This window comes from Diachasma alloeum, unplaced genomic scaffold, assembly GCF_001412515.2.
Source record: "Diachasma alloeum isolate Michigan unplaced genomic scaffold, Dall2.0 Dall_scaffold_00963, whole genome shotgun sequence".
NCBI classification, from domain to species: Eukaryota; Metazoa; Arthropoda; class Insecta; order Hymenoptera; family Braconidae; genus Diachasma; species Diachasma alloeum.
The window spans coordinates 69,346-128,776 of NW_021681080.1; the positions used below are offsets into that span (position 1 = coordinate 69,346).

Sequence of the window (59,431 nt, forward strand, 5' to 3'; positions counted from 1 at the left end):
GGTTATGCTCTAGCTTATCGCACGCCAAGAGGACATGACGTCATTCTATGAACACGTGCGCTCGTAAAAACCCAATGGATCGGAAACTATGGCGATTTTCACCCCATTATCACTCCCCCTCGATAGGCGTGCGTCATCACTACGAAGGGTCAAACTGAGATTCCGGGAATCATAAAAGGGGACCGATTCTTTGAATCACGCGTAGAACGCGAGCTCTGAGCTCACCCTCGCTTTTCCACCCTCTTGACCACGGATCAGCCCGGTGCAAGCAGAAGTCATAAAATGATATGAATACTCAGATATGGCCATCGTCCGAGGACATCGGGTTGCCATGGACCCACCCCTACAGAATCCCTCATTACGGGTGGAGTCAATCAAGGATATATAAGGGCTGCCTCCGGACATCCAGTTCAGTTGTCAGTTACCAGGGCAGTTACTAGGCCAGTTAGTCGCCCAGTCAGTCGGCCAACTAGTCAGCAGTCAATCTGTAGACAGTCGTAGTCGCAAACCCCCAATTACTAAGAACAAGTCACCGAGAGTCAATTGCCGAATTAGTTCTTGGCCTGGCTCAAATCAAGGGACAGTGATTATTCACAATGTGCATATTTCGACTGCACTATTTTCGACTCAGCCGATTAGTGGACTCATCTCCACTAATCCCTCAACCCACTGTCTTGAGGGCAGTATTCGTCACGGAGCTGTAGATACTCGCCCCAACGACGTATTGTGTTCTCGTCGTTCAAGTGGCCACCTGGAGTCATTCTTTCGTGCAGCCCCAGGTAGTCGAATCTCCATCTTACCTGTCTTTTCACCGGACAAGTGAACCTGCCGTTGTAAGTCAGCGCATCATCACAGAGAGTCACCCATCAACACTACTTGTCATCAAAGCCAGCTTTTCTTCCTGCTAGTAAGGGTCATCGGAGCGCAACATCACCGCGACTGAGTGATCACACCCACCCCAATTTTACCTAGTCAACAACTGTAAGTTGATGCTAATTCGTTATCTATTAATTTTTTCTTTTACTTTTTATTCCTTTCCAATTCTAATTCTCCAAAATCCTCCTCTCCAAGGTTTTATCTTGGGATCATTGTGGACAGCCTCTTTTTATCACAAATAAAAGCATTTCTTTATGGCATTGGAAGGGGTTCTTTCTCTTTGCGGGATCTCCATTTTTGACTCTCGCGCAATCCACCATATTGCACCTTAGTGCTTTATCCCATGCAATCTGATCCCATCCTTTCTCCCGGTCTCTACCTGTTGTAATTGGTCACGGTCAGGACAGTCTTTGGGGTCACCTTTTGTCACTGATTTTCGCCCATTCCATAACCCAGAGATCGCAACATCATGCCCATTAAACATATAAATTATCTCAAAACTCCGAATTCGGGGTTTAAAATTTGAACCAATATTCCCGGGCGGCAGTTTCCACCGACCGCAGAAGTGACTCTCCAGCGATCGGCTACGTAGCGCCTCAGTCGCCCGCCGCCGCCCGAGAATCTCGATCGAACGCTGGAGCCATTCGGAGTTCCACTATCATCCCAATCGCATCGTTTGGGGGAGCTCAGGGAACCGACGCCGAGAGGACTCCTCGTGGACTCAGGATCGGAGGGAAAATGGTAAGGATATCCCCTGATACCAAGTGCACACTCCCAAAAGGGCAGTAGTGCATAAATTCCCCCGAAAATCCGTAGGAGGACCATGGCAGGCGAATGCGCAGGCCACGGCATCCTCGAATGACGACCTCGCGCCCTCTCCGGAAAATTAGTATTTGTAAAACGAGAAGTGCACCAATTGAGTGCATAATCGATTCACAAATACTCTCTTTATATTTAAGAAGTGTACGTGTAGTGATAAGTGAGGAATTAATAAATAAAATGGGAGTTATACGTGTACGCATGCCCTCCACGTGGTGTGGATGTAGCTGTGGTGCTGTCTTGGCATTATTTCTTTGCTCGAACGGCTTGACGCCTCAATTGGGAGCGCTTTCCGTCCCGTAGTATTTTCCCTAATATTTCATTCCCCTCATTATGATTCTCCGTCGAATAGAAGCTCGTGAGCTCCCCATATTTGAGGTGACGCCATGAGGCTCCTTATTGAGGGAAAATTCGAAAATACGAACTGAGGGTACCTTGTGAGTGCTCATCTCATTCTTCGAGTTCTCTCCGTCGGTAAATATTCGTTTTTATTCCCCTTTTCGTTAAGTCCTCGTCGCCAGCGGTTTTGTACATGTATGGATCCTCATGCACACCATTACCGGTGGTGCAGAGAGATCATACACATTCAGAGCTTTTCCCCTTCTCTCCGTCTCTCGCGAATATCTCTTTCTCTCAAGGTCCATACGTCTACTCTCTCTCTCTCTCTCGGGAATATATTGTAGTGAATGTAGTTAAAATTTCCGTTCATTTTGAGTTGATTCTGATAAATGAAATAAATCCCGAGGCAATTTAACGTAATTCTCATGTCTCAGATTTAATTAATTTTCCGATCTTGGTTTTGAGCATTCTGAATATTTCTTTGGGTTGCACGACATCTTTTCCTAAGACCGAGCGACCGATCCTACCCCGCTCTCCGAATTCCTCCGAGCTAGTCGAAATAATTCCGCAACCTCTCCCTTCGATCTTCCCTAGTTATCTTTAAGTCTAGTTTTCTTCTCGTTTGGTTCCCTTTGGCTGCGGTTCGTTGATACCGCCGAAACAAAAATCAACTGGCGCCCGACATCAGTTCCTCAAAAGAGTAGCTGGCTTCTCGTTTTCCGGTTATGGTGTTCTATCGTTTCTACGGTTTTCGAGAACTTCAGGGAACATCGAAGTGGAAGAAGCCGAAGGTGACACCCTACGGCTACCGTTCAGTATGGGATTTTCTGCGGATTCAAGGCTTCGGATCCAACCCGTTCATTTTATTCTACGTTGGGAAAAATCGCCGTCACAAGCTATAAATAGGACACCAGGTATTAATGTCAAGCACTGGTATACAGACGGCTCGGGATACAAAGACCGCTTCAGTGCGGAACTGTATGGGCCGGCAGAACACTACGAGCGCAGTTAGTCCCTAGGGGCCATTGCCACAGTTTTTCAAGCAGAAGTTCTGGCTATTAAAAAATGCGCAGAACTACTGGAGGATCGGCCGACGATGAACAAGTATATTTATATTTGGTCAGACAGTCAGGCCGCCATCAAAGCGCTCATGAAACCCAGTGCTGACTCAAAGTTAGTCTGGGAGACCATGGAAGTGCTGGAAAGGCTCGGCGGACACAACAGGGTGACTCTGGCGTGGGTCCCAGGACACGAGGGCATCCATGGCAATGAGGTGGCGGATGGACTGGCGAAGCAAAGATCACTTAGTGGAACCGAAGCGGAACCAGTCGAAGCCCCCATGCCATGGGCAACAGAGCCATCAGAGACAAACTCCGACGGGAACAGACCAATCGCTGGAGGAATACAAAGGCTTGCAGAAAAACCAGAGCAATCATGCCTGGCCTGAACAGCAAAAGAGCCAGACATCTATTCAACATGGACAGAGACAGCCTGAGCACAGTAATCAGACTTCTCACAGGACATGGAAGATTCAAGGCACATTTCAGAATCATAGGCATCAGCGAGGATGCCCTGTGCAGATTCTGCAATGAGGAAAGAGAGGACAGCCTGCACATTCTGTACGACTGCCTGGCATTAGCCGTGACGAGATTACGTTGTTGGGGGACCGCATTCTCCACAAGCGATCAAATCCCGAATAGGAAGGTTTCGGATTCATTAAGACTGGCTGTAAAAGCCGGGCTGGAAATTTAATCCGAACCTTAACTCAGGCGGAGCTACAATAACTTAAAATTGAGTTCGGTGGCATAAGGGAGGCTAGCCCGACCATCCGCAACTTTAATCTAATCTAATCTAAGAGAGGGTTTGTAGATGATTGTTTTATGTTTACTAGTAGAGGGAGATAGTGGTGAAGGTGTTGATGGTTGTGGAGCCTTGGTGAGTTTTGAAGAGGTGGGCGAGGTTCAGTCGACGGAGGGGTGAAGGGCTTCAATGATTGGCAAGCTTGGGCAAAGGTTAATTGAGGTGTGGAGGGTTGTGAAGGTGAGGAAGAGTAGGAGAAGGGGGGCTCGATGGTTGTAGGTGTGGGGTATGTGGTGTAATGGGAGGAAAGTGTTGGCGGTTATGAGGGGGAGCTGGTGGGGGGGCTTGAGGAGGCATACTCCTGGAAGAGAGAATCTACCTGATCTGCAGGTATGATATGCCCTGTTGAGCGGCAAATTTGTGGGTAAGTCGTTATTTCGTCAGTTTCGGGCAGTTATCGTCTGTCGATGAATTCATTGGATCTTGGGCGGGGAGATTCTGAGGGGAGGTTGTTGTGGTCACTTTTGCCACAGTGTTTGCAGGTTTTTCGGCTTCTACAGTGAGTTTTGAAATGACCAAATCGGAGGCAGTTGGAGCATCTTCTGACTTGGGATGAATAAGGGATGATTTGAAATCGAATGTTGTAGAGAGTTACGAAGGTTGGGAGGATTTGGCCGTCGAACTTTATGGGGATACTGGTAGATGGAGACATTTGTCTTGTGCCATAGGGTAATGGTACGAAGCGATTGCAGCGAGAGATGTCTTTAATTGGGACTCCACTGAGCAGATCTGTTTTGAGATCAGAGAATTATGTTGTGGGGTACATCTGTGATTATTTCGAGATGAGAAAGATTGAATTTTGGAATGTAAGCGATGATGTGGGTTTTAGGGGCGGGATGGTCCGTAACATCATTCAGGATAGAGTATCCGATTTTTGTGTTGGGGAAGGAATGACCTTGGCCTAGGCCTTTTAGGATGCTGATAAGGAGTTTGGCTAAATTGACTCCATGGATGTCAGGAGTGTTTGGGATTGAATAATCAGACTGGAAGAAAACTTCATAAGATTGATTTACGACATTGAGGGGGAAACGATTGTTGCGTAATTCTTGGGAGATAAATGGGCGACGAGATGTGTTGTTAGCAAGGGCTCGATGTGCGGCATTAGAAGTATCTTGATATTGAAGATTGTAGGAGGTAAGATTTGGTGGTGGCGGCTTGTTTGAGGAGGATCTGCGTGGTTTCTTTTTGGCACAATTGGGGAGGTCGGAGTCAGAGTCCTCATCGACAGATTTTGCAGAGTGTTTTCCCAGAGCGTTATTGTCCGGGACATCCATTTCGACATCATTTGTTTGGAGAGGTGTGGGGTATATAACGGGGGAAGAGATCGAATTTTGAGAGAGTGACAAAGTTATCGAGACTAATTAATTTCAATATTCATCTCCATGTTATTAAATATGAAGGAGGAAATTCACGGGATATTGGAGAAAAGAATAACCACGTCTGTTAATTTTTCATAGAAGCGACGTTTCGCTAAATATTTTAGCTTCTTCAGGCTCTGGAAAAAATGATGCAAACAAATTCACATCAGCTTCTCATCACACGATATTTACATAACCTCCGTCTCAATTTAAAAAAATGTAATAAATGTATTGTCAAAGGAAAAGAAAAAATACCTTGACATCGTTAACGCTTAGTCGCAATATTCTCTAACGGTATTATGTGGAAAATTGCTATTTGCAACTGGGCATCGACATAAAAAATAATAAATTAAATGTTATCGAGAGTGTTTTGTGAGACAGAGGGGTACATGTGTGGAGAAACATTATTTTGGAGGGTGTATTCTTAGACTTCTGTATGTTGTGCTGCTTCAATCAGCGCAGAGTCGTGTGGATCGTGTGGGGAGACATCAATGGTTAGCTTGGTGGGGGAGAGAGGAGAAGGAACTAGGGGGAGGAATCATTGTACATAATTTCATCAACATGATTGCCAAAATCGGTTGTTCAGATGTTGATGACGTTGTTGTTGTTATTGATTGCATTATTGTTCTGTTGATCACCTATTTGAGATCGATGAAGCGTCCTAGCAGGGACGCCGATTGAGGCCACGTGGTCCCGTGGCCAGACAATTCGATTGAGAAAGTAGGAATTATACTTATCGGGGTTTAGATTCGACGACTAGAGGAACAGCCAGACTACGTTTCGCCTAATTTGGAACTACTTTACTATTTTAAGAGTAATTCTACATTACAGAAAACGTGGTTATAAAGCGCACACTACTTGATGCTTCTGTACACATCGGAGGCTAATGGCCGAATCCCCATAAAAGTTATACTCATTTTCTTCTTAGCTTCACCTTCCAACCGGTCAAACGATGCTAGCGCCGCTGCATGGATTTCCAATATGTGTGCGACTACGCTGAAACTGTGGTTTCACCTGGTTGGTTGGTTGCCGTTATTGTACTCTTCCGCGGGCGCTCTACGTGGACATCAACGTTATGTTACGGCAGTGTTACCATTTCGGTGATTTTGTCACTAAATCTGGTGTTTCGACAATCTCACTCGGTGACACGAAATGCCACATTATCGACCGGTGACAAATCTGGTGTTTTTTTAGATTCGGAGGATAAATTAAAAAAATGAAAAAGGCTTTAATTATTTTCGTTTCAGTATCACATAATTTAATGCATGCATTCTCGTGATGGGCATAATTGTTTACGAAGATATTACAACTCTGTGCTAACAGATTCTGGTCACATTAGGACTATCGGTCGGACTGATTTTTGCATGTCTGTTGACACTCGCAGTAAGTATATGAAAATGACCAGGGTTTAACCAAGAACTTAATATGCAAAAATTTGATGGTGATTAGCATGCGCCGTTGTCTGGGTAATATTGAAAATATGGCGACCACGACGAGGGGAGGAAGAAGGGACTGAGGATGAGGGGTTTCAGAATAGCTCCATGGTTTCTGACGAAGATTTACTCCCTGGACCAGGACTTGAAGAAGTAATGGAGGACATAGACATTGACGATATTGAGATGGAGAATTCAGAACGAGAGGAAGATGGAGATAATTCGGAAGAAATAGAGGCGGTGGAAATGGAGGGAGAGCCCTCCAGAATCTGTTAGCACAGGCTTAATATAATTCAAAAACGGCATTTCCCGTTCTTATTCCACTATCCTTGATGAGCTATGAGTACCTTCGTAATATACAACTGATGATTATTGTTAAAAATCTAGTCCATAGCTTCTTGATACACTTCAATTTTTGAGAATTGAAGGGTATCAAGAAGCTTAAAAGCTTAAGCTTAAGAATTTAAGTCATTAATTTAACTCATTGGTTGCGTTTCGAAACGCGCACATGAACCCACCTATGGGGCAGCCCCTTTAAAATAACCCCGAACGTCTCATTTCAATCCGCCTTAAGGCTTTCGTCAGTGTTCCAAACAATGATGGTAGAGCTGCAATGGTAAGAGAAAGTGCCTGAAAAATTTCAACGCAGGGAAACCCCATACACTGGTATTGTGCGTCGGAAATTAATTGAAATTATGGCGAAGACTCCATATGCACAAAAATATCGAGCAGAATGGGTCAAAGATCCAGCTCTCAAGTGGGTTAAACCAGTGTTAAATGACAAAACAAGGGTGCAATGCAGCTGGTGTGCCAGTACCACTCTCAATGCACGTCTCGCTGATTTAAAGAAGCATGCAGAAAGTTCCAAGCATCTTCGATGTAAGGAGTCTTTCAACGTTATTCGACAGAAGAAATTAGAGACTGTGATTCCTTCTCAGGATTCTGTGGACAAAAAAAAAACAGAAGCACCACTGGCACTCTTCGTGGCTTGCCATACCACCATGAACGCTGTTGGCCATTTGAGTTGCCTTTGTGCAGACAAATTACTGGATGATAAAATGCCTAAAATTCAACTACAATGTACCAAATGTACTGGAATAATAAAAAATGTATGGGGACCACATTTTGAAGAGGAATTAAGAGATGACATTGGTACCAGCAGCTTCAGTTTAATACTCGATGAGTCAACTTATATTTCAGTACACAAATTTCTAGGTGTCGCAATACGGTTAGTTAATTATTATATGTCATCCAATAAATATGGAATTGATACTGAGGGAAGAGCTAAAATAAATGATGAATATAAATTTTCAGATATTACAGTGAGAAACGAGGAAGGATAGGCTCAACTTTCCTNCAGGACTTGAAGAAGTAATGGAGGACATAGACATTGACGATATTGAGATGGAGAATTCAGAACGAGAGGAAGATGGAGATAATTCGGAAGAAATAGAGGCGGTGGAAATGGAGGGAGAGCCCTCCAGAATCTGTTAGCACAGGCTTAATATAATTCAAAAACGGCATTTCCCGTTCTTATTCCACTATCCTTGATGAGCTATGAGTACCTTCGTAATATACAACTGATGATTATTGTTAAAAATCTAGTCCATAGCTTCTTGATACACTTCAATTTTTGAGAATTGAAGGGTATCAAGAAGCTTAAAAGCTTAAGCTTAAGAATTTAAGTCATTAATTTAACTCATTGGTTGCGTTTCGAAACGCGCACATGAACCCACCTATGGGGCAGCCCCTTTAAAATAACCCCGAACGTCTCATTTCAATCCGCCTTAAGGCTTTCGTCAGTGTTCCAAACAATGATGGTAGAGCTGCAATGGTAAGAGAAAGTGCCTGAAAAATTTCAACGCAGGGAAACCCCATACACTGGTATTGTGCGTCGGAAATTAATTGAAATTATGGCGAAGACTCCATATGCACAAAAATATCGAGCAGAATGGGTCAAAGATCCAGCTCTCAAGTGGGTTAAACCAGTGTTAAATGACAAAACAAGGGTGCAATGCAGCTGGTGTGCCAGTACCACTCTCAATGCACGTCTCGCTGATTTAAAGAAGCATGCAGAAAGTTCCAAGCATCTTCGATGTAAGGAGTCTTTCAACGTTATTCGACAGAAGAAATTAGAGACTGTGATTCCTTCTCAGGATTCTGTGGACAAAAAAAAAACAGAAGCACCACTGGCACTCTTCGTGGCTTGCCATACCACCATGAACGCTGTTGGCCATTTGAGTTGCCTTTGTGCAGACAAATTACTGGATGATAAAATGCCTAAAATTCAACTACAATGTACCAAATGTACTGGAATAATAAAAAATGTATGGGGACCACATTTTGAAGAGGAATTAAGAGATGACATTGGTACCAGCAGCTTCAGTTTAATACTCGATGAGTCAACTTATATTTCAGTACACAAATTTCTAGGTGTCGCAATACGGTTAGTTAATTATTATATGTCATCCAATAAATATGGAATTGATACTGAGGGAAGAGCTAAAATAAATGATGAATATAAATTTTCAGATATTACAGTGAGAAACGAGGAAGGATAGGCTCAACTTTCCTTCAACTGATTAAACTAGAAGCCGGGACTGCTGATGCAATTGTTAAAGCCATCGAGGACGTAATTGGAAACTTTAAACTGGACATGAAGAAGCTAGTGGGGATAGGGATAATGCGTCAGTTATGGTAGGCGTAAATAACGGGGTCCATCGAAAGCTGCAGGAAAAGTACAATCTGCCATCGCTCGTCTTATGCAGATGTATTTGCCATTCTCTTCAGTTGGCGGTGTCAACTGCTACCGCAGAAACATTACCGAGACATTTGGAGTACGCAATTCGTGAGACGTATAATTGGTTCAGTCACTCAACTTTTCGACAGAAAAATTATGCAGTGGTGTACCAACTGATCAATGATGGAGCTAGTCCACTCAAAATTCTTCCATTGAGTGACACTTGATGGCTTTCGATCCAAAGAGCCCTTGATCGGATTTTAAATCAATGGATTGAGCTCAGGACTCTTTTCGAGATGGCACGAAGATCAGAGGGGTGTTACACTGCCGAAGTTTTATATAAAATGTACGAGGATCCTGTGAATGAAGTTTATTTGACGTATGTGTATAATGTGGTCAGCGAAGTTCAGGTAGTCAATAAAGCCTTCGAGGCTCAATCAACCGATCCTTCGAAGCTTCTGGACAGTCTTCAGCAACTGCTCAAGTCTATCTCGTCAAGAGTTCTTATTCCATCGAGAAAAGTAAACATTTTCGTTGATGACATCTCCAAGCATCTGGATCCTAGTCCCTATNAAAAATCTAGTCCATAGCTTCTTGATACACTTCAATTTTTGAGAATTGAAGGGTATCAAGAAGCTTAAAAGCTTAAGCTTAAGAATTTAAGTCATTAATTTAACTCATTGGTTGCGTTTCGAAACGCGCACATGAACCCACCTATGGGGCAGCCCCTTTAAAATAACCCCGAACGTCTCATTTCAATCCGCCTTAAGGCTTTCGTCAGTGTTCCAAACAATGGTGGTAGAGCTCCAATGGTAACAGAAAGTGCCTGAAAAATTTCAACGCGGGAAAACCCCATACACCGGTATTGTGCGTTGAAAATTAATTCAAATTATGGCGAAGACTCCATATGCACAAAAATATCGAGCAGAATGGGTCAAAGATCCAGCTCTCAAGTGCCATCGCTCGTCTTATTCAGATGTATTTGCCATTCTCTTCAGTTGGCGGTGTCAGCTGCTACCGCAGAAACATTACCAAGACATTTGGAGTACGCAATTCGTGAGACGTATCATTGGTTCAGTCACTCAACTCTTCGACAGCAAAATTATGCAGAGGTGTACCAACTGATCAATGATGGAGCTAGTCCCCTCAAAATTCTTCCATTGAGTGATACTCGATGGCTGTCAATCCAAAGAGTCCTTGATCGGATTTTAAATCAATGGATTGAGCTCAGGACTCATTTCGAGATGGCACGAAGATCAGAGGGGTGTTACACTGCCGAAGTTTTACATAAAATGTACGAGGATCCTGTGAATGAAGTTTATTTGACGTATGTGTATAATGTGGTCAGCGAAGATCAGGTAGTCAATAAAGCTTTCGAGGCTCAATCAGCCGACCCTTCGAAGCTTCTGGACAATCTTTAGCAACTGCTCAAGTCTATCTCGTCAAGAGGTCTTATTCCATCGAGAAAAATAAACATTTTCGTTGGTGACATCTCCAAGCATCTGGATCCTAGTCCCTATCTGGGTTATGCATTCGAGAAACCCTTGAGGGAAGCCAAGTGTGATGAGCAAGCCAAGAAAGTTGTTAAACAATGATGCATTGATTTCACTGTTAAGCTCTGTAGAGAGCTGCAGAACAGATTGCCATCAAATTTCACTCTGCTGCAGAAGATGAATTTGCTGCATCCCTCTGAAGCACTCAAGTCTCGAGTTCATAAATTACCTATTACATCACTAGCTCGAGAATTTGAAGTCGATGATGCAATTATCTCAAAAATCGAGACTCAGTGGTCTAATTTATCAAATCAGACATGGTTGAATGCAGATAAGTCTTTAGAAGAATTTTGGGTGGAGGTCTCTCGATACACTGATGCTTGTGGGGTGAATACTTTTGACGATCTTGTGAAATTGGCGTTCAGATTGCTGAGTTTGCCAATTTCCAACGCCAAAATAGAGTCTTCAGCCAGATGAACTTAGTAAAAACCAAGTTGCGCAATCGTCTCATTCTTAGCACAGTGAATGCTATCCTTTCGATTACGGTTTGAGGACAGATGAGAAATTTTATCACTCTTTTGAGGTCCCAAAGCAGGTACTGAAGATTGTAGGCACGAACGCTACGTACAAGAACGATGAAAATTCGCAGGTGAGTAATAACGATGGCCTGTCTGATGTTCTGAACGAGTTTCAACATTTTCAGTTTGGGAAGAAACCTCAGGAACATATATTATTAATTTCCAGTGTAAAATGGTGTTCTCTAGCATCATTTATCTGTCAAATAGCATGTAATTGTTTTTAAGGTTAAATTTTATAAACAAAAGAATTATATACGAAAAATATTGATTAATAAATATCATCTCATTGAAAAAAAATCTGGTGACTTTCAGCCGAAAAAGTAGATTTCTCTAAGCAGACTCAGTGACGAGCAGGGGTCGCCAGCTGGCAACCCTGTGTTACGGTGGCACGCGGTAAGGTGAGTGTAACACCATCGTAACTGAATTTGGCTATCTGGGATGGACCTTATGACCTTGTCTCATGATTCCGTACAAATTAAGAAAGGTAATTATTAACCACTCACGGACGAAGCCCTTCTGTTACCAAGCTTAGTGTGTGCTCAATACGACTCGAATTCGATTATTTGTAATGAAAGGAGAATTATGAAACCGGTATCTAATTGAAGCTACAGTATTTTGGTTTCTAATTTTGTTTGTCTGATCAAGTTATTCTTCATAGATTTGGAAACAATCCATTATGAAAACAAGCGTTCACATTCGCACGGGTCGATACCATACATGGACCCCGTACGTGAAGGGTGACTGGTCATAGGACAAAGCGATCCCATTCCGTGCAAAAATACCCATTTTTGAAATCAACTCATGATAGTAATTGTAAGAAAACATTGATTTAATTTCAAAATACAAAATATCGTTTATTCAAATATCAAATTCAAGTTTATCAGTACCGTAAAATTGTTCACTCTCTTCCTTCCTCAAATGTCAATGAGTCGATGGTATTTAACCGATAAATACAATTATAACATCACTTCAATTACAAAGCAGACCAAAACTTTAGATAACACATAACATTATTTGATACATAATTACAATTATTTCCCCAAACAATCTTTCTTCATCTCGAGGATTCTCTTGAAAAATAAAAGGATAAAACAACGGAATCCGTGAGGAAGCGATACGCAAGTCGAAATGGACAATATACCAAGAAATTTTTTTGCAGTTCACGGCATTCTCTACAAAAAAAAGTCTCGTGACATTTTCAGTTGAAATCGCCTAATCGACAATGGATTCATTAATTCGGTCTCAATAGCCAAGGGAATCAGATAAAGCTGTCTCAATCAAAGCACCGTCTTCAGAATATTCCCTTAGAGTGTTCGGAATTCCTTGCAGAAAAACCCTTGTCATTTACCCCCTCCACCGTTCATACGTCGACCCTTTTCACCATTTGCTCGCTCAAATCCTCAAACCACCTACACACTAAAATTTCGGAATTCCCCTGAATTCTCCAATCCATAATGCTTACAATGACCGTCATAACTCCCCTCCCCACTTCCATCTAGTTCCCCACAGGCCCCAGAAATCCATCTCAACATCATCCTGATCTTTTCAGCTTCCTCATCATTCGCCTTGAGGCCCTGGATGGCCGCATTCAGGCATTCAGGCAAAAATCTTGTCACCTCCCCAGGTAAATCTCTCCTGAAAATAGCTACACATTGATCGCTGAAATTCTCAATGCCCAACAGCTTCTCTCTTAACAGCCTATCAATTAACTTTCCAAATTTGTTCCAACAATGAGAGTCACAAGTCGGCATCAGCCACTGAACATTCCTACAACTCAAAATCCCCCCAAACAGTTTATTATTTCCATCCTCGGCCTCATAATCCCTCCAGATATCAATAAACTCATCCAGCACTGCATCAGTAAACAGGTAGTGATTATGAACAATCAAATGAATTGCATAATCAACACTCAAAACATGAATCGTCTTTTCGACAAATGCCTGAAGATCCTTTCTCTCATGCAAGGTCTTCTTTAAACCTCCCAAAATTGTCAGAACATGCTCTTCGGTCAATACCGACCACTTTCCATTCTTCTCAATCAACTCCCACATTGAGTCTCTTATCATATCAATTATCTGCGTAGGACTAGGAGCTGACGGATTATGAACACATTCGTTGATACCTTTCACCTCCTCCTTTGGGCTAAATGCTAAATATTCTGAGTGAATTTGTTTAGAATTCACAGCGTCATTGATATAAAAATCCAACCACTGATCGATTCTCTCAATCGACAATCTCATACAAATCTTGACACACATTTCCTTGACAGCTGGATGTGTATCCTCTGACAGCAAAGGAATGAGTGCCTCCGTGCACTTTTTCTTGCAGAGTTTCGGAATTATCTCATTACAGCAATCGCGTAATTCTTGGATGATCAAAGCAACTAAATCGGGAGAATTTTCAGAGTTCATGAATTGTTGGTAGACCTGTTTTTCTTTACGCATGTCAAAGTCTGGAGTATTCTTAATCTTTTCCACTGCTAATTTTCTGAACATATTAAAGTGCTTCAGTTTTATCGAAGGAATTGATTCCCTACAGATTTGCTTAACAGAATTCGAGGCAATCCTCTCTGAGACAAAATCAACAGTCTTTTTGACTGAGTCCGGTTGTCCATGGAAGAAAACATCTTCTTGTTGAAGTTGCAAAGTCTTGGCCTTGGTTTCACTCGATGGCTGAGATAATTGAGTAGACACTGGAGTTATATGACGATTAATATTTCCAAAATTACAATTTCCTGATATTAACAGGATCTTAAATTCTTTCAAGAAGGGACAGCAGGTAATGATTGCTCTGTCATCAATCAATTCCAATTTATCGAGGGGAACATCTGATTTCTTAGGACTCACAGACACCAGAGAGTCTTCAAACCCTTCAGAATGATTGAAATATGAAGCGATTCGATCTTTTATCCTTTTATCATTAAAATTCAATTGCCATGTGAAGTAAAGATCCTTGGGAAAGTTTGGGAGTTCGAAAAGACGTCCTAGGGTGAAAGTAATCAACAGTGAACCCTTTGGACTGGTCAGTAAGTGACAATTCCTATAGATGTAGTAGAGAATTTCACAGAGTTTTGTATAATAGGGTAATCTAAACGCCACTGGATCCAATACTGCTAGATACTCCACCATCCAGGGAACTGTCAACGTTAGCTTTCTATCAATAAATGCATTGAACAATGTCTCTTGAAGGTTCAATGAAGGATTAACTTGTCTCCTCAGAGAAATCTGGGTATTTCTCCCAACTAATGTGACGGACTCTGATTTAAATGGAATTGAGACTAAAAATCCTAAGAATTTTGACAAGAGCCGAAGACTGGTGATGCAGACGAGGTAATTCTGTTTCGTAGTCTCGTCCACATTTGTTTCTCTTGCTTCGAGATCACTCATTGTAAAAGGGGTAGAATTTAGATCTGTTATCTCTTGGATGAAGCAGTTCTCGAGGATTGAATTGAATTTTATGTTCGTAGAAGTGAGGAGGAAGTCTCGGTAGAACTCTTGAATACCAGGGAAGGAAGGGAGGGGAACTGTACCTTCTGAGGAAAGCGGAGTGACAAAACGTCCTTGCAGTTGCTTGAATTTCTCCAAGTTCATAGATTTTAGGGATTTTAGGAGTGAGAGGGTTTCATCGTCGATTGGATCCTCTGAGGGGTGTTGAAGGCACGAAGTGAGGAGTTGGGACTTGAATAGGCGGGCCAGGTGGTAGTAGTTGACGGCGTCATCGTGGAGGGTAAGAAGAGAGTTTATCTTGCGTTCTAAGGCAGTGGAAAAACACCAGTTTGGAGCCTGGTGTCGATCCTCCCAGATTTTTAAGGATTCGTAGAAGAGGTCACGTTGCATTCGAAATTTTGAAAAGGCGATGGTCGAGGGGAAGTTCTCGCGGTTGTCTGTCTCCATTTGGAAGCAGACATTGGAGCTGACTGTCCTGAAATTGAGAAAATGGAGGATTATTGACTGAAGAGATGAATTTTGTGTACATAGTTTGAGATCACGTATGAAAAAATCTAATAGAAAACCTTAGCGAATTCACTGGAAAATTCTATTAAAATTCTCTGGAAATTCTATGAGGATTCTATTAAAATTGTAGGGAATTCGCGCTAAAATTCTGTTTGTTTCTTGGGCGAATTCTATTAGATATTTGATAGGAAAAAGTCAATAGATTTCGAGTTTTCTGTTTGAATTTTTCTCTTGCGATTTTCTCTGTTAAAACTATTAGGCACAAATTTTCTGTTTTTTCCGCTATATTTTGTTTTATTTTGCATTACAGGATCTGAGTGAAAAAAACCTAGAAAATTCATACTCAAGTATTCTTATAAGAAAATTCCAAGAGAATATTCATATAGAAAAATGGAAATTTATTGACCTTTCCCTATCAAATATCTTATAGAATCAACGCAAAAAACAAACAGAATTTTTACGTGAATTTCCTGGAGTTTTAATATAATCCCAATTGAATTTCTAGACAATTCCAATAAAATTTTCCAGCGAATTCGCTAAGTTTTTCTATTAAATTTTGTCATGTGTGATATAGTAAGGGAAGACATACAGAGAAAAAATAAAGAGAATTTTACTTATAAGAAAGTCGTTTAGCTTTGGAAAATGTCTGTCAACATGTTTTCCTGAACTTGATAGGCATAAAAAATTAATTGTCTACGGACACACTGGAATCACTCATTACTCCACATTTTCTCTTGATTGTCATTTCTATATAAACGCATCCCGCGATATTTATTCAATGCAGTATTTTTTTCGGAAGCTTATGCATAAGCGTAGCCCAGCAGAATCCTCAGTTCTGCGATGGGTGTAGATTTGGGCAAGAAATGTCATGTCAGTTGTTGGTGTTTTTAGACTCGCGTTGTTTCACTCCATTGAGAAATCAACATCGTTTATTCTTCAATGTGAGCTATGGAGACGATACGTGAAAACATTACCCGATTTTCTGATAAGTTCAATCAAAAAGAAACTACAAAGCTTTTGAAGAAAAAATTTTTTCAAAAATTTTTACATTTCTCCAAATGTTTACATAAATTTTTCGTTGAATTGAATCGCACAGAATTTCCATCGTACGGTTATGAATTTGTGCTGAGGATGATACCATAAATATGCAACATTAATGCTGTATTTTTAATAGAAGGTGTATGTAACAATGGAGATGGGGTGATAAACCACCCCAGAGGGAATTAAAAGGTTTTCTCCGCGTAGACGGATTATCACACGAATGAAAAAATTTAGTAGAACAACCTAGCGAATTAGCAAAACAATTCTATTGGATTTGTATTGAACTTTCGATTAGTTTTTGCCCGATTCTGTTCAAATATTCAATAGAATATATTCTATAAAAAAAAGTCAAAAGAATTCGATTTTTCTATACAACATATTGTATTGACCCATTTTCTATAGAATTTCCTCAGCTCAATTTTTTCAAGTTTTTTTGTCTGATTTTCTTGATGAGAAGAAAAGAAAAATGGAATGAAAAAAACTTAGACAATTTGAACTCAGAAAATTCTATAGAAAATATCTGAAGAGAATAAGTTATATAAAATTCTATTGAATATTTTCTATTGAACAGTTCAGTAGAATCGGCCAAAAACTAATAGAAAGGTCAACAGAAGGCCAATGGAATTTTCTAACGAATTTGCTAGGTTTTTCAATTAAATTTTTTCGTGCGTGCAAAAAAGAATTTATAAGTGTCTAACAGGAAAAATTCATAAATACCTCAGGTCATTCTCTTTGAACTGATTCGATTCCTGCACCTTTTTATCATATAGTTTCCCTAAATAATCCCTCAACTCAGGTTTAAACATTCCAATTTGTTGATTATCGTACAGCAACTTGATCGTAGCTCGATCCAGCACAACCAGTAAGTCCCTCTGGTGATACAGAACACTTGTTGCGAAATAAACGCAATTGTGTGATGTATCTAAATACTTTGTCTCTTGTTTTATCACCTCCTCACCTAAACAAACGCAAGATTTTTCCGCTATTAATTACCCGAATCGATTTTATTTTTTATTCGAAGAGAAATTGATTTTTTAAAAATGCTTACCTATACTCTCTTCAATATCCTTACACCCCATAGTTTCCTTCAACATCTTCAAGGTCATCTGCTCATTTCCTTTGTACTGTGATGTAATCAACGTCATAATAAAATATAATTCAGTCATGACATTCGGCACTAAATTTCTTCTAATCAAGTTTGCATAAAGATCAGCCAATTTATCTACGGCCATTACATTATTAACGAGAGATAATTTGGGAGCCACAGCAGAAACTGACGAATGAATTCCCATCAGTTTCGTTGTTTTCTGCTCCTGAACATTAGGAATCTCACTCACAGAATCAACTTTTGGCTGTCTCTGTCTCTCCAATTTCAATAATTCCCTCTCAGCCTCAAAAGTTTTGATCTCCTCCGACTTGTCGGTAGTTTGAGCCTCTGAAAACTGAGGATTCTTCGTCTCTGGACGAGAAATGACCCCGAAGACTTTATTCTGGATGTTCCCTTCCTCTCCAGTTACTTCTAATTTCGTTGGTTTTATCCTTCTCTTCCTCGATCTGTTATCATTCTTCTTCTGGCTGGAGTTGCCTTCGATATTCTCACCTGAAGTGTTATCGACACTTGTCTCTGATTGATTCCTAGAATTATTTCTTTTTGATGATTTCTTCGATGAAGTCACGAGGAAATCTCCTAATTGTATTGTTGTTTTCCTCTGTCCACTATTATTCTGTTTATCGTTTGGAGAATTACTTTTGTTTTGCGAAGTGTTTGGATTGCTTTTATTGTTCTTTTGGTGATTCCTCTGGGGTTCTCCAATACTAGGAAAGTTTCTATCCATGTGAAGCGAGGTGTTCAAAGGAATTAGAGGTCCTCGAATTGGTCCCGAGTATAAGGGAGAAACTGGAATAAAAGGAATGGACATTGCAGAGGAGTTTGACATGTTGGAGTCTATTGAAGCGTTCATGAAGCTGTTGTCTAATCTTGAAGAAGTTGAAGGGTGATCCAAGATGTTCCTCGTGAGGTTTTGATGGCGATAGATTGGACTGGAGTGGAGAGAGCTGTTGAAGCTGACTGACCGGTTTTCAAAGCTTTCCCCAAGGGTTGCAGGTGTCTTCAAGGGAGTACTCGTGTGACAGGTGAGGTTCAGGTGGTCTGAGGGGTTTGAGGAAACGAGTTTGGTAGTGTCAGGTACTTTTTCAGGGGTTTTGGGGATTATTTCTTTGGGGAGGGAGGCGGGCTCGCCTTCTGATAATACATTTTGGATGATCCTGAAACAGAAGAGAATGATCTCAACGAACTATTTCATTTAACATGGGATATAATAAAATTAATCGTCTGTTGGGGATAATTGGTTTTCTTCAGGAATTCCAGATATAAATATAATAATTTTCTAAATACTTTAATTGACGAATCTAAAGTTATTCGAAGATTGATGCTTGGCTAGTCAATGTTAAGAAATGAAAAACGGTGCGCTACGGCATCTATCTCCTATGGTGACCAATCTAGGGTTGATAGATATTGGAAATGGGATAATTTAAATAACCAAACCGGTAAATAAGTCAAAAGAAACTTCATTACTTTGCCTTAATACGCTCGGAAGACACATTCGCTCTTTACTCATTCCTCGGAGGAACTAACTAAATGACAAAGGGATACAATGCCCTGGATCTCTGGTGACGTGCATTCAATAGGTCCCATTCATTCAAGTCAGTTTAGACTTTAAAACCAAAGTATAAACATCACAGCCGACACTACTCAGAATTTTCGTTCATAAAAATGTTATTCACACCCGAGTATAAATATAGAGAAAAAAATATAAAATTAATTTTGGCTTCGTATTATTTCAACCAGAACCCTCCCGACCGGGTTCCCACCTTGTCGTTGGTGGGGGGGGGGCTCGATCGCAGGCAGTGGGAGTTTAAAGATTGCTAGCGTCCGCGATTGCTAAGAGGGACCTAGCCAAATTCACGGTGTGAGCCTGGCGTATGCCAGTATATAACCTGTGACGAAATTCCAGGTGAATTCGTCACCTGCGGAACTCCAGGGTACTTATGTATAGAAAGTGAGAGACAGAGAGTAAAAATATATAAACCGTTACCTTTTCTTCGCGATAAAAATCTATACGGAAGATTAGAGCTACCTGCTACCTTAACTCTACTTCAGAGCTACCTTAAGTTCGGAGAACTACTTAAATTGGTTACCTATCGCGTGAATCGATTCCCTAAATTTTTAGAATAATATTCATTAAATAACTTCATTAAATAAACCAGATATTTTGCAGATATTTCTTTTTTCGAGTCAATTTTGTTGAGTTAAAGTTTAGTATTTTTGAGATTTTCCTACGTAAATTCGGTTAAGGATCAGGATATCACCGTGGAATATTTGGCCAAGATAATGTGCTACCCAGTGTTTCCTGTAACCCTTTTTGGTTTGTCGATAGAGTGAGTACATAGGTCGAGTTGAAATCCTTGCGCTCCCTTGAGCGAGTGTTAGGGCTTTCAGTTGGAAAGCCGTGGAGACGATGACCCAGTCGTCGAAACGGATCGCCATTGGGTTTTTAATTTAGTTAAGTTGCGTTTGCGTTTGAGTTTTCGTTGGTAAAGCCCTAATTCCTCTCCGGAGAGTGCCCTCTGTAGATAAGCTACCTTATTCCGGTCGTAGATGGAGTGGAGATCCGTTCAGCCATCTTAGTTTCGCGTTAAGTTCAAGTCATTACAGTTTTGTTCAGTTAAAATAATTAGAATCAATTATATGAAAATTCAAATTTAAAACCTTTAAATATGTCGCGCTCAATTACCCCGGGAATCGATAGTTCACATCTCCAACACTCGAGTCAGCACCGTACGGGCTAGTCTCCCCCAGACTCCCCACCACTATGCAACAGGCCCGAGCGGACACACGCGATAGTCGCCATTACAGTATCCACCCGGACGACTAAGAGTGAGGTACGAGTCGATTTAGCTCCCTGAACAAGTTCTCTTTCGAGGTAATTATCGAGGCCCCGTGATCCAAATTCAGTCAAAATCAACGCTCCAGACCATGGTAAGTACTCGTGTACTTATTTAGNAATGACGCCAACACCGATACTCATGGTTTGAAGGGTAGAAAACCTTCCAAACGAACCCAAATGCTCCCTCGAAGCTACCTGAAATTATCTAAATGATAATTACGCTACCTGAATAAATCCAAATGGTAATAATGCTACCTACCGTAACTTTTGGGATAAATTTCATGCTTTATGCGTCTCGCTACGGCGATTGATGCAACTCGCTACCTGCTTCATTGCTACCTTTTTGCTTGCTACCTTTTCTCGCTCTCTTTACGTAATTATTCTACGCAACCTATTTCTTTATATTTCTCAAACTCAAACGAGTTTTGGTAGAAAAATTAGGCTACCTGAATTGCTCTTAAGCTACCTTTTATGCGTTTTAATGCTCTCTAGCGTTCGTTGAGTTTTTTATTCCGGTTGGGCATCGGGACGCTATCTTTTTAGTTATCTTTACTTTTAGGGTTGGAATCCCGAACAATAAAATTATTTAAGCTCTCTTACGGTAATGAATAAGCTACCTATTATTTTAGAAATCATTGGAGACCGTAACCTACCTATTTCCCTGGAGAAAACCTCAATTTCCGGGCTAGAAATGCTCCCTTCCGGTAAATTAGCCCCGTGGCTGATTCAAGCTCCGTAGCTCATTTTGCTACCTTTTCGGTGAATGAGATTCCCGATTTTAATGCGTTTCAAATGGCGTAAGAGTTGGGGAAACCATTACAAAGGCGCTCCAGAATTCGGAATTCGATTAATTACAGTCGAAAATAAGAAAAATTAGTACCTTTTCGTGAGCTCCCTTTTTTATTTCGCGTAGCTACCTCATCCGTTCTCTCTCGCACGTACGCTACCTTCCTATAGTCTCTCTCTCGGATTCGTGTTCCCCTCGTGGACAATACCTTTGCTTCTCTCCATCAGCTTTGGATTGGGATCGCTTTCTTTTTCATACTTAAAATTATTATTCACATATTTTCGAGTCTTCTAAATTTTAATGGACCTTCTTTAGAATAATTGAGATTATTTCAAGTCACATCCATATGATTTTGTATTTACAAGAGTTTACGATTTTATATTAATCTCGGCAATAGCGAAACACGTCAGTACAATTATGTTTATTATTCAATATCGACCTTACCTATCCCGTTTAGAATTTAAGACATTAGTTTATTGGTTTCTCGATCGATGATTGGCTTTGTTAATTGATGTTCTCGTCCACGAATCCACCCCTCTCTCCACGACCCGCACACTGAGCAGCCGAGTAAATCCTGTACCCTCGTAATCCACATTTCTGCGTATGGTTTGTGATATGTTTCTTATCGTTATTGGATTTTTGGGGACAATCAGTATTTAGTTTTAAGAAAATACGGTTCCGTTTGCGGTTTGTCGATTCCGCGTTGCTAAAAAATCGGCTGGCGCCCTTAATACACAAAGTAAGGATTGGATGAGCTGCTGATTGTTCCCGGAGTCCAGTCTTAGCGTTATGGTTTTTGGCGTTTCAGACTTGTCGGATTACGAGAACGAAGGTAATGAGTTGGCCGTGTTTGGATAATCGAGAATTTTGGGTTAGGGTCTATTGAGTATTTGTTGAGGCCAAAGAAAAATCATTACAAACCACAGGGTTGTATAACCGTCCCAAGGGATGCGTGGCACAGGGGAAGCTCTGTCGATAACGGTGCCTCTCGAGACCGGACGACCTCAGAGAGTAGTCTTCGGACAAGCCAAGCCCCGACAAACCGCACTGACCGGGTGAGACCGCTCTTCCGTATTAGTCGTGGGACCAAAAATGGAAACCGAAATTAAACTCTTAAGTATAAAAGGGAATCCTTTGGGTGGGGCCAGCACTGACGAACTCTTGGAAAAGGCCGCAGCAGAAGCAGCTGACTGGGAAAGTTGCGAAACTGGAAAGGTCAGGTTGAGCGGAGCTGCTAAGAAGAAGCTCAGAAGGCTGAGACAACAGCAGACCTCGGGGGCTCTAGAAACCTCGGTCGAGGCTGCCTCCAAGACTGAAGTGGGAGGTACACAACACGCCCAGTCCTCACACTAGGCCGAAAGAGAAGAAACACAAGAAGCGGGATCAGGGCACATATGCTAAGATTACCGCCAACTCAATCAAACTGACAGTGATACCTCAGGCGTATCCGGACCGGAAACTGGATACCGGAGGGATGACAGAGATGAGGAAGCTCCTGAAGGGAGCTATCTTAGCCCTACCGCATGGAGTCAATCCACCCACCTTCGATGGGGTCTGGGAGAGGGACGGTGCGGTTGTGGTGAACTGCACAGATGAGATCACAGGAAATTGGCTGAAAAGCCTATCTCCTGAAAAAACAATAAGTAGGCACACCATACACGTTGTATCACTCTCGGAGCTTCCAAAAAAGCACCGGATAGTGGTGCACGTGGAGGATCCAGACATCACTTCTCAGAAAACATTGTGCTTCCTTGAGAAGCAAAACAAGGGTTTGATGGCCAGCACGTGGGTTGTAGTTCGGGACAGTGAAACTAGGGACGCTAAAAGTGCCTATTCCGCTGCGCTGATCGACGACAGTGCGCTTGCGAGTCGGAAGGCCCGCAACTTCCGACCTCACTGTGGGCTGCAAAAAGCAACCGTAAGGCAGCTTGGGAAGGAACGCAGTGGAAAAAAGAAGGCAGATGCAACGGAGGTGCCTGAATAATAGCTCTTATGGCCACGACTCGGGTGCATATTGTGGAGATTAACTTGCATCACAGTCAGGCAGCCTCGGCGACATTAATCAGGCTGCTAGCTGGGATACAGACAGCAATAGCATTGATCCAAGAACCATGGATCATAAATAATGCTATCAAAACACTGAGTGGAATTAGCAGGATCTATCATGCCGACACTCAGGACAAACTCAGAACTTGCATAATAACTAAGGGGATAGACTTTTTTCTGTCCACCGATCAGCGGAGGAGACCTAACTGTGGCTCAGGTAAAGTTGAACCTAGCGCAGGGCAAGATCATGGATTTAATGGTGGGGTCAGCTTACATGCCCTACGATGCAGTTGAGACACCTCCCTCGGAGGAAGTGAAAGACCTTTGCAACCATGTGAAAGAGAGGGGGCTCCAGCTCCTGGAGAGCTGCGCCACGAATTTCCATCATGCAGCATGGGGGAACACCGAAAGCAATGGCAGGGGGGAGAGCCTTCAGGAATTCATTATGGGAGCGGGGCTCAACATCTTCAACAGGGGAAAAGAAACAACTTTCGTTGACCGCAGACGTCAGGAGGTCATTGACATCACGGTGGGGACGGATGACGTGGTGGGCCTGATTAGGGACTGGCGGGTCGCAAATAACCTCTCAGCCTCTGATCATAGGACCATAAGGGTGTCCGTTTACTCTGAGAAGGAAACTAAGAGGAGTAGAAATCCACGGCGAACCATCTGGGAGAAATATCGAGTAAGTCTAGCTGATAAAATAAAAGAGATTCCTCTCAGGTTTAAGAGCAGGAAGCAGCTGGAGAAGGTCGCGGAGGCCTTAAACCAGGCAATAATTGACTGATATGAGGAAAACTTCAGGATATCACCCAGAAGGCAGACGACTGAGGTACCCTGGTGGTCAGAGGATATGCTTGAGGAACTCAGGAGGGAAACCAGAAGGGCTTTGTTAAAACAAAGCAAAAAATGCGAGGGAAGGCCCCCGTAGGAAAATAGTCTGGGAGGCCTACAGAGGCCTTCTCGGAAAGTACAACAAGGAAATCAAAGCCGCCCAAGACAGGTGTTGGAAGGCCTTCACTAGTTCCCATATCTAGGGAGCCTACAGGCACCTGATGGCAGCCATACAGAAACAAGGAGGGAAAAACTAAAACTCCTTATGAACACGCACATTCCAGGTTTCACTGAGACCCAGGGAAGGGTAAAGAAACCAAGACGGAGTCAGAGGGGAGAATATGAACCTCATGACTGGAACTTGGCAGGAAAAATAGTGCAACTGTGGGGAATCAAATGGGCTGTAAAGATCTTTGAACCTTTCAAGGCACCGGGACCACATGGGATCTACCCAGCCTTACTACAGGAGGGGATAGAAATCATCGTGGGGCCTTTAACAAAAATTCTCAGGGCCAGCAGCCCTGAGAAGTGTTCCGGAGGTTTAGAACGAGACCAGAATTGTGTTCATTCCAAAGCCTGGTAAGATTGGGTATATAAATCCAAAAGATTTCCGTCCAATAAGTCTCATATTCTTCATTTTGAAGGCGCTTGAGAGACTGGTGGACAGGTATATAACGATGGGACTCTTTGGGTAGCAGTCCCTCTCTCCCTCCCAATATCCTTTGTAACATGATAAAAATCATGTACTGTTCCTCGCCTGAATTGACCGCGGATCATGGGGGTAAAATTAGTATTTTTACCCCAGCGAGGAGTCGGATCACCCAGGGCCACAATTGTCAGTTTCTTTATTTCTTATATTCACTCTTTCTTTTATTATTTTCTCAAATTCTGTCGATCGCGCTCACCGTGGGTTACGGGTGAGCTTCGTGACGGGGGAGTGGAGCGGAGGATCGGGAATGGCTACAAGTCGGCGCTACAGCAGATGAGTAGCACACCGACAAGCACGCACACACCGAGTCTGAAAGACTCACACCACGAAGGACACGAGAGACGATCGACGCACGTCAGCAGGCATCTCAGGCCTCTACGTGCGAACCTCCACCACCTCACCGATGGATCGGTGGCGCAAGGCCGCCCAGTAAAAAACTCATGCTGCAACATTGAGGGAGCATCGGATTATGTTGGTTTCTACGCCGTTCAACGCGGATCACATCCACTGACCGCGCGGCGCAAGTCCCAGTTCTCTGGGACTCAGGAATTGGGAATTATGACAATTTTAAAATTCCCAATTCAAAATCATATAATAACGCGGATTGTCCGCGCTTCATCGCGTGATCGGGGTGGGGGTAGAAAAGATTTTGAGGTTCCTCGGGGCGATGTACGGCCCCGACGGACACTCTTCGCTGAGGTTCAGCCATATTAAGTCGCTCTGCGCAATTAAAGTTTTATTACGCTCTTTGAGCTTCTTTAAATTGTTAAAACAATTATTACTTTGGTGTGCCTGGATTTTCCGGCCTTTTCCTGACGTCGCCGTACTGAGGGTCCAGACGAGTTTATCCTGGAGTTTCTCGCGTAATAAACGGTGAGCGTAATTAAGTTTGGTGAGTGCATGCGTGGTTATTAAATTCAATCCTCCGGTCGCCATTTTGGCACCGTTTGAGTGGTCAAAATTCGAGCCTTTTGCCTTCGGGATGCGGCACTCAGTGGCCTTTGGCCTCATTCCTTTATTTTCATTATTAAATATTAATTATTTCATTCATATTGTTGCCGTTTATTGGCTTTGATTTTGGAACTTTGTTCAATTTCTTCATTCGTGTGGCCTTCGCGTTGTCGCGCTTCGGGTGCTTCTCGCGAATGATAATATTTCGTCATTAAATTGTGGCTGTATGATATTGGTTCATTTTTCCAATTAAGTGAAAATGTTAGATTTTTGTAATTACTTCTTATTTTCGCATGTGCTAAAATATTAATACTCTGTATCGAATCATACCGCGTGTAGAGTTCTCTCTCCCACATTTCATTGAATCACTTAATTTTGTAATTATCACACAGTCAGTTAGTTTCTGAAAATTTATAAATTGTAGCTTCAGACAATTGATAATTTTGATTTCTGTCGAACCTTTGCTCGCGGGAGTCCTCTCTCGCACAGGGAAAACTAGCGAATATTATTTCACTGGCATTTGGCCGAATTTTTCTATCGTTTTACTATTGTGACAAAAATATATTTTATTTTATTTCCGAATAATTCATGGCGTTGAAACACATTAATTGTTCGCCCGTTCCCACACGCCTCCGCGGTTTCCTGAGCTGGTCGTGGAACGCGCTTCGACATCGTGACGTTATCCTTTGAAGGTTCAAAGGACTGGCGCCCTTTTTGGTATTTTGTCTTCTCTCGTTTATCCCCGTCGTTCTGATTTCGGGTTGAGAGAGTCCAAAGGGTCGCTGAAAGTTCGTGGAGAACCACGTGCCTGAATCCCGCAGACGCGCTTGGAAAAATACCTCACAGCTTATAGGGAGAGAAGACACCGCTTTACACAATCTGGTGGGACTTATTGAGGGACAATTTGCTGCCAAGGGATACGCCTTTCTAGACATAGAGGGAGCTTTTGATAGTACCCCTCATGCAGTCATAGAAAGAGCAATGGAAAAGCATGAGATCACTAGGGCGATCATCGCTTAGACACAAAGCATGTTAAAGGGCAGAAAACTGTCAGTGAAACATGGACATAGCTGCGTGGAGGGGCGCCCGGCCAGGGGATGTCTGCAGGGAGGAGTCTTGTCCCCTCTGCTGTGGAACTTGGTGGTGGACGAACTCCTAAGCAAGCTGCGTGAAGCGGGATTCGACGTTACTGGTTTTGCTGATGATGTGACAATTGTGATCAGGGGTGGATTTCTGAGGGTGCTCAGAAACCTGATGGCAACGGCTTTCAGCATCGTTGAGGGCGGTGCAGGAAAACTGGGCTGTCAGTCAACCCGGCCAAGACTACACTACTAGTCGGTAATGTCAGCGTATAGCTACTCCATCTCATTATTAATAATTTAATTAATTAACTTATTCTGCATGATGTTCTGATTGTTTTCACTAAGTTTTAAGTGTCGGTCTCAATTATTGGATATTCCACGGAAGAATTGACGGATTTGGGGTGATAGCGATATATGAGGTGTATTGTTATTGTTCAGAACCGATAGTAACAGCCATTATGATACTCGATGATTTGTATAGAATCTGTAGAAGCGATCAACGGATAATTGATTTCCTTAGAGACAGAGAAGTGATTAAATCTTCTGCTCTGTGTCCGGATTGCAATGAATATATGTATATGGATTACAAGCGGGAGTTATTTAGATGTCAAAGGGCAAAAATAATTCTAGATTCGCACCGTAAACGGAGGAGAATAAAATGTACTAGATCACTTAGTGTCTTTAATGGTTCGTGGTTTACCAATGTTGGGATAAATTTACGGAAATTATTTATTGTAATATTTTTATATACAGAACGCACTAGAGTACCTCTCTATCGAGAGTAGGACCGCAATCACAACAGTCCGCAGAGTCATAAATCGGATTAACGTAGCCTTGGGTCTATGGGTAGCCGATTGTAATCGTGCGAAGATAGAGGGGAGGGGTGGAATAGGTGAGGTAGATGAATTGTGCTGGGGAGGGAGGAAACTGAGATTAGGACCTACTGTTAAACCGAAGCAATGGATGCTAGGCCTACGGGAAAGGATATCGGGACAATTAGTCATTGTCGTGGTACCTGACCGGAAAGCCGACACACTTATCTCTGAAATAAGTAAATACGTCAAGCACGGCTCGCGATTAAACACTGACTATTGGTCCGGATACGTTGGTTTGGTGCTGCATGGATACGAACATGTACGCGTCAACCACAGATTTTATCACATCAATCGGACTAATGGTGCACACGTCCAAGGTGTTGAGCGTACGTGGAGGGAACTCAGACGTCTAGTGCCGAGATATGGTGAAGGAGGAAGAGGGGTCGGATCCAGACTGAGTAAGTTTTCATTCACCTGCTCGGCTCCGGGTCCTGATCGGGTTCTAAGTTTGTTCAATATTCTGAGCAACTATTATAAGCCTGAATAATCTACACAGTTGTGGTAAATCTGATTCAACTATTATTTAAATATCAAAATTTGTACGCTTGAAAATGATTGCGGGGGGGAGTCTGTAAATTGATAATAAGACTTGGACAATAATTTCTAACTTTTATGACGGAAGTGGGGGAAGAAAGAATTCTAGAAAGAAAAATAATAATGATTTTAATTTCGAAACAATTTGCTAAAATTGTCCAAGATTTATCGGAATTTATAATTTATCTTGTTTTAGTTTTTAAGGGAAGGACGACGCTTACTGCATTTATTAGTCGTACCGTTTTCTTTGCAAATGAAAAGTAAATGTGGGGAGGATTTTAAGGAATACCCAGGAAGGGAAAAAGGTTCTCGAAATAACCAAAAGATTTGTTTATGTTTGAGGAATTTTCACGTATAATCTTCAAAATAAGATAGTATTGGAAATTACAGAAATCTTTACAATATTTTATCTTCTAATCTGTCTCCCCTAGAAAATCTCCTATCAATTTTCAAGTTTAAGGATTAGGTACTCGCTCGATGTAAACTTTATCCATATTCAAATCGGTTCTTACGTTGCTAGTCAAGTTCGAATCACTATTTTTGATAACTGTTTTTGGTTGTGAGTTTCTGTTCTTTTCTCGCACTTTCGACACTAAGCTTGTGTATACTCGTGCACTGAGATAAACTTCCACTCACTAGTGTAACAAAAGTTGATACAGAGTTTTAACAGTTTGAATTGAGCACGTCAGCACTATTTAATAAATTGAATTTTTAATTTCGTCCCTTTATGCGCAAGAAAAACTGCTGCTCTCGATTTTAGAGTGGTCAGTCCCCAGATCAGCACCAAGGATCACTTTTCCGACCAATTTCACACGAAAAGTCACCGTAAACGTAGTATCGATCCTAATTTATCGAATTACTACCGGAGTTGAATACTATCCGATCGATTCCGCGAGCTATTTCCGCTGGGTCTTATATTTCCGAATTCTGGCTAACGACTGCTGTTCTTCGTGGCAGTTTTTGCCCCGTAGCAAAAGCCACGAAGTTCCAGAAAATTCTTTTATGAATTGATTGGAAAATAGCCGCAAAATCGGTCGTTGAACGTGTTGAAATTTGCGGGAGCGATGCACTGTGTGCTGATACAGCATTCCTTCGGTGTTGGGAATACTGAGAGTCGTTTAATGTTTGGTTAATTTAGGGAAATGAAATTTTGGATATAACAAATTACAGCATGGAAAAGTACAATATTTCGCTATGCGTAGAGGGGCATGGTACACAATTTGACCCTCTTCCACTTCTACGTATGTGAGTGTTATAGTCACTTTAGGCACCCGGGTCATGCTGGGACTTAGGGGTTGATTGGCTCTCACCTCGGGTAGGGATATTGAAGTTTGGAATTCCCAAATAAAAGGACTTCACTTTCCCCACTAAATGTCAAATTGTTCCAAGAAATCATCATCATTAATTTATTTTTCAATATTTTCTCATATTCATTAAATATTTATTTAATTAAATAATCCCAAGGAGGGGGGATGGAGAAATTTGCAGACCCCAATCTTCAATCTGCATTCCAGGGATAGGACTGTTGTGGTGTGTTAGGTCGGTTCTTCGGGGACCTTCGCATCACCACTTCCACGTAGTGGTCCCTGGGTAGTGCTAAGAGTGATGCAAATTCTGAGAAATTAATTGAGTGCAATTTAGAGGTTCCAAAGCATTGTTGGTTATTTCGAGGTTCTGTCCTGCCTTCCGAGCATTGTTAAGATCGTCTCACATAGAAACAAATTCGTTAAGGTCGGAAAATTAATTTTAAATTAGGTCTTAATTTGGAGGTGCTATTTTACCTATTTACCTCCTAGTCTTCACTAGGAATTACAAGCCAGAGGCAATTCAGCCTATAAGTCTGAACGGCTCAACGGTGAATTACACCAGCAGAGTAAAATATCTAGGGGTACTCTTAGACAGCAAACTCAGTTGGAAAGAACATCTTCATGTACAAACAAACAAGGTATATGCCTCAACGTGGGCATGCAGAAGAGCCATTGGCAAAACCTGGGGGCTTAATCTCGGAATTCTGCTGTAGCTCCATCAGATGATATTACTGCCAAGATTGATGTACGCAGCGATTGTTTGTTGGCCCAGGGCGGGAAAGGTGGAAGCAAGGAACCTATTGCAGAGCTTACAAGGAGCTTTCTTGAGGGCCGCGCCAGGGGCCATGAAAATCACACCGACTGAGGCGCTAGCGATAGCACTCAGTATTCAGCCCTTGGACCTCAGAGCAGTCGGCTGTGGAAGCACCACGGCCTACAGACTTAGATGTCAACAGGCATGGAAAATGACGGGCCAAGGACACACATGACTTGGGCTGATAAACGAAAATCCCTTCGTGAGCAAATCTGATAGAATCCGTAGGAAATATCAGATCAAGAAAGTCTTCAAATCTAGAATCCCATTCAGAGAAGAGTCGCTGAATTCAATTAAACCGGGACCCGAGAAGGAATACTGGTTTACTGATGGATCCGGTTACAATGGACGCTTTGGGGCCGGAGTCTATTGCTTGAAGGAGGGCTATAGAGAGAGTCATTCTCCGGCCAATACGCGACAGTCTTTCAAGCTGAGGTGTTGGGCATTACCAGATGTGCGCAGCACCCCCTGGCAAAGGAAATGAAAAAAATGAAAATGTTCATCTGCAGCGACAGCCAGGCAGCTATCAAAGCACTGGAGAAAGCCACTACTGAATCCAACGTGGTGTGGAAGTGCATGCAGGTACTAGCCGCATTAGGGGAAAATAATAAAATGACCCTAACCTGGGTTCCGAGCCACCATGGAATACAAGGTCACGAAGAGGCGGACAAATTGGCCAAGGAGGGAACTGAAAAGGACCCACCAGAGAGGCTAGTTGGGATACCATTCGCAGTGGGTAAAGAGTTTATTAAAGATCACCTACAGCGGGGACATGAAAAACGCTGGAGAAATGCTGTGACCTGTAGACAGGCAAAACTGTTTATGGGAAGGCAGTCGAGTAGAAGGACAACGGAACTTCTGGGTATGAGCGAGAAGAACCTGAGGGTCGCGGTAGGCCTTCTTACGGACCACGCAGCCCTTAGGACTTACCTGTACAAAATGAAGCTGGCCGAGCAGAAAGACTGCAGGCTATGCGGAGGGAAAAGGGAAGACGCCGCATATATTCTTTTCGAGTGCCCCGTGTTAGCTATTCGTAGATATAAAAACTGGGGCCAGGCTTTTCTGGAACCAGCTGATTTAAACGAAGTACCAGTCAACAGCCTTATTAGCCTCGTGAAAGACACAGGGCTCGAGCTGATAGACTGACCGGGGGAAAAAGGCGGACGGTGTTAGGTGTATGACTTAATCCTCGGCCCCAAGATTAAGTTGATTAGAACACCTATTTGAATTAAAAAATTTTCCCGCAATAAAGGGCGTTTCGAAGCGCCATCTGTGAGCTATCAAACCACTCAAATCCGATTGTGGTCCGATTAACACAACCTCAAAAAACATAGTAAATAAAAATGTCGTTCGACAAGCAGCACTTGAGGCACTCCCTTCTTTTCACCTTCCAACTTGGAAAAACTGCTGCGGAAGCACAAGAAATGATTTGTTCGGACTTGGGAGAGAGTGTTGTATCTTATAGCACATGTAAAAAGTGGTTTAAAAAATTACGGGATGGAAATTTTGATCTCCAGGATGAAGAAAGTCCTGGGCAACCAAAAAAAGTTGAGGACGAGGAGTTGGACAACCTACTCAATGAAAATCCCTGTCAAACATAAGAGGGGCTTGCTGATACTCTCGGAGTAACTCAATCAGCTATTTCGAGGCGTTTAAAAAGAATTGGTAGGATACAGAAGGAAGGTCGTTGGGTGCCCTGTCATATTACCTCAGAAAACAAAAGTCGACGCTGTGAAATTGCCATGTGCCTACTGACCAGATTCAAATAAAAAGACTTTTTACATAAAATTGTGACTGGGGATGAAGAGTGGATATTTTACGACAATCCTAAGAGGCGAAAGTCGTGGGTTTATCCCGGGTACCATCAACGAGTATTGCAAATCCGATCATTCACGGGAAACAATTGTTGCTGTATATTTGGTAGGATTCTAAAGGTGTAATCTATTATGAGATACTCGAACAGGGGGGAAGCCGTCACTGCTAAGCGTTATCAGGACCAACTGGTGAAATTGAGTGATGCTATTGAGGAAAAGAGACCTTTTACTGGTAGTGGTACGAGGCAAATAATTTTGCTACAGGACAAGGCGTGGCCACACACAGCAAAAGAAAGCCTGAAAGTTATCTTCACGTTGGGCTGGAAAATTCTCCCATATATGGCGTATTCTCCAGACCTTGCGCCTTCTGACTATCACCTTTTTCGGGCGCTACAACATCACCTGCTAGATACCCAGTTCCAATCTCCCGAAGAAGTCCGGCAGAGCATTGATGACTTCACCCAATCAAAACCATCATTTTTTCCCGAGCCGGAATCCGACAATTGCCCGATACATGGGAAAAATGCGTGCAAAGTGACGGCAATTATTTACAAGATTGAATCTGTATTCATTTTTTTATAAATAAATGTCAACATTGTTGAAAAAAAGCCAAGAATGAAGTCATAAATCTAATACAAAAGAAGGTAAGATTTAGGTGACTCTGGGCGTTTCAATCGACCAGCCGCGTATATATCTAATCTAATCTCATTTCAACCAACAATAGGAAATTATTTGTGTGGGCAGAGAGTTGCGATTTCAAAGACATAGACATCAGGCCCTTTGGCCGATTCTTCGTAACGTACAGGGTTAAAAATTATCATCCAAAATCACTGAGTGTAAATAACGAATTTCAATTATTTTTACTGCAATCATTTTTCAGTGATGTTCAAATCATCATCAGTGGAGAAGACCTACATATAAACTCATTTTTGCAGCGCAAAGTCACCTATTTCAAAGTATTTTTGAAATCTGAAAGAGGCGAAAGATCATCACGTTGTCACCACAGGCATCAGGGTAGATGTGAAAAATATTTTTTGTACACCGGTTGTGACCATATAGCTCTCGATAACTCAGATGTGGCTATGAAAATGTTAGTCGTCGCTGAGAAATATGACATGAAAAAACTGTAAAGCTTATATGAACACAAATTATATGAACACAAATTATTCAAGCATTTAACGATATTTGATGCATTAGACATTGTTGGTTTTGCCAATGTACATAATGCTCCCAAATTGAACACAGAGAGTTGAAATTTGTAATTTGTCCTCTCTGTATTCGGAAACATTGAGTTCGAGAAATCCCAAGCTCATGTGTGCTTTGATTAGAGAATCTCTCACTGACTAGAATGACAACTTTTTTTTAGTTCAAGTTGTGGAACATAATGAGTTAATTTGTCCCATACTAATAGTTATACGATAGGTTCGAAAACACGTTATTTTGAAAAAGCTGCCGTAAGAATCATAAATGTCTATACAGAAATAGTGATTTTCACAACGAAAAAAACAATAAGCGAAATAACGCCACGATTAGAATGTTAAAAATACATTATTAAGTAAATGTCAAAAGAATGAGCAATTCCACGTCAAATACAAAATGAAAAAAATGTGATCTTTCCGATTGCCTTGCCGATTTTTTTCTTAGAAGTACATGAGACCAAGCTCTCATAAAATTTTTAGACCCATCCGATTTTTTTTAAGCGAGTTATGATATTTCAAAAAAATTTGTGACAATTCAATTGCCAAGTATTTTGATTTGTTTTATTTTAAAATCAAGGAAATGACCATTGGAACAACCACAAGAAAAAATTATTATTATTAATTATATTCAAATATTTGGATTGAGGAGAAGACCGTTGAGGAAGGAGCCCAACGATGAGGAACAGGACGGCCCCGAGAAAAATCTGTTGGGGCCACGTTGGAGACTCATCCGACACCTAGAAACGGACCTGTCCTACTAGCCGAGTAGAAAAGTTAATGGGAGTCGGGGTGTCATCGACTTCCGGAAGGGATAGGAAACTGCGATCTCAAGAAAACTCTGGACAGACTTGGGGAATCATTTCCAGGAAATCGAATCATCGTGGGATGAAATCCACAATATCGGAAATTTGGATACCTTTAAATATTGCTAATTTCGATTTTAATCGAATTACAAATTGTAACAATTCGATCTAGTCCAGGGCTGTTTAGTGGCGAATTTGAGTAGATAGAGGGCCTCGGAGGGGAGGATAATCCTCCCGATAGGCATAAACTTGACGAGCGGCCCGCGTCAGTTCAGCTCACCCCGAGACTAACCTGCGGATGGAACTCAGTTGAGTCGAGTAGAGAAAACTGCGTAGCAGTTATATTGGTTGAGTCGAGAAAACTGCGTAGCAGTTGAATTTGTTGAGTAAAGAAAATTGCGTAGCAGTTAGCGTCGAGTAGTTGAGGACTGAAGTCGATTTTCTGGAAGGTCTGGAGCAGCTGGAGCGGATTCCGGGGCCCTGGATTGGACGAATCGAAATAAGTCGTGTTTTGAGTAATTTTTTAAGGTTCAGGGTCGGAGCTGTGTCCCCAAGTCTATTGAGAGTTAGTTTTGAATTAATTTGATTTGATTTATGATTCTTGAAGCGACAGAGGTCTCAATAATGTATGTTTTCTCGTGCTTGAGATAAGATTTGTTTATTTTTGGTTGTTTGAGAAGTTGAATGAATTTAGTTGTTATTGTTGAAGAACTGGGACGTCATTTGTTGTGAAGTTCTTGATTGATGGAAAACTGAGATACAATCTCTAATCTATTTGAGTCAATTTCTGGATGCTGTTATCCAGCTCTGAATTAAAATTCATTTTTGTATGTTGAGAGAGCGAGGAAAGTGGGTTCTTTTCCTCACACTGTAAAGTAATATCCATAGTCCAGCTTAATTCTTAGAATTGTACTTAAAATTATTATTCTTGGTTTCCAATTGATGTAATTACTTTATTGTATTATCTGCATAATATAATTGTTTCTTTAGGGCATCAATTCTACGTGATATTTATTTCTTGGACTTCTGAGAATCCGTAGGGGGTATCGATCCCCCTCCCCCTTGTTGTTGAGAGTTCCAGGTTGAGTACAATATTTGGTTGGTAAGTTTGAGTAATTTCAGTGTTTTTTGGACTTTGCCTATTTATCCAGAATAAAACAATAAAAATAGGCTGGCGCCAAAGGGTAAACTTGGCGTTATATGGCCTTAAGCTTAAAGACAAGTTGTGGCGAAAATTATTGATTAGTTGAAGATCGTCACAATTTCACTTTGTCCACTTAAATTTTGATTGTTTGGGAAAAAGGCGAAATAATTAAATTTAATCATTAGGAATCGAATTTTCGTTTTCACACATTATAAGGTAATTGGAAAAACTTTAAAATGAGCACAATTGAACTCAATTCATTCCATTTTTAGAGCCGTTATTGTAAAATCTTTTTTTTTTTTTAATCTGCGAGTACTCGAAATTTTTTTTTATCTGAAATTTTAGAGGTAACTTGGAGATATAATTACCGACATTTTCACCAAAGGACAATAATTATTTTGCAGTCGTTCTTCGTTATTTCGGAAAATTCAGTTCCGAGAATAATGCGTAAATGACAATGAAAAACAAACGGGACAGCGAGCATATGACAAATCCATGTGTTTTCAACTAGGCGACATTTCAACTACCGATTGTTTAACTAACACTTTTTCAACTTATCCCATTTCAACTATGATATTTCAACTGCTCAGATGTAATACATGTCATGGATCGCCATGGAAACATGGATCGGATCCAAAGTACGTCAATACCAAACCCCCCCCCCCCAAATTCGTTAATTAATAAAAAATATAATTTCCATTCGAAAAACGGTAGGGGAATTGAGCAGTAAGGGGAAAGGGAACATAGAAGCTGGTAGAGGGGAGAACTGGAACTACTGAAGCGACGTTCGTGTCATCGGTAGAAAATACTTTTTGGGGACACTTGAGATTACCTTCCTCTATGATACCTTGTGACATTCGTCCGGGCACAACTGTCCACAGGCATCTTGTGTATACGAAGCGCTACAGCCCACGGCGCGAGTTGTCAAAAAAACAGCTGGGCACGGAACCATTTGCCCACGGGCCCAAATCTACACGATGTAGCATGTCGGTCAGACAGTGTCGGACTTACAGGAATTATTAAAATTTAGTACCCATAGAGCATCATTTCCAATAACAATTCTTCCTAAACGATGGCGCTATAAGGCGTAAAATATTTCTAAGTTATGGTAGAGGAAGGTAATCTCTTCTTCTTCGATTTTTATGGCTCTGACATTTTAGTCTTGCGGCCGTGGAGGTAATCTCAAGTGTCCCCAAAAAGTATTTTCTACCGATGACACGAGACGTCGCTTCAGTAGTTCCAGTCCTCTCTTCTACCAGCCCCTATGTTCCCTTTCCCCTTACTGCTCAATTCCCCTACCGCCCCGATTGTCGCCAAGCTGTCGTAGCGATATAGCAGGCACTGATACAACTCCGAGGAGTTAGGGATGGAATGAATCGTTTTTTTATTATTAAAATTTAGAAAATTCAGCTTAATGTGAAGAGCTCATATCATGAGCAGCAAGAAGTTATTGCCAAATGAAGATTATATAGATTATAATAGAAGATTATATAGCTTTGTCGTGCTACTCTCAATATGGGGAAAAAGTTTCATTGATTCTCATTGCATAGAATCCAAGAAAACTTGTTTTTGGTAAACGTCTTTTTGTGGTCGGTTCCGTTACCCCTTAATAGGCCAGTCAAATTGGACCTTGACTACCTCAAAAAGTCCTGGCAGGCTGAAATTACACCAAAATGAACAGAAAATTCCCTTGATCATTATATCAAAAATGTGCACCCACACGTTCAACAGAAATATCCTTAATTAGTTAAAACTAATGAAAAAATTGGGGCGAACGCCAAAAAACTACACTGGATTAATTTGTCTAATCCTATCGAAAAAGTAAAAATATTCGGAGGTTGGGCTGACCTAATTTTTCAAATTTCAAGTAGAAGTAATGTTCCTGAGCCTACTGTTATTTTTTAATTAATTGTTTAACACAGTTTGGAACAAAAAGACCCAAATAATCAGCTGATCACGTATGCCCGGCCCCCCATTGCGCGCGCCACTCATGGATATACGCGGCATGCGCAGAACTTTCAAATGCTCTGTCGAATGCGTATACCTGGGGAGGATTAAGGAAACAATTGAAATACACGGAAATTCTCAAGAATGTTCAATGACAAAATATAATGAACCTTAAAGTGGGCACAGAACATGTTACAGTCTAAACTATGTCTGCCTGAACTAAAATCAGGAAAGTTGATGGGAGTACCCCACAATTCACTCGCCCTAATTCAATTACCTCACCATTCAAGTATCATTTTTAGTACATGATCTACCTGAGGCATATGGCAATGGAGCCGTATTGACCCCTCGACTCCTTGGGTCATCGAAGGGCGCCGTCCCCTTCATTTTCTTTTTCCTGCATTTTCAGTGCCTAATTGTATCTAATATTATTAACTAATATTGTCTATCTTTATTTGCAAACGTGAAACTACTAGTATCGCTGTGGACGAAAGTACAATTTTTTTTCGTGATTTTGCCGACTCTGTTCGTGGTATTTTAGAATCGAAGAGTCTATGTTATTAACAATAATATTAACGAATATTTTCTCAGCTTATTTTCAAACGTGAAACTACTAGCATCGCTGTGGACGAAAATCCAAATTTTTTCGTGATTATGCCGACTCTCTTAGTGGTATTTTAGAATCGAAGGGTCTATACCTGGCCCCTTCCCCTAACGGGATGGAGCAGCTGTCCCTGCTTCAGTCGCATTCAACCGATAGTCGTTAATAATTCAGTTAAGGCCCAAGCCATGTGGCATACGAGTAGTCTAGTGCTAGTCTGGATAAAAATATCAAAATATCTCTTAAGTGTAGTGCAAATTATTGACAGTGTTTCCTTTACACCGTTATTACGGCTTCCTCGACTTCAACAATACCAAGACTGGACATTGGGTGACTATTGAACGTGTTATAGACGCAAAAATGTCTTTTTCCGGAGTCTGTGTAATCTGTGAGGGAAGTTTAGTAGGGGACACGGTGACAACCACAGTGAAGCAGAGAGGCATTAATAACTTTATCGCGAAAAGTAAACTGAGAGGGGATGATAAGTGGAAAATTTTGGAACTTTTAACGGAAATCGAAGTGCATGAGCCCTGTCGAATTGCTTACTGTTCGCTGAGACCAATTAAGAAAGTGTTAATAGAAGAGCCTGAAGCTGAAGCTCAATTTGACTATTTAATGGATTGTTTTTTATGTAGCAAAAAGTGTGATGAAACAACTCGAAAACCATTCCGAACTGTCGTGACTGACCAGATACAACAGCGTATGGAAGAAACGATTGAAGAGCGTGGAAATGAAGATGAATGGACGCAGGCGGTTAAATTGAGGCTATCTTCAGTATCCCTTCTACAAGTTCAAGCTCGATATCATAAGGCGTGCTATGCTAAATTCTTATTGATCTCCAAAAATACAAGCATTGGCAGACCCAAGACACCAGGCGTGGAAGCAGCCTTTCAGAAGGTTTGCCAGTATTTAGAAGATAGTGATGACTGTCAATTGTTCCTTAAAGATCTCATCAAGGTGATGGAAGATTTCCCAGTGTCTACGAAGGTATTGAAACAAAAATTACTAAACAAATACGCCACTGATTTAATATTTATGGAGCAATCCGGGAGACCAACCATTGTTTGCTGTCGAAATACCGGATATAAAATTTTGATGGACTCCTGGTATCAGAATAGAGCTTCTACGGAGAAGGAAGAACGATTGCGAATTGTAGTTGCCGCGGCTGATATTATCAAAGAAGATATAAAAAGTCAAGTTTACGATACATCAGTTTATCCATCACCCGTAGAAATTTTCAATAACGTTGAGGATGTAATTCCTGAAAGCTTGCGCATTTTTCTCGATCAGGTTTTATTGAAAGGGAAAAAGAAAAAGGAGAAGCTCATCACAAAACGAGATAGGATCGCTCATTCCATTATATCAGTCGTACGTCCTCGGACATTCATTTCGTCGGTTCACTTGGCCACTGGGATTTATTTGACAAGGAAATTTGGTTCGAGGTTGATAATTGATGTCCTCAACAGCCTTGGATTCAGCGCGTCCTATTCTCAGATCAGCCTCTACGAAGCTTCTGCCATGCTTAATAGCAACAAGCAAATGGATGAAAATGCGTACGTGTAGTTTGTATTTGATACTGCAGATCACAATGTATACACCCTAGACGGCTTCAACACCTTCAATAGCATGGGGGGAATTTGCTGCGTAACACCAAAGTCTGCCCTGAGGCAACAACGAGAAATATCGAAACTATCTCGTGCCCCGAAGACTGAACAACTAGCATCTAAAATTAACATTCCCATCGTGCATTGTAATCAGTTGACTAGCGAGAGACTAGGATTGAAATCAATCACTTTTGTGGATGTAGGGCAACTGGACTTTGGTGAACGTGAGCGATTACCCACTGTATATTCTCTGCATATACTCGCAAAATGGCTGCATGTTGAAAATTTACCTAGCTGGCGAGGATACATGGAGACCGTCAGCAACGATCCTGAGTACGAAGTTTCACAAATTTACTGCTTACCATTCGTAAATTTACCTCCGTCCAATCTAGATACGATCAACAGCGTTCTCCATTTAGCTGCCATGGAATCCCTTCGATTGAATCAACAAACTACTTTTGTGACGTTTGATCAGCCACTATACATCAAAGCACGAGAAATTGTTGCCAATGACAGGGCTATCCTCACAGATGTAGTCGTAAGATTGGAAGGATTTCACATGCTGATGTCGTATCTAGGAGCGATTGGAGCCATCATGGATGGAAGTGGATTGAAGGAACTGCTATGCACCATTTATGCTGGAAACACCGTCGATAATATGCTGACAGGTCATGCTTTCAGTAGAGCAATCAGAGGTCATCTTATCGTCTACACTGCTTTAGGCTCCATCATTGCGCAGCATGCTAGTGCTATTGATGAGCAAGAGCGTGCACATATCACTGATTCGCTCAAAGAATTCAGCTTGGACCCACCGACGAAGCAGGAAATTAATGACGATGAAGTACTCATCAAGGTCAAAGCCAAGATGTTGAAAGTAATGGAGAACCTCGCTGATATCAGTCGAACTTCAAGACTCTGGTTGCAGTATTTCGACTGTATAACGGTTGTGATGCAATTTATCGAAGCTGAACGTCTAGGCAACTGGCAATTACATCTTCAGTGTGTGCGATACATGCTCCCCATTTTCCATGCAGCTGGTCATATAGCGTATGGTAAATCCGCCCAGATCTACCTCCAAGACATGTGCCAATTACCGAGCATCATGTCTCCACAGGGGTTCACGAAGTTTACAAAAAGAGGACATTGTACAATACGACGATCGGATAAGAAATGGGGAGGAATATGGACTGACATGACCGTGGAACAAACCTTGATGCGTGTGATGAAGGTTTCTGGAGGTCTCACTAGTGGACGTGGGATCAACAATGAAGGTGTCGTAGCGCGTTGGATCCTGGGTATGCCAGCTGCTTATGAGGTTATAGACGCTTTCGAGACCTTTTGTGGAGTTAGAGCATCAACAGTGGAGCAACATACAGACTGGAGACCAACTAGCATAAGGAGAGATACAGAAGATTATCTGAAATTGATGAAGTGGCTCATCGCCCATGATCCTTTCGTATTAACATCTGGTCAGGAACTTATGTCTATCGCTGATCGATTATGTGCTGGAGAGGGTGTAAATTGTGACAGAGCCAGAGCAATTGGAATGGAAGCCATGAGAGGGATGATCGGAATGAATGCTGGGGATATCAAACTGAAACGCTCAACACGGGTGAAAAGTCTGGCTGCGACAAAACGTGGAATTGTCATTAATAATGAAGTTGTAGCCGTCAACACAACCCTTTTATTTTAGCGGATTGCAGCGATAATAACGGAGGACAATCAGTTGGCGATCAGATCGTTGAATCACGAATTAGCCCCTTTTCCACCTTCTTTGTTCGATGATAATGGCATTATGAGGAAATCCAAAAAATCGGAACTCTACGCAGCTTTGATGAGCAGCCCATGAGCGGCATTGAGCTGAGCCAGTGTAAAGTCATCATTGATGGTGGATTTCTCCTCCACAAAGTGGTTTGGCCGGTTGGAAGCATATATGCGGACATTCTTACCCTGTATGAGAATTACATCAAGAAAAATTATGGATCAACGGCAATTGTGGTTTTTGATGGCTACAAGGAAGGGGAGATTGGCATAAAATCATACGAGAGGTTTAGACGATCCAGAGCCAACATCGGGAGTCAATTAGTCTTCGAGAAAGATATGCCAGTTGTCCTGGCCCAGGCTAAGTTCTTGTCAAATGACAAAAACAAGGAAAGGCTCATCGATTTCTTGAGAGTTCACCTTACTAGTGCTGGAATAGCAGTGAAACAAGCCCCCGAGGATGCGGATCGACTCATTGCTACTACTGCCATTGAACAGCTTGGCGCCCATGAGAAGNCCAGAGCCAACATTGGGAGTCAATTAGTCTTCGAGAAAGATATGCCAGTTGTCCTGGCCCAGGCTAAGTTCTTGTCAAATGACAAAAACAAGGAAAGGCTCATCGATTTCTTGAGAGTTCACCTTACTAGTGCTGGAATAGCAGTGAAACAAGCCCCCGAGGATGCTGATCGACTCATTGCTACTACTGCCATTGAACAGCTTGGCGCCCATGAGAAGATTGCAGTCATTGGGCAAGACGTTGATTTATTGGTGCTTCTCATAGCATTGACACCTCTCAATGAAGAAATTTTCTTCGTTAAACAAGGCAGTAGTAAAATTCGCAACACTTTGTTTTCCACCAAGCGACATCATCATTTTAAAGATACAATACTGGTGAGTCACGCATTAACTGGGTGCGACACGACAAGTTCCATGTTGTACAAAGGCAAGAAAACTTTTTTGAAGCTGCTGAAAAAGAACAATGAGTTGGTCCATCACGTAGCTGTGTTCAATAAGGCAAATTCCTCACGAGCAGCTATCAAGGAAGCAGGAGAACGTCTTATGTTGGCAATTTACGGCGCCAGCAAAGATGTTTCATCGATCAACGCGTATCGATATGAACGCTTCGTGTCCTCTACTGCACGAGTAAGAACAGAAGTACGCTTGGGACAGCTTCCGCCGACCGCTGCAGCTACTGAAGAGCACATACAGAGAGTCTACTTCCAAGTACAGAAGTGGCTTGGAAATGAGAATCTCAACCCTGTCGACTGGGGTTGGCAATTAAAGGATCAAATGTTCATCCCTATTATGATAAAAGATCCGCCAGCCCCAGAAGACATCCTCAAAATGATTCACTGTTCGTGCAAAGGAAGTTGTACCAATCGGTGTGGATGCAGAAAAGCTGGTCTCAAGTGTTCCATCATTTGTTCAGGGTGTCATGGAAATACCTGCTCTAACTCCAAGATGATCGACTTATCCACTGACACACCAGAAGAATCGAATGATTCGCTAGTTCTTTACTCAACGAGTTGGATGAATTGCTTGATGAGCAGTTGGAGAGACTTCCTGCTGGTGAGAGAAGCCTGCAATCTACTCCCAGAATCTACTCCCCTACATCTCCAGAACAACACTCATTAATTGTTGACGAAGATAATGAGTCTTCTGATGATGACAGCCGAACAACCACGAGTAAGAAGGCACGTTGGGAGTTTTCGCAGAATTTCGAATGGTAAAATATCTTAGTACAGAGAATATCAATATATGTGGACGTTCGCATGAAACGGGACCACTTTGTCGATTCTAGTTTCCGAGATATTCACGTTTTTGTCTCAGCAACTCCCATTTACACTCATGTTAAAGTGTTTTTTTCATCTGCTCCGGCGACGTCATTTTTCACCCTATGAGGATCATTTTGGGCTCAAAATGTGCGGAATGATGCTCTATAGGTACTAAATTTCAATAATTCCTATAAGGCCTACACTATCTGACCGACATGCTATTATGTGTATGACTTAATTTTTACAGATTTTTTCTTCGAGCTTAAAATTATATTGAAAATAGTAAATTGAAAATAAATTGAAAATTTTTTTAATTAAAAAAATATTTTCTCAGTCTTTTGTGGTTTTGAAAGGATCAGACAAAAGGTTTCAGAACACCGAACGACAAGTCTACGTGAGTTAGATAACTTCTCAGAATAGCAGAGTTTACGATGGCAACTGATGAACAGCACATTCGGCACTGCATTTTATAGGAATTCCAACAAGGAAAAAATGCTTCTAAAGCACGGAAATCAATATGTAGAGTTCTTGGTGCCGACGTTGTGTCTTACGAAACGTGTAATTATTGGTACAAACGTTTTAGAAGTGGTGATTTTGATCTTAGTGAGCAGCCCCGCCCTGGGCATGCCTGGAAAGTTTGAAGATGCGGAATTGCAAGCTCTACTGGAGAAGACTCAATGCAAATGCAATCAGAGCTTGCAGCTCAGTTACGAGTCATCCAAACAGCTATTTCCAAGCGTTTGCACCAAACGGGAAAAATCCAAAAATTTGGAAGGTGAGTCCCACATGTGTTGACCGAACACAACCTGGGTCAACGTATGAACGCGTGCCTTTCACTGCTTGCCCGGCAACAAAAAAAGGACTTCTTAGGGAAAATTGTAACGGGTGATGACAAATATATTTTTTACGAAATTCCTAAACGTAAAAAGCCGCAGGAAGATCCCGGGCAACCCAGTACATCGACGCCGAAACAGAACCTCCGCTTAAAGAAGATTTTTCTGTATATCTGGTGGGACATGGAGGGTGTGCTTTATTAGTCCAGTCAAACTAGCTCTGAAAATGTCGTTTATATCGAAATTAACCAAAAGGCACCAAATTACACCAATCGATAGTTAAAAGTGTAATTATTAATGTTTTAAAAAGTATATGCTCAAATTTGCCGGGGTGATTCACAATTTGTTATAAACAATTGGGAATTGGCGACAGACCGTCTTCAATCCTAGATATCTTTAGTTAACCTCACCAGATGGGAAAAAAAAATATTTCTTTGTAGCTGAGAAAATTTCCTATCGGGGGGAATTAGGAACTTATAGCCCAAAATGTACCGTTAATTTATTATAAATTATAATAGCAATTTCGGAGCAGTCGGCGCAACGCGTCAGCTGTTCCCCTCCCTGCGCCAGTGCCATGAGTCACGTGATTGGCGCCATGCGCAACTTATTCAAACCTCCTGCTGCGCTCAACGCAATAGCCCTCAGCTGGATTTTTGATGAATATCTCCGAATCTGTGGGTAGTAGCCAAATTTTCATTATAAACTTATTTGAAACGCAACTAAAATTCCAGAACATTCTGGTCGACCATCGGCCTACTTCGAAAATCTCCGGGACCCTTCGGGTCATCAGTCCTAAGTCACCGAAACACGCGCGAATCAGTTTAGGCTTAGACTCTCACCGTACAAGTCTATCTCGGGCAAATCACCTGTACAAGTTTTATATCGCACCTCACCGAGTACAGTAGCTTCTTGAACCTCACCTAGCTCACTAGTAATCAAGTACATCACCGGTCTTTCTCCTCGGCGAAAAGGGCACCGTATTGATTTCTTTTGGATCTAAAATCCTGCTGTGAGGAGGAAACAATCTGAGAATTCATCATTCCCGTTGCGGTATCTCCAGCATTTTGTTTTTTCGTTTATTTTGATCATTGGTGGCCCGGAACTTGACAGTTGCTCGGCTGCACATTCAAACCGGACCTCGCCATAATGGCGCCACCTATGGAAACAAATGAGGATGAGACTCCTGATGGCAACACGGCCATGGCTGCTCTGACGGTAAATCAGTTTTTATCCTTCATGAACCCCAGAATTAAGGCATCTGTAGAAGAGGCCGTGGGTCCGCTCCAATCCCAGGTAGCATCAAATTCACACGACATCCAGACTCTGATATCAGAAAACAGGTCCCTGAGAAGCTCTATCGAAATTCAGTCGAAGTTGTTGGACGACCAGCAGCGTAAGAACAACATCATCCTATATGGTCTTCCTGAGACCTCTCCTACATCGCTGATTCCAGAGTTCCTCAGTTTTCTGAAGAAATTCCTCTCAATTACGCTACTGAGCCACGAAATCAATAGCATCAGGAGGATTGGTTTCAATAAGGGCAATAAACCTAGACCTACTCTGATCTCCCTCGTGTCATTCAACACCAAGATGTGTATCTTGAGTAACTCTTCGTTTTTGAAAGATACCCCGTTCTCACTGGCAAACGATTACAGCATGGAAGTGAGATCCAAACGCAAGGAGCTGATACCTCTACTGAAAGGCCTTAGAGCAAAGAACATCAATGCCAGGTTGAGAGACGGTGACCTATGGATCGACGGAAAGAAGACCTCAAAGGAAGAAGCAATCAGCCTCATAGAGGAGGCACCTAGGACCAAGAAGAGAGATCGTGAGGAGGAGTCCCAAAGTGGCGGAGGCGACCACCAGAATTCTTCCCTCCCACCAGGCAAAAAAATACCAAGAAAAATCTAGCGATATAATCAAGTTTTTTCGTCCTCCAGTTCTCCAAGATCCCACCACCCAGCTTCCAGCCCTCCGCAGCTAGTCCTCATCCCAACCACTCCCCCGTTTCTCTACCCTCCACCGTTCCCCCCATCATCCGCCCCCTCAAACGCACCAACCCAGCTGCCGCAAACTTCCCGTCATTCACCATTGGTTTCTGGAACATCGAAGGCTTCAAGAACGTTTGTTCTCTAGACCATTTCATGATGATGAAATTAGCGGGATTCGAAATCCTTGGTCTGCTGGAAACCTGGAAGGACTATGAGGTAAAGAACCTGCCCAAGTTTTTGAGCAATTTTCACCAGATTCAAATCCGGGCGCAGAGGGTTTTCACGGTTGGTCGAACTCCAGGGGGAATAATTGCCCTAGTCAAAAAGAGGAAAGGCTGCGATCCTCCCACTACCCTAGTGAGTACGAGTCACTTTGTCATAGTCTGCACAGTTATTTCTAAAGTTAAAATATTTATCTGCCTAGCTTATCTTAACCCAGAGTTAGACGTCGACGAGGCAGTAAGTGGGATCACTGATGACATTAACATCATATCTCAGAGGGAGCCTGATTGTCCATTTTTCATCCTCGGCGATTTAAACGCTCGCTTTGGTAACTTAAATCACCTGGAGGACTCTCTCACGGAGGGATCCTGTTTATCAAATCTCAGGTCAAGCCTAGACCGCAAGGATGATGTCAGGGGGAAGAGTCTTGAAGAAGAACTTAGTAGCATTGGATTCATTCTCCTAAATGGCCGCACTCGCTCCGACACACCTGCCAACTTCACATATATACACCAGAGGGGCGCAAGTACGATTGACGTGATATGGGTAAACCGGCCGGCGATGTTTCTAGTGCAAGACTCGTGGGTCTCCCCGCATGGTACCACGTCTCCCCATCTGATCTACCAAGTATCAGTACAATACTCTTCCATTCATCTGGAGGGTGAGGACTCTGATAAACCCATGAAATTAACGGAAAAATACCATTGGGCGAAGACAACTGAGGAGTACAGGGATTTTATCTATTGCCTAAGCGATGCTTGGAGCTCTCTAGATGACGCAGCAAATGATAAAAGCCACAGAGACTCACTCAGTCTAGATATTCACCTGCAGACGTCCATAAAAGTGGCTGCCTCCCGAGCTAATCTTTGCAGGATTATAAACCCAGCAAAAGGACCCAATTTCCCTTTATCTCACACAGCCAAGGCATGCAAAGACCAGCAGGTCCAGGTCCGTTCGCTATTCCATGTTGCCCGGAAGAATCAATTCGACGATCAAAGCAAATGCGAGTAGTGGAGGCGAAACCTTCCCTGGCTGATGGAATCAAACTAGCTGAAAGACTCCGGAGAGAAGAGGAATTGGAGGCTCTCTCAAATACGAAAAACGGTAAGAACTTCTGGTTTACTTGGAAGAGGTAAACCACCTAGAAACAACCCGCCATGCCCGATCCCAGTGAAGGAGTGGGAGAAATATTATTAAACACAGTATTCCCTTCGTCATCCAAGCCCGCCGATTCCTCGCTTTTCGATTTACCATCTGGTTTTGGATCTTCCGATATCCTACATGGAGATCAACAAGGTTTTATCTCACCTTTCCAATAATAAAGCCCCCGGGCCAAGGGAACTAGGAAATGAGTTCTACAAGCACCTGCCGCCACCTGGAATCAACGTTCTAAAGGTTTTATTCAACAGCATTATGGAGTCAGGAGTGGTCCCTCATGGGTGGGGTAGTGTCAAAACCATTGTGCTCCATAAAAAAGGAGACAAGATGAACCCGGCAAACTATCGTAATATCGCACTCTTCAACTGTATCACCAAGATCTACACGCATCTAATTGCGAATCGCATCCAGGACTGGACAGAATCTACCAACCTCACACCGGAGTTTCAGGCAGGTTTCAGACGCGGTAGGAGCTGTGCGGACAACATCTTCTGTTTGCTAGCGGCAACACAAATTGCCTTCAACCAACCAGGAAGATATCTTTTCGGGGTGTTCGTGGACTTCAAGCAGGCATTCGATTCGGTACAACATGTGAAGCTCTTCGATAGGTTGCACTCTATGGGTCTGGGTTCTAGAGCTTTAAATTCCATCATCGATCTGTGTGGGAAACTGCGTATGTTCTATGATATAAATGGCAGTACTTCAAATGAGCTGAGGATCACCAAGGGTACTCCCCAAGGTGAGTCCTTGAGTCCTCTGCTATTCATATTGTTCTTGAGCAACTTGGAGCATCATCTGAAGGAAAATGGATGCGCAGGGGCGAGTTTGGGTCCTAACCTGGAACTACGTCTGTAGGCTTTCGCGGATAATATCATCCTGTATGCTGACACAGCACAAGGAGTACAGAGGATTCTTGATGCTTTTGGGGTTTATTGCAATTCATTGGGCCTTACTGTAAATACGGACAAGACCAAAGTTGTCATTTTTCATAAAAGCCCCAAATTCGCGAGGATGCCAGTTTTTAAATACTGTGGGAGTACCATCGAGACTGTGAACTCTTATACCTATCTAGGGGTCATCTTCTCCAGTTCAGGCAAGTTCAATGCCGCGGCACTGGATAGAATAGCCGAGACAAATCAGGCTGTTGGAACCACGAGAGTCAAGATGAAATTCTATCAACCCAAATCCTCTAGGGCAGTGGAGAAAATTCACAGTTCAGTAATAGAAGGTATACTTCTCTACGCGGCAGAATTCTGGGCTGAAGATCAGTACGCCGAACATCAATCGGCACACGCGAGGTATTTCAAACAACTATATGGCTGGTCGAGGTACACTCCCCATTACGCAGTCCGTCTGGAATCCAACTCAACTTGCCCCAGTGTGGCTGTTCTAAAGAAGAAGCTGCTTTGGTGGATTAAACTCCTAAACATGAGTGAAAACAGGCTTCCGCGCAAGTGCTATGACAGACTACTGAGCCTGTGTACGAGGGTGCCCAATTATGCGAAGGAAAATTGGGTGAACTCGTTCAGAATGGAACTTGTGGAGCTGGGCTACGGCCACGTCTTTGAGAGTCAAGACGCCAACACAATCTCTATCAACATCGAGGAGATAATATCCAGGAAAATCGGTTTACTGAAACAACGAGATCTGGAAAGTGCCCTAAGGTCTACCTCGTGTCCTCTGTACCACCTCCAAGAAGACATAAACTATCTTCACTTCGACCTGAGTTTCTACAAGTTGTCTCTTATCAGCCAGATCAGAACAGCAACGGGGAGAGGTATATACCTCTACCTAGCTAATTTACGTACAAAATTGGATCCCAGCTCTACCTGCCCCATTTGCGGATGGGGCCCCCCGGATGACATTCAACACTTCCTGCTGCAGTGTCCGGCCTCGTGAGACATTAGATCTCGCTTCTCGAACCTGGGCTCCTCTTTACCAGAAATACTGAACGTGTCATCCCCAAAGAAGGCGGACATACTATTTATTTTTCTAAAGAATTTGATAAATATGAGGTGTAAGTCTATCTGAGTGTTCTAAATGTTCTAATACAAATTTTTTCTGTTCTCCAGCAGATTTTCCAAATTTTCTAAAGATTTTCATGATGTCTGCTCTTCCTAAGGGTCTGTCCTCCGAGGTATAAATCTGTTCCTGGGGTTCACGAGTCTACGTTTATTCATCTGTTCTCATATTTAATTCTTGTATTATATCTTATGTTTTTTACGATGTCACGCGAATTGTTACTGTACTACGCTCCTTCAGAACCCTGTGATTTAAAATATCTGAACTTTTGTATTATTTATCAAAAGCTTGTATTTAACTTATCTGTCACCTTTATATTGGATTTTATATCATTTTATATCATTTTATGCTGGCGCTATCCCCCCCATGTACTGTGACCATGTTCACAAAAGTGCATTAATTAAATAAATAAATAAATAAATAATTCCTCTGATGCAAATTGACAAATCCAGGGGAACACTTGCTTATTTTTTGTTTTGTACCTTCAAAATTTTAATTTTGATGAGAGTTTTCATATGGTTTTCTTATAATTAAAAATCCGAATGAGCGCGAAATTTGCCATAAATTTGCGAAATTTATGAATATTCAAATTATAATAGTTATTTGATAGATCAAAGCGTGGCATTGTTGTTGAAGAAATGTTGAGAACTTTAAATATTATTATTTTATCACATTATGATTTTCTCTTTTCATATATTTTGAATTTCTTATATTCTGTAAAACTAAATAGTTCTTCTCAAAAATATATTCATTGAATGTTCTATGCATTTCTGCTTTCATTGTTCATTGCTTTCATTGTATTTCATTGTATGCCGAATTTCTAGGAATTCTTTCGAAATTTCTAGAAGTTCTAGAAATTTCTTGAATTCCCCCACAAATTCCACAAATGCATAAATTGTTTCCAAATTTCCCTGAAGTTTTAAATTCTTTCCAAATTCACAGAACTGCTTCAACCTCTCAAAAATTCTAGAAACTTGAGAAATTCCGTCAGAAATTCTAAATTTAGTTGAATTTCTTAAAAATTTCAAGAAGCTCGAAGAATTTTCTAGAAATTTCTTGAATTCCTCCAAAAATTCGAAAAACCTGTATAATTCTTTGGAATTCTCCAGAAGTCCCTTCGATTCCTCCGAAACTTTAAAGAAAAATTTTTAAGAAAATTTTCAAGAAAAATTGTAGTGCTAGCACTGAAAAAGAAAGGCAAGTGGCAGCCAGGGAAAAATTCCAGTGCTGGCACTGGAAATTTTATTGGTATTCCTGCGAATTTTTCGTGTACTTAGGGGAAATTTTCACAGGAACACCAATAAAATGTCCATTGCCAGCACTAGAATTTTTCCCTGGCCGTCACTTTAACCCTCTTTTCCAGTACTAGTACTAGAATTTCTCTTGGAAATATCTCTCCGTATAGAAATCCTTGAATTGTTTTGAAATTTCTGGAAGTTTTGAGAATTCTCTACTTTCTAGTGTTTGCTTCAATTCCCTCGGAATTCATGGAAATCTGGAAATTTTTAAAATTTCTTCGGAATTTTCATAAACAGAAGCAATTCTTTCAAAAATTCTAGGTTTATCGAATTCCTTCTAGAGTTCTAGATGCTTGAAATTTTTTTTCAATATTACTAGAATTATTTCTAAAATTTCTCTTTTCAAAGTTTCTAGAGACTCGCAAGATTTCTTCTGAAATTAGAAATTTCTTCAGTTTCTTGGAAATTTTGAGAAGCTTCGAAAATTTTCCGAAATTTCTGGAAATTGTGAGAATTACTCTTTTCTATTGTGTTCTTCAATTCTGTCGGAATTCCTAGAAATTTGAACGATTATTGTGCAATTTCTAGAAATGTCTCTAATTTATCCAATAAATTATTCTCACCGATAAAAAATAATTATTCACACACAAAAATATTTTGTTGTAATTGAAGGGCTCATGAAACCAGAAAAAAATCCAAGGTTGCAATATAGTCTCGGAATTTCAGAGGTCTAAATAAATTCAAGGATGACAAAATTCAACTTTATTGAATATTTTGAATATTGTTAATTTTTCATTGAATATCTCGAAAACTTTGGAGAATAGCAAAATTTTTGTCAAGACCATTTTTATAGAGCAAATAAAGATCTACAAAAAAGTTTTGTTTGATGAATGACTAAATTTAGGGTGGATGTGGGATGAAAATGTGGAGGGAGTTGTTGGGAAAATTACTGATGAGCCGGATTTAAAAACCACACTTTATTTTATGGGATCGAACCACTTTGTCAAAACTATTTACCCTCTTTGGAAATTTTAATAGTTGAATGTCTAATTAAATTGATGATCGTCTTTCACTGTAAATTCGTTGAGTCACTGACTTTAGGCTGAATTTAATCAACAGAGGTGATGTACTGAACAAAACGGTGATCTTACAAAGACCGGTGATGTACTTGATTACTAGTGAGCTAGGTGAGGTTCAAAGAGCTACTGTACTCGGTGAGGTGCGATATAAAACTTGTACAGGTGATTTGCCCGAGATAGACTTGTACGGTGAGAGGCTAAGCCTAAACTGATTCGCGCGTGTTTCGGTGACTTATGACTGATGACCCGAAGGGTCCCGGAGATTTTCGAAGTAGGCCGATAGTCGACCAGAATGTTCTGGAATTTAAGTTGCGTTTCAAACAAGTTTATCATGAAAATTTGGCTACCACCCACAGATTCGGAGATATTCATCAAAAATCCAGCTGAAGGCTATTGCGTTGAGCGCAGCAGGAGGTTTGAATAAGTTGCGCATGGCGCCAATCACGTGACTCATGGCACTGGCGCATGGAGGGGAACAGCTGACGCGTTGCGCCGACTGCTCCGAAATTGCTATTATAATTTATAATAAATTAACGGTACATTTTGGGCTATAAGTTCCTAATTCCCCCCGATAGGAAATTTTCTCAGCTACAAAGAAATTTTTTTTTTCCCATCTGGTGAGGTTAACTAAAGATATCTAGGATTGAAGACGGCCTGTCGCCAATTCCCAATTGTTTATAACAAATTGTGAATCACCCCGGCAAATTTGAGCATACACTTTTAGCTATCGATTGGTGTAATTTGGTGCCCTTTGGTTAATTTCGATATACAAAATCTAAATTGACTGGACTATATTACGAACTCCTGGAAACTGGTCAGACGGTGACTGCGGAACACTACAGCCAACAATTGAACAAATTGAGCAAAGAACTTGATCGGAAAAAGCCATTTACTGGGCAAGGAAGCAGGCAAGTCATATTGCTGCATGACAATGCTCGACCTCGCGTTGCTCGCGCGACTCAGAAGAGCCTCTTGAACTTGAGATGGGAAGTTCTCCTGCACGCGGCATATTCACCAGACTGGGCCCCATTGACTTGTTCCAGTCAATGCAACACGCCTTAGTGGATAAACAGTTCAAAACGCTGGACGATGTGCGTAAATTCGTCGATGACTTTATCGCCTCGAAGCCTGCAAGTTTCTATCGCGACGGCATTCGTATGTTACCTGAGAGATAGCGCAAGGTCATAGAAAACGATGGACAATATTGGGACCGCTATTTACCGATGGTGGCATGGTGATCGCCCTCATGACATGGACGACCGATTGTTTACCCGTTCAAACTTGTTTAAACCCTCACATTGTAGCTGACAGTAGTAGTTCCTCTTCGACTCATTCATTTCTGTATTGTTTTTTATTGTTGTAGTTGAAGTTCCGATGTCGTCATATTTTAGAAAAAATTTGAGGATACGTCTATGTGACAGAGGGGAAACCGCAGTCCTCTGCTGTCGTAATAAGTAATTAAAATGTGCGTGTCATTGGACAGAATCAATAGATTGGGAGAAGAAAAAAATATGTGTGATTCGATTCTTTTGCACAATTGGGAATTTTACATCGGTACGGCATCACGGAATATTCAGCGTAAACAACAGACGAGAAATACAATGTTGACAACAGCTGACTACGCATGCAGCGTGAATATTATATATATATATATATATATATATATATATATATATATATATATATATATATATATATATATANGCACACTTTGGCGACAGTAAAGGGAAAGGGGCGGAAATGATCTAGAATGGTATAGTTGCCCCTTATTTACCATACAAGACTAATATCCCGCGTCAACTAGCATTCCTTAGTCATTTTTCGGCAAATTTTCATTGTAAAGTATTATATTTGGTCCATCATATTATGTATCATATGGGGTCATAGCTCCATAATGTAAAGAACGACGCATATGGGGACAGCTATAATAAGAACTTGAGCAGAAAGTATTGTTTGAGGACAATCATATAATAGTGCTTCTGGGGACTCCTAGGTCAACTCCCCCAGGGACATAATCTGGGGTGAATACATCCAATAAATCGATAATGATATCTTATTGATCACCAATACTCTTCAACTTCTCATGCAATGTCAGAAGGAGTAATACCGACAAGATAGTACTAATAGAGAGGTTGAAATCCATTGGTTTCATGCCGTAATTTTTTTTACAAGTATCATTACGAATTCACGAGCCCATTGGAGTTCAAAGTTTCAATTAAAAAAAATAAATCAACATATCGTAAGATATTGATGTCCCCATATGTTCCGTGTGCCAGATGTCATTCGATGGGTAGAAAATACAGTTACTCCGAATTTAATATGGTGATAAATATTGAAAATTTTTCATGATTCATTGATCTTCAATTGTTTTAATGGGAACTTTAATGTAAAGAAGAGCTATCTTAGATTGTTTGAACCGTATAGTCATTCCGATAGAGCCAGATGCGAAAATTGTGTATAGAGATCTTTCTCCCAATGGATGTAGGGCAATACTGATTGGAGAATAATATTTCTGTCACAATCAACAATCCTCGGAATCATACGTAGTTGAACGGATAATATTAAGTTGGATGATAATAAGAAGGGTGATAAGCCTCATAGGCTGCATAGGGTTCATAGTATACATCACAACCCACGGAGTGATGTCCTCATAGTAGACGAATGATGAAATCCTAATGTCCCCATATCTTTCCTGTGTCCTCCTAACGAACATACCGCAGAATTCCAATGTCTCTGAATATCCAGTGCGTCTCTATATCATCCCATCGGTAACAGGAATAGATACCTCGAAGGAACCCTCTAAGGTGAAAAATGTAGTAAGACTTAGTTAGCCCCCCAAAGTGGGAATGCTGCGTTACACGCTAAACGAGCATAGAGTGGGGAGAACGAAATTCATCTCATAGGGTTACGACGTGCAGGAGAATATTGAAAGTCTCCTTGACTGGCTGATCTTGGAGTTTCCTTACGTAGAGCCCCATGAGAAGAAGAAGAATCTTGAATTATTTGAATCGAACATTCATTCCGGACAAAATCAGGTGTGAAATCTATCCATGAAGAACGTCCTTCAATGTATGGAAATCAATATTGATTGACGAATAATATTCCTATTGCAATTGACAGTCCCCCGAGTCATATCAATTTGAATAGCCCATAGGAAGTTTATTCGTAAACGTCATAGGCTCAATAGGGTTGATAAACCTCATAGGTTTCATAGGGTTCATAGTGTCCATTAGCCCTATGGAGAAATTTCCTCATAGTAGACTAATGGTTAAATCCTAATGTCTCCATCTGTTCCCTGTGTCCTCATAATGAACATACCGTAAAATGTCAATGTCCCCATACGTTCCGTGCGTCCCCATATCATCCAATCTACAAAAAATACAGGTACTTCGAATTAACTCTCTAACGTGAAAAGTGTAGCAGGACGTAGTGAGCCCCACACAGTGGGGATATTGCACTACGCGTTGAGCGAGCATAGAGTGGGGAGAACGAAATTCACTTTATGGTGTTGAAACGTGCGCAAGAATATTGAGGATTTTCCTTGATTCACCCATTTTGGAATACCCTAAGCGTAGAGTTCAATGTACAGAAAAAGAATCTTAGATCATTTGAATCGAATGATCATTCCGACCAGAACCAGGTATGAAATCTATCAATGAAGATCTTCCTCCCAATGTATATAAATCAATATTGATTGAAGGATAATATTTTTATCACAATCAACAATCTCCTGAGTCATACATATTTGGACGTATCATAGGAAATACGTTCATAAACTCCATAGGTTTCATAAGGTTAATAAGCTTCATGGGATTCATAGGCTTCGTAGTATTACACCCCAGAGTGAAGTTCTCATAGTATAGATGAATGTTTAAATCTCAATGTCTCCATATGTTTTCTGTATCCCCATAATGAACATACCGTAGAATACCAATGCCGTTGTATGTTCTGCGCGTTCCCATATCATACGATCGGTAAAAGATGCCGGTACCTCGAATTAAAACATGCGAAAGAATACCGAGAGTTTTCCTTGACTCATTGATCTTGACATTTCCTTGCATAGAATCCAATGTAAAGAATAAGCATCTTGGAATCAGAAACAAGTGCGAAATCTATCAGTAAAGATCTTCCTCGTAATGTACGTAAATCAACATTGATGGACGAATGATATTCTCATCACAATTAACAGTCTCCTGGGTCAAAGATATTTTGGCGAATCAGAAGAAATCCGTTCATAGACTTTATAGGCTTTTATAGGGTCAATGAGGTTCATAGGGTTCATAGGATTCATAGTATACATTACGCCCATGGAGTGATGTCCTCATGTTAACCGGATGGTGAAATCCAAATGTTCCCATATATTTTTCGTGTCCTCATAGTGAACATACCGTAGAATGCCACTGCCCCCGTATGTTCCGTGCGTCCTCATATCATCCGATCGGTAAAGAATGCAGGTACCTTAGATTGAAACTTGCAGAAGAATATTGAGTTTTCCGTGACTCATTGATCTTGGAATTTCCTTGCGTAGAATCATTCCGGAGAGAACCGGTTGCAAAATCTATCAATAAATATTTTTCACGTAATGGATGTGGGTGAATTCGCCGATTATTGGTATGATTTTGTACCTTCGAAATTTTAATTTTGTTAAGGCTTCTCAAATGGTTTTCTTATTATTCAAAAGACCTAAAAAGAAGTTTTCCAATTTTTTCCAGTTTCGTTACGCTCATAACACCAATTTTCTTGTTTTTGGAGTTTTTAACGAAATTTTCTATTTCACAAGAATAAATTTTCTTTTATTACTTCTCGATATATATTTCCAACGGCAATTTTCCTTTCTTTCAATTCAGCATAGTTTCAATTAGCTCACACCATCTGAAATGCCTTGAAAACGCAAAAACAAGTGGAAATTGCGCTTCGTACCCCCTTTCGCAACCTCGATTACAAACTTTTTTTTTTCTTACTCAAAGTGACTCTTTTTACAAAACATACTAAAAAATTAAAGTGGGACTCCGATCCGGTCTATTTAGGAACAATTTTTGAAAAAAAACCAAAAATCTCCAGTTTTTCAATTTGGAAATTTTTCATTCAAAAATTATTGAATTTCTTCCTTTTATTTCATGGCAATCTATAAATAATTGAATTTGAAATGAAAAAATGAAAAAATTGAAAAATTGCCAAGAATTTTTTTTTTCCAAAAATTATTGTTGGATGGAAGGGATCGGAGTCCCACTTTAATTTTCTAGTATGTTTTGTAGAAAAGGTCACTTTGAGTAAGACAAAAAATTGCAACGAGGTTGCGGAAGGGGGTACAAAGCGCAATTTTAACTTGTTTTTCTGTTTTTGGGGCATTTCTGATGGTGTGATCTAATTGAAACTATGCTCAATCGAAGGAACGTAAAATTTCCGTTGGAAATACATATCGGAAAGTAATAAAAAAAATTTACCCTTGCTGAAATAGAAAATTTAGGTGAAAACTCCAAAAACAAGAAAATTTACGTAGTGAGCGTGAAGAAACTGGAAAAAAATTGAAAACATTTTTTTTAGTTCTTTTGAATGATAAGAAAACCATATGAAAAGCCTCAATAAAATCACAATTTTGGAGGTACAAAACCATACCAATAATTGGCGAATTCACCCATGTAAATCAATATTGATTGACAGATAATGTTTCTATTACAATTCACAATCCCCTGAGTCATGGATATCTGAACGGATCTTAGGAAATATACATTATACATAAGAAATCCGTTCATAATTTCCATAGGCTTCATCGGGTTGACAAGCTTCATACACTGAGAGAAATATCGACATAATATCACAAAAATAATTTCTTGTGTCACATATCTGATTTCTTAAGGATGAATTTCTTGGGATAAGAAATTCGCATATCGAGTCAGATAATCTAAAAACTCCGTGAAGTTTTTTAAACTTGAACATGAACATTTCACGATAGCTGAGAATTTCTTGCCTTAAGAAATCGTATTTTTCGGGTCAAAAGATGAGAAATCAAATAAAAATTCTAAAAGCTCCGATTTAATGAATCATGGATCAGAGTCTTACATATTGGATGAAAACAAAATTTACACCGAAGAAAACCTACAGGTATTTCCAAAATATCACCGTCGCTTACTCTCAATCGCAATGAGTTCGGACGAAAGCAATGATTTCATTTCCTTCTGTTAAAGTTCCCTTTTCTTTTTAGGAATATTGTCTCACTTCGAGACAGAAGAGCATTTCTTCATTCAATATCATATTCCAGAGACCGAAAATCCACTGATTTCTTGTCAGAAACCAATCGTGCATTGATCCAATATGTATGCGATGTTCTTCACTCAAGACATGATTTTTGTGATATTATGACGATTTTTCTCTCAGTGTAGGCTTCATAGTATACATTACACCTATAGAGTGAAGTCCTCATAGTAGACAAATGGTGAAGTCCAAATCTCTCTGTATGTTCCCTACGTCCCCATCATCCGATCGGTAGGAAATACAGTTGACTAGAATTCAATACATCTCTAACTACATAATGAACAGTGATTGGAATATTATATTTAGAAAAATAGTGACAAATTTCCATGAATAGATAAATTTTGGAGTTTCTCTCCGTGAACATAAATGTGAAAAAAAAAAATCGTCACAATTTTTCAAAGCGGACTACAACAATGGAGGACGCCAGTTGAATGGCTCCTCCACAAAAATGCTCCACTCCACAGAAGTGATTCAATATCAATCATCAGAGAAAATTTATCCACCAATTAACATTTTTTTACATCGCTTATATCTGATTCTTATGCCCGCAAAACATTCGCAAAAGAAATACAACCTTCTGTGAAACAATCAATGAAGAAACTGTGGTAATTCAAAGGAACGCTCTTAATCAAAGTTTCATCCCATATCAATTATTTTTATAAAATTGATAGTACAGCTAGATAGGAATAGTAACGATGATTCTCTGTAATGAATATCATTTTTCAATTGCATGTTCATCCCCATTCAGTTAAGTCCTCATAATGAACATATCGCAGAATGCTAATATCTCCGTATGTTTTCTATGTCCCCATATCATCCGACGTGCAAAAAATTGAGATGCCTCGTATTGAAATACCCAAAAGGAAGGAATAAATAGTAACTGGACTCTTGCGTCCAAAAGAATATCTTAAATTTTTCTTAATTTACTCCAGTATATTTCGATAGAATTGCGAGAAAGTGTTTTTGGGCTGGTGGGATGTTTATAGCACGAGCCGAAGGCAAGTGAAATAATCCCACGTGTCTAAAAATGCTTTTTCGGTGAGTATCAGACCCTNATTTACTCCAGTATATTTCGATATAATTGCGAGAAAGTGTTTTTGGGCTGGTGGGATGTTTATAGCACGAGCCGAAGGCAAGTGAAATAATCCCACGTGTCTAAAAATGCTTTTTCCGTGAGTATCAGACCCTCTTTTTCATCACAATGTGAGGGAAGTGGGGTATTGCACACGCGGAGCGTGCGTAAAATGTCACTTTACACACAGTGTGATGAAAATCTGAAAAGTTCTCCATATTGACTCGAATGTAGGAGACAAGAATTTTTGATTGTTCAAATCGATCATTGTTAGTGAAGCCAGTTGCAACATCCGTCTATGGAGTTCTTTTCCCAATGGAATTGAATTGACATTCATTACAGAAAGATATTTCTGTAACAATCGACATTCTCCTTAATCATATATATTTCAACGAAATTTTTTATGAAACATTCATGGAAGAGACGTATCACATTAAAGAGGGATCCGTGAGAAAATAATGGTTATTTCAGTGACTTTCGGTGATTCAGTGTTGATATTATATCGAATATCATCAGAAAATTTATTGATCCTTCATGATC

The 59,431-nt window shown here is 41.1% G+C and overlaps 2 protein-coding genes across 2 annotated transcripts; one reads left to right on the forward strand and one right to left on the reverse strand.

Moving 5' to 3' along the window:
• Positions 1-12,324: 12,324 nt before the first annotated feature.
• Positions 12,325-18,968, reverse strand: LOC107045501 (codanin-1). Its single transcript, XM_015267803.1, has 4 exons — positions 18,964-18,968; positions 17,539-18,755; positions 17,208-17,448; positions 12,325-15,417 (listed from the first exon to the last, which is right to left on the reverse strand). Exons 1-4 carry the CDS (start codon positions 18,966-18,968, stop codon positions 12,906-12,908), a joined length of 3,975 nt encoding a protein of 1,324 aa, XP_015123289.1. The 3' UTR covers positions 12,325-12,905.
• A 26,035-nt stretch (positions 18,969-45,003) lies between these two features.
• LOC107045502 lies at positions 45,004-45,768 on the forward strand. The gene has a single exon (XM_015267804.1). The coding sequence runs from the start codon at positions 45,004-45,006 to the stop codon at positions 45,766-45,768; it is 765 nt and encodes a 254-aa protein (XP_015123290.1).
• The last annotated feature ends 13,663 nt before the right edge of the window (positions 45,769-59,431 follow it).

Bases quoted from the DNA above. Each gene is read 5' to 3' on its own strand.
- LOC107045501 (XM_015267803.1), bottom strand. The intron at 17,449-17,538 runs GTAAGCATTTTT...GCGTTTGTTTAG, and splicing joins GGATATTGAAGAGAGTATAG to GTGAGGAGGTGATAAAACAA. The intron at 15,418-17,207 runs GTATTTATGAAT...TCTCAATTTCAG, and splicing joins TTCAAAGAGAATGACCTGAG to GACAGTCAGCTCCAATGTCT.
- LOC107045502 (XM_015267804.1), top strand. From the start codon at position 45,004: ATGGCGCCACCTATGGAAACAAATGAGGATGAGACTCCTGATGGCAAC.